Here is a 72,089-nt window from a genome sequence, read left to right on the forward strand (position 1 = left end):
TTTGATATCAAAGACTGTCTTCTTGAAACAGATTTCACAACAAAGAAAACAGGATGCATACAGTATCAAAGGTTCTGGATTACTACAAAGACAAAAAAGGGATACATACAATCATTCTAAATCGAATGAGACAGGTATTTTCTTGCTAATTCTTTCCTTATGGTAAGCCCAATTATCAAAATATTCATGGCCCTTTTTTCCAATGCTATAAAGAAATGTTTTATTTATTAAATTCATTAAATACATGTACCGATAAAAGTATAATCTTTTTTTGGTTCAGTCAGCTTAACAAATGCGATAAATTATTAATTTGCCTTTTTAATAAGCATTCGTTGTAGTTTCATATAGATTTACATTGGTTTAAAATATACACACTATATTAATCTTCCGTAGTTGTTCGATAAGATTCGTGAGATGTATGCAATACGATTTGTTTAAATTTTGTTGTGCCTATGAAATAATAACAAGAATACCGGTAAGCTACGGGTTTGTACTTCATACGTTCATGTCCTATGTGCTTTAAGATCAAGGACGCGTTATCAATGTATTTTCGTATGTATATTTTCAATATTATTGAAGCTATGATTGTTTTTATGATGTGGTTTTAATATTTTTTGCACTTATTTTGATAAGGTATTTACTCTTTTTAAATAACATCGTTTAAGGATTAATGTCTAAAATTCAATGGGATTAAAATAATAAGAATGTAATTTTAATTCGGTAAATAACAAAACAAAACAAAACAGTGTTTCTAAGTTGCTTCACAACCGTGGCAATGCGTTCTGATGAAATAACAATTTCTGTAATGTTGTACGTATATTTAGAATTTAAAAGCTAAACTTATTTAAGCATTGTATAAAGCAACATCAGTATTCGCAAATACAATTACTTTATTGCAATCAATTATGTTGATTTATAACACCATGAACACGTCTAGAGTATTTAATTAATGTAATATAGTTTTGCAAACCCATTCCTCGTGCAAAAAAGAGATGGATAAGGCACGAAGACTTTGATAGGAGACAAATAAACATTGACTCGTTCGTTCATTAAATTATAGAAATTTGTAAATCCCTAGGGTACGATGACTGGTCAAGTTTCTCAAGATATAACATTCACTAAACCTATATAATTTCCTGAAGGAATTAAACAGTGGCCTTTGGTGACAGTATTTGCATAGATGTCAAGCTTTATAGGAAAGTCAATTTCTTCCTTACCGTTTCTAGTTATAGCAGGAAATTGCCTATATGTGACATAAAATCGGGATCATGATTTTCTTGCATTGTCTCTAGCTCAAGGAAAGGAAGAATAGGGAATTAGCAATGCTAAGTCGTTAGAAATAAAGATTAATGAAGTAAAAGATATTAATCCTTTCATTCAGAAAAAAAAATATTTTACAATGTTTAAGTAATGTTACAAAGATTTCGCAAAATAGATACATATCATAAATTTTGAGTTACGCATATTAATGAAATGTAAAAAGTAGGTCGTGAGATTACCATACTTAATGGCTGACGAATATAGCATGTACAACAGTGATATAAGGTAAATTAAGTATGGAATATTGAACAAGTAATACCGACGTTATATGACCTAAACTGTTGTTCTTTCAGATGACAAAGCTTCCGATAACGCACACGTTTGCATTGGTCAAAATATTTGATATTCTAAATATTATATAATAATAATAATAGCCACTCCATACCGAATAGACGAAACGAGATTCACGTTCTAGTACTAGGCGACCATATATATATAGGTAACATAAATTCAGAGCAAAGGTTATTTGAACACATATGTCTACATATGTAACGTGAATCTCGTGTCACTAGCCCAATTATGCTAGGGTGTGGGGTATCACACTTTTTACATTTAAACGTGTGCGTGATCATTTTAAGTTTTTATGAAACGACGCTTACATAACTTGAATTCTTAACATTATAACAAACAAAAATAGACAATGATAATAATATATTAGTTAATTTTATTGCAAATTAAATTTATTGATTACGCAAATACACAAAATCATTTGGTATTATAATGACCTGATAATTTCGTAGAAAATCCTGGATAAGGCGATTCATTTCCTGTTATTACATATTGTTTTATTACAAATCTTTTTGCAAAGACCGTTTCCATAGAAATTACATAATAAATAATACTAATTAATCTGTATATCCAACGTGAATGTTGAAATAACAAATAACGAAACGAATAACAATAAACGACAATGAAATTACGAAATATTACTTCTAAATAAGTTTCTGCTTCTTTTTTCTAATTTCTCTTTGTTCTTTCTTATTTAAACAAGTAAGATTAGATATTAAATTGCTAATGAGCTACTATTAAAGTTTTATGAAAAACTTAATGCATGTTACAATATTTTTGTTCTTGGCTAAATTAATTCTGCTTGTGCATCTCAGTAAAGTGAAACTTCTCGTTCACCTTAATAAGCACCTTAATAAAATGTTCTTTCACATACAACTTAGTGAACTAAAATTCAAAATACATCTTAATGAAAAATAAGTCAAGTGCATATTGAAAAAATATAAAAACGTTAATCACAATGAAATGATGAGCCTCATACATTTCAATGAAATGACATTTCTACAACACCACACTGAAATTAATATTTCATGTACATTTCAGTGAAATAGTATTTAACATAGATCTTAATAAAATGATACGTATCGAGGACTTCAATGAAAAGACATTTCTACTACACCTCAAATGAAATAATTATTTCATGTACATATCAGTGACATAATATTTAACGTATATCATAATAAATGTGACGTTATGCCCATTCAAGTGTAAATGGTTAGTGAACCGGTAACGTATATCTTAATAAGTTGAAGTGTCTCTAACATGTAACTGAAATGATTTTTTTTACATGGAAGTTCAACGATGTTTTAGACCATATGACAGTACAGTACCGTCCATGAATAGGCTAAATCAAACCGAGCCTGCAACATTTTCAATTTTGCCGTGTTTGGCTTTCTTTAGGGATTCTTATTTTCTCTATTTTGTTGTATTATTCAATGCATTGAAGTTTCTCATACATCTAGAAATGCGATTTTTCCTAGAAGGTTATGTTATACATAAGATATCGTCTAAGACATTTTAAAAGTTAAAAAAATTAGTCATTTAAATCATAAGTTTTTTTTATAATTTTACTATTGTCACTGTAAACTCCAACGCTAGAATCTTTGATTCAACCCATTTCCATTTGTCGATACCATACACAAAGAAGAAAAACGACCAATGAAGAAAGGTTTGATCTTCTGGTAATCTGAAGGATACTAATAGATTCAAAGAAAAAAACCAGAGTTCCGGGAACCAAAGAGCTTAAAGCAGCGTTGACGATCGTTTTCCTCCCTTCCTTTTCCTGGAAAAGTAAGGATTGGTTTCAAATAAAACATCACGAACATTTTCTGTTTGATCACGAAATAGAAATGTCTCTTATAGTAGTTATGTCAATCTCCTTTGTGATTAAACTTTTATTGAAATTATTCTATAATGAAAGTGATTAAGAAATTGATATTTATGAAGAGATAGCATGTGATAGATGATTATTGAGATTAAAGTAATCTTTCTGTTATATTCTGTCGACAAATGGACCTGTATCATGCAATTGTTGAATGGTCTCATTTGATTCAGCAATTTGAAGTAATTCACGAAGTGTATCTTTGTTGAACGTGAATCTTATTCTTTTACAATAATTTGTAGTCTTTATGTATGTTTTGGAATTGAATTGAAAAACAGAATGAATACGATTTTATTTTCAAATATTTCTTTAAAATAATCGGAAATCTGTATGTACTTTCTTCTCCGTTGAAATCACCAAAAGACCAACCTAGTATGTACTAATCTTGGTGGTTTTCAATGATTATTCTAATATATTTGATCAGCAGATCTATTTCCTAAAGAATACATGATAAATCGGCCAAAAATAGAGGTGTTTGTCCTTAAAGAATAACGGAATGTATATTTGTGCCACAAAGTGTTAAAAAGTATATTTTTTTCCTTTGTGACTCAACACAAAAATACCGAGACCCTACATAATTTTCCATGACCTCATCTTACAGAATGATATAGTTCACTGTTTATAAATGTGTCACTTTTCACGGGAATACAACTTTATATCGAATGCTTTGCACAATAAAAAAAACAAACGATATATTTGCCATAAGAGCTATCCATTCTTGTTTTCAATTTTCTCAGGAAAGGAAGTTACATATTGTATTCTGCGCTGTTGTAACATTGTCTAAATATTGACATAAGACCGATACATCATGTCTAAATATTGACATAAGACCGATACATCAATATGTTTTTAAAAGACAATGCAAAGCATGTTCTGGTATTGCAGTTTACTGATGAAAGCTCGACTACCAATTTCTCATTACCAATCGATTGAGATGTGCAACTCCTTATTTTAAAGTGTGTTGCCCTCCTAATATATGTACATTGAGAAGATTGAAAATTAACTGGATGTGATTCTCAAAATGAGAATATAGTCTGGATATTGTAACAATATAAAAAACCATTATTGTTGGGAATTTGCTGCAAATAATACAGGATAGATACACTGTAATATGTCTCTTTATTAGCTATTAAAAAAGTCACGATTGCAAATTATGAAGAATAAATAGAGATAATATATCTCTTTATATGTTATTGAAATATCACGAAAACGCATTTAATATGACATTATATCTTGTATTTACATAGCTAAATATAATCAAGTATTTACTTGGGAGCATCCGTGGCCGAGTGGTTAAGGTCGATGACTTCATACCACTCGCCTCTAACTGCTGAATCCATCGTCGGAATCTACGTGTAAGAAAGCTATCCAGTTGGCTTACGAAACGTCGGTGGTATTCTCAGGTGCCACGTTGTGCCTGAAATAATGTACAGAGGAGCACCTGAGGTCTTCCTTCACCAGTAACGCTGGAAAATTGCCACATGATCTATATATAACGTGTTGATGCGACGTAAACCCTAATCAAACTTAACTTCCTCGAAACAAATGTCGATCGCATTTAATGTTTTCCGACTTCTCTAAAAAGCATTATATGTTAAAGGGCAACAAACTTTACAGTAAGTCATTGCACTTAAATCAGCAATGACATAGAGGTTTTTAAGCTTCGCCAGTTCTGTCTTATTCAGTTATTTTCAAAGATATATAATAAGTGAACATAATCTTTTAAAGATTTTTAATTGAATCAACTAAAACTTTTACGAACAATTTCAGCAAGCAAGGTGTTTGTATTTTTTGTACCAAGAATTTTGCTTGAAATATTTAGGCTTTTGTAAAAAAGTAACTTGGAATGAAAATCAGACATTATATCTTACGTTTCATAAGTTTCGTCAAACCATATAGATAACTAAATAAAAAGGTATTAATTGGCAAACGGAACGTTATTGTAGTTTTGGGAGATTTCAAGAAGTCAACTTTATTTATAACCTATTTTATCCTTGCAGGAATAAAACGCAGCATACTTTAACCAGTACTTTAAGTGCACTTTAAACATCCTTATTTTTCAGCAAAGGTAGGTAAAATATTTACAATATCATATTGACACCATATTCTGCAGCGCGCGATTTAATTTCGAGCCAGATAACATAGTAGTAAAGACAACGTGAATCAAACCTTTTAATACTTGACCTTTTTGCCAGCATGGGTCATATTCAGTTCAATCACTTCTTGCCTTATTGTAACAATCATACGATACTTGAAATGCGATAAGGAATGACAATTGTCAGAACAGCTCGTCTCGACTATTATTAGCACTTGATAGCAAAACACTATTCTTGCCGTTACTGATGTTTTAAAGTATGTATTTTTTTGTGATAATCAATGCTAGAGCGTTTTTCAATCCCCCATATAATCAATAGAGAAGTTTCAAATGAAAAACATTGCACCTGCAATTCTATCCAGTTATTTTGCGACACAAAATAAGCATGATTTTGTTTAGTCGCTATTCGGAAAGTGGCCTGCACTTTTGATCTGCGCAAAGTAAGCTTCTAATGAATATCTTCATTGGATGTAGAACATTTGCATGCAAACCATTAAGTGCAGCCTTTCTTACAAACTATTTTACGACAAATTTCTATCTTAAGTGAAATCTTACAGTAAATATCTTCTTCACAAAATATCTTAAGAAATCCTATGGGCAAAATCTGTTGTAACTTTACGATACTATTCCCAATTCATAAGTGGTTCTTTCTATCATAAGAGTAAAATATCACGTATCTTTTTATGTAAACAAAACAAAAAGAAAAACAAAAATGGATGGACAAACATATATGCAAACATTATAGTGAAAACATAAAACATAAATATTGTGTCGTCTGATTTAATGCCCTTTGTTCTAGATGGCCTAGGAAACACTGAAATATATTGTTTAAATCAGTCTATAATTAACATAAGAAACACCGATTTCTTTATACTGCCATGTACTTATTTTTTTTTAACAAAATTATAGGTTTTTAGAAAGTTGTTTAAGACTGCTTTAAATTAATGAACAAGTAATGTGCGTTGAAGTTGTAAAATTGTAAATGCCAAGAAAGGTGTTTTTAATTTATGTTTAAAACTAAATATGTTTTGTCAACTGATAATATTTCTCATTTGAATGAATGTCATTTCCTCTACAAACATGTAGACTTTAGCTTGTATCGGTCATTAGATGGATAAGAATATTGCAATGAAGATACTTAAAACGAAAAGCTGTCACAGTGATTGGAGTATTGGAAAAGTTTCTATAACAAAGGTATAGCTTTGGCAAGAATATGTCTTTGAATCAATGGGACACGTTCATTGAAGACCATCAACAGATATAAGCTCTCTCGATGAAGGATTAGATAAATTCAAGAATATTTGATATCACTCATTGCATTGACACAATGATTGTATTGTCACAATAGTTCAAAACCTAACAGCAATGGCTAAGAATACATTCTCCATAAGGAATAAAACGAAATTCGAAGTTCGTAGATATATTTTTGTGACATTATTTCTAGTTTATGTAGGAGTGACTTTTGTGTCTTTGATATTAAAAGCAGAATATCTAAAAGGAAAGTTTAGTCATACAATTGAGAATTTTGACAGTATTAAGCGACCTGGATTACTTCACAGACAGAAAAGAGATCATTCAAATTATACTAAATCCTTTGAGACAGGTAATATTTTTAAGTTATTTTTGCATTTCATAGCAAACCTAAAGACCAAAAAAGTAAGATTAGTTCTTTATTTTTTGTTGTATGAATTTTGCAGAAGCATTTTTCGTCTTTAGCTCTTTGGTGGCTTAAAATTTGAACACTCAATCAGTACTTTGCATTTTTAACGAAAGGACCTTTAAAATAAATGCTTAAGCGATGGAATTAGAAATCGCCACTGACGAAATGTTTTTAGTATATAGTATTTTATCAAATATACGTGTATATACCGCTATATCGTCTTTAAATAGCGCCAAGGTTATATTTGACGACAAGTTTAAATATATTAAATCACCCTCTTGAATTAACCAGTAGTGTTGCCATTTTGTGAAATATAACCGTAGGCAAAATAAGGTCCGAGCCTTCGATCCCTGGTTTGGGAGGCAGATATCTTACTCACGTGACCGCTCTCATTTATATTGGGATAAGACATTATTCAAACATTGTCTCGTTTATTAAATTATAAAGAAATGTTCCTCTCGAGAGTACGGTTACTGTTCGACTTTATCTAGACATCTCGAACTACACAATTTCTTACTGGAATTTAATAAAAACAATTCGGCTACACAATATTTGCATGGTCGTCAGGCTTGTTTACGTTCTTTACTTAGACTATAACTTGCACTATGTAGCATGCATTTACCGAAATATCAATCTTTATTGTTCTTTTCTTAAAAACATTTCTTGCGTTATCAATTGGATGTAATCATACAAGAAACGCCAAATCGTTAGAACTATATCTTTATAAGTACACGACTTCGCCATTCTTTAAACAAACTGATAAAGATTAACTTGTAAAATCTTCTTGAGACAGAATGACTGTGTAGGCGATATGAAATTAAATACAATGAACAGTTTTGTACATGTATAAATGATACAATCAAATTAATTAAGAGAGGTAAGCATGTGCCGTTTCTATAGAGATTTAATTAGAATTACTACTAATTCATCCAAATACCTGAGCCGTCAACAAATTAACGGGAATCCTTAATGTTCAAACAACAGATAATATTGTCAAGGCAACGAGCTGTGTGATAGAAAATTGTTTAAAGATTCTTATAAATATTAAAAAGTTATGTTTTGTTAAGTCTGCAGAATCCAGTACTGGTATTGGACCGTCTATAGTAATGCAAAATGTTTAATTAGCAGTGGCATTGTTGTGAAGCATGTATCTGCTTTGAATGATGATATCTTTTTCTGAAAGACTTGAATCTGTCTTGCCAACTTGGTCTATGCATAAATTAAACAATTTATAAACGTGGAGATGCCAGAAAGCAATAATAAATGACTACAACAATTATAATGTCAACGCTTTGAAATGACAACAATTTGAATAATTGGAATTTCAAATAGGATGAAAAAAAAATAGTTCCCTGTAACAAATGTCGTTTTTACTGCTGCTAACAATAATATTTTCGTCTTCTTGGAGTAAAACAAGAAAAAAAGTTTTGAAAATGAAACGTAATAAACCAGCTCTGTTTGATCACAGGGAATGGCAATGTCACAATTTTTAAGTCAATCCTATCTGTGATTAAGCTTTGTTGAAGGATTTCTGTCGTGAACTTAATTTAGAAATTAATGTAAATTTGAAATGGCATGAAACTAAGATATTTTTAGATTCAAGATGATATGATTTCTATGCATTTTGAAATTAAATGAGATTGTCAAATATAGTAGCGCAGCTTGTTTTAGATTTTTGAGGTTTTGATTTGCATTTGGTAATCTTTTTTATTTATCGTTTAGCTGGGACGAAACAACCCCAAACAACATGCAACCATTTTAGAAATTTGAATATAATATAAAGATTTGACTCTATGTAATGTAATCGCAAACATCTGGGTGTTTTGGGTCATTTATCAGACAATATTTCAATTGTACTGAAAATGTACCCACAAGCTAAATTTATTCTAAGGTTTGGTAAAGGTTATTTGTTTTATTTGACTGTTTGCAAATATCAATTGTAGCATGAATGTAGGCAACATGGAAATAGGCAAATTAATTCAATTAACGATGATATTCATTACCATTTCTATTCCTTCTATTGATTTGTCCATCAATGTCATTACAATAATAATTCCGTGTACAAATATTCATAATCGCATCTTTGTTTCTGCAAATTCGTACTTAACAAATGTTTTCTTTATTTAATAGTATCGGTAATGACTTACAGAGTGTTCTAATAGGAACATTATCTATTGATATATGTTAGAAAACAAACATTAAGTTTCGATTTCTGGAAAACGAAATAAAATATGTTGCATTTTATTAGCTCTCCAAATTTGAGTTTTATCACATACAGCTTGTTGTACATGTATTTCCTTAAAACGTTTTTGAAGATTTCAACTTAATATCTTGTTCATCGCCTCAACTCATTGTGCTCTATGTGTCCCCTTTAGCGCAAAAATAACAAAATACATTATTAAATAGCATCGTCATTCAAGTCTTTCTATAATAATTGTATCCAAGGTTGTATCCAAGGTAACTGACAATGAAGCAATTTCATTACATCAGATGAGGTGCATATTTGTCATTCCGAAATCTATAATGAGCAGTCTTCAGACCTTTAATTTGGCAGTTCCTAAAATGTTTGTGTACTCATTAACGAATAAACAATTGTGCGAGAACTAAAAACTTTTTTAACCCAAGCTGTTACGTCATTTATATGAAATCCCGGTAATTAGATGTTCATTTTTAATTGTAAAAATATGTCATTAGTTAAAATATCTAGACTGTTATAATTGTTATCACTCAATCAAACCATTTGAATTTACTCTTTTTCCCCATAAATGCCCAATTCATGCAACATAAATTTATATTTTGCTTTCGTGCTTCTGCAACAAATAATCGAGACTTACAAATGAGACAAAGTAGCTTTAGACGGCACACCATATAGATATGTCATGGACAACTTTAACTTAACTTTAAGATTGACAATTCAGAAAATTTCAACAGATTGATAAACTTGCATTGCATGCTTATACTTCATATATTCTATATGTTTCCATTTTACATCACATTTCACTGTCGTAATTATTTATAGATATACAAAATATTGCAGTACAAAAATACGGTCAATATAACGATTAATGTTCAATATTTTGTCGATAAAAATATATTTAAATTATTGCAAAATGTATTGTACGTCTTAATAAACAAACACTATTTTCATTTATTTTTATCTGTTATCTTTAATAGTTTTATTAGTTTCAATAATCATAAGAGGCTACCTAAACGTTTTATAATCTTAAATAAAATGATTAAAATATGATAAACAAGATAAGCAAGAAGGCGGCGTTCAATGAACGCAACACCCCTACAACCCAGCAAGTCTATAAAAATCTCGGTTAATATTTAACATATTCAAAATGAGGAATGTTGCGATTGACCAAGGTAATGTTACATTATTACGTTTGGCCAATCCCGTTGATATGTACACTTATATTATGCAAATCAAAATGTGATGTAAATGTGCTCTTATTTGTACGACACAATACTATTAAGTCAATGATCAAAATTAACGTTGTCCTTAGTGATACACCACAATTACATTACGTCAATTGATATCATCAAATAATTTTGTCATGTATGACCGATATATTTATATGTACAGATGAATGTTACTCGAGGTTGAAGTTTATCTCAATCATCATTTTATTTAAATGACACCAGAGAGGTCAGTTTAATAATAGTATTAGATATTTGTCAAATTAGAACAATGGTCAATTGTCTTTTTACATTACATTGTAGATTGTTGATCGGTTTTGATATCTACAGCGACGAAAAATACAAAACGTTTCAAACACATGTTTAGATATACCTTCCTTTAACATAAGAGTAACACTCGACTAGAATTTGTTTTAATGATGTGCTGTGCAAAGAATCATTTATTGAACTGAAGAATAAAATGTTTAACCCTTTTTTTTTTGGACAAATTCCATATATTCAATCTTTCTTTTTCGATTACACACGTGACAATTTTTTAATAAGACTTAGAAGTGACACAATTTGATTTTTTTATTGAATATGTTAATCTTTTAGAAATTAGAAGATCAATAAATCAAAATTAAAACTGTTCATGACAAATCTAATTGATGTGCTGTCAGAAGTTACTTTGTCTCATTTGATAGTCTCGTTTATTTGCTGCAGAAGTACGGACGCAAAAGATTAATATTTGTAACTTGGCTGGAAAGAGTGAATTCGAATAGTTTGATTGAGTTATAACAATTTTAAATAGTCTTGGCATTTTTTCATATTTTATCTACAATATTGAATGTCTCCAAATTGCACCTCCGAGGTTTTTGCTTGATCACGGAAGTGTTTTGTCAATTACAAAATTTATTTTGATCCCTTCAGTATTTCATGTAGGCTGCAGAAGTGCCTCGGTGGATTTATGGAAGGATTAATATTGACTTAAAGATGACATGCTGTGATAAAGCATGATTCCTGGTGGTTCTTTATGAACGAACAATACTTTGAATTGTTTCACGCTTTTCTTCGATTGGTCAGATCAATTGGCCAGATTGAATCTGACGTAATAACATTGCGTATTTTAAAGGAAATAAAATGATGCATAACAGTTGACACCAACGTAGCTTTCATCTTTAAATAGTTACTTCCTACTCATTTGTTATGTTGATAGTAGACTGTAAAAAGTTATTGTTGATTTTCGTTTTAGTCTTAAAGATTCTTTTGCATGAGAAACAATTGAAGTTGTCATTACTTTTTAGTCCTAAGACATTGATAGTTACAAAAATAATTGTTTTACAGAGAGGGGTAAGTGGTTTGAAACCAGTGACCTTATTCAAGCACCCACAAGGAGATTTCCATAACAGAAATGTTATTACTGTAACAGTTCATCAGTCATTTGACAGCAGCTTTGTTATAAATTTTATATTCTATGGCCTTTTATGTATTCAAAAATGTGTAACACTTTAGTTCTTTTATTTCAGATATGACGTAGTTAATATATTTATCATTTACGTAATGAAATGTCACCATTAAACCCCAAACTCCAAATAATGTTTTTATTACTTCGCACAGAAATCGATGGTCTTCAATTTTACTACTAAAGTATCAAAGTATATCAGACATTGCACTAGAACATGACAAAAGAAATTAATTTAAAAAATATATATAAAAAAATTGGGATAATCGTAAATGACTTCAGTTATTGCGATTTTGATTTCCTTAAATATTTAAATTAGGAATTTGACCTATTACTACAGTGATAATATGAACTGACATTGATGATTTTACAGGTCTTGTAAAGTTACACAAGTATTTTAGACTTCATACAAAACTTGCAATTTAGAAGGTATGTTTACGATAGTTTGAATGCAAATATAAGGTACTATATACATATTCCTTTTTTGTTTATAAACTACAGAATACATTAAAGGTTTAAATTTGACAAAAACAAATATATCTAACGTCTATTTTAGATTTTCAAATCTCATTAAATTTAACTATCTTCTATTTAAATCCCAATATCAGGTTTAATTGCATCGTAAAATAGATCGTTAATAGTTAATTTATTTAATGTGATTTTAGTAATTTTAGATGTTCCATTAGAAAATGTAAGACGGACTTGAATTCAATGGCTTCATTTTCTGATTCATACAGTGGACGTTTAATTGTACGGAACTCGTTTTTTTTCATTCCTGGAAATCTTGTCCTTTATAAATTCTTTAGACTTTTTCATTTAGTTTTGATTAAGCCCAACGATAATGTGTATCCTTTTGCAACATGTTCTTCACTTTAAAGAAATATATATAAATTGAGTCCGTTTAAACTGTTGTTTTATTTTGTTATCTCTGTTTCGGAGTGTTCTACTTATTAATGAGGGTTACCTCAATTTTGCTTTCATCTTTGCTCTGTATAGCAATAAAAATCACAGTATCTAGTTGATTAGATACATTTGTGTTATGGGGCATCTTCTGTTTAATACTGTCCGTATTGATCTATTAGCGCAACTTCTTATGAATCTCGTACGTCAGTGGACTTCTGACATTTCGGTGATTGGTTCATTTATAGTTCATTTAAACGTGACTCGTTTAATTAACACCTCTTTTACGGCTTCATTCTAATCAGAACAATCCGAACTTGTCGAAACTAAACAACTTTTTAGGGAAAGGTTTGTTTATGAAAGAGGACTGAGATTGTGAAGACCTTTTTCATTCAAGAGGATTGTGACTAGGCATTTTTGCTAGATGTAACATCAAAAGAGTACACAATTCCTTGATGTAACGTCTTAAGAGACAACAATTGCATAGTCGCCAACCTTTTAAGGAAGTTAAGTATCTTTCTGACTATGCTACTGGTATTATGGTTGGAATTTCGTATTGTAACATGGCCAGCGATTGGCTGAAAGAATGTGCATGGAAACCGTTAGGTTCAATGGGACATCAGGTGATTGGATGAAAGTTTGATGTTTGTGAGAATGAAAACTAACACTACACTGTTTTCTTGAGAAAATAAAGTAGTTCATAAGTATCTAGGATAATATGTCACTTGGATATTTGCATTAAAAAGTATGTCAATCCTGTGACAGGAGAAAATTTCAATAACAATGATTGTAATCCTTTTTGATGTCATATTGCAAAAAAACTATTTGGTTGACTACCCTTATAAAACAATATGAATTTTATGGGTAGGGCATTTCTCATAGAAAAATCACCTCTTTAGCACGAAAACTAAATTTTTAGGTTGATTTAGGGACCATTTTTCATAATGTAAGTCTAAGGGAAAATCAGTTTGAAAGTCCGACCTTGTGCATTAAATATTTCTAAGATGTGTGTTGAATAAAACCTAATCGGGAGTATGAAGTAGTCATTATTGTAGGTGTAATATACATACATGTGTATACCTGAAAAATCTGGATATGAAATAATTAGCTTATTATCAAATCACATATTCGTTTTCCCATATAAACCAAAAGATGAGATAACTGTAAGAATTCAGACGTGGTCTTTTTTGTCAATATCTTGCAAAATAGCTTTTTATTGTAATTAGATCAATTAAACAAACAATGCATAGACTGTTGTCATAGCATTTCCATGGCACACGTTGCTGATTAATCTTTATAATCAACTTAGCGATTACATGCAGTCTCGGTGATAATGCAATATATAATATTGTATAAGATATGGCCATAGATATTTAAATAATTAAATGCTATTCAAGATTAGAATTATCAATAATTATGATTATAAAAGACTTGCTGATTCAGTTGCACAGAAGTTCATCCATTATTGTTGCATGTTTTTTCATGGTCACATGCCTGAACTCCCAAATAAAGACGCAATGCAAATACCGTTTAAATATGGCTTTAATTGGAATTATTAAAATTGGGAAATTTGCAAGCACTTGGTAACAAGGAGTGTGTTCTGCTAATAGCAATAATTTTCTACAGAATTCTCCTTTCAAAATGCATGTTTAAAATATAAAAACAACTAACCACGAACAATCTCTGTTTGATCACCACGAAATTGCAATGTCATTTGAAACAATTATGTCAATCTTCTGTGCGTTTATGTTTCCTTAAAGTAATTCTATCGTGAATATATTTGGAAATGAATGTGTTTGTTAGATGGTAGCATGAGATAACGTATTATTAGCATTGAAGATGCAATAAATAAATTGGCGTGTTCGCATTTTGTCAACCAATGTATCTTGTCAAAAGTAGTAATCAGCTGTCAGAAAAGTGAACTGAAAAGTTATGTGAAATGAGTAATCAACTGTCAGACAAGTAAAATGAAAAGTTATGTGAAATTAAAATTATTGCCGTCCGTAAGATAAAATACGATTGAAGTATAAAACAAGTAATGTTAATCTGTAATGCAATGTAAATTGTAATGTAACGTGGCAAAACTGACAGAGAAATTTTGATTCATACCATCTAGTGTAAGAAAGTAACAAAAGTTAAAGTGTGTTAAATTTCAGACAAATGTCTTTTTAGGGATGCTTCCGATTTTCATTATATGTAATATACTAGTGCACTTTGAAAAACTTTAAAATACTGTGCAATTTTTTCACTGAAAAATTTAGAATTTAAATTTGTAACTGACAGGTTCATTAGGAGATATTTCATTTACTGATCCCTAGTCTATAGTGTGCATTCATTTTTCCATTTACCCTGCACTTTTACATATATTATTTACGATTTAAGTTTTGTTATAAAGCATTTTGTCATTTCTTGTCAACCCTAACCCCCTAAACTAGTGTTTCCAATATTAAATAGCAACGACACACAGTCATTCGATCTAAGGTGACTGATGTTCATGCAATAAACTCACTATCGCCTGTTTTTGCGCATCTTTGTCATTCTGACACCTTTAATGAGAAAACTGAACTTTTCGAGTGGCAGCTTCAAAGCAATTTTGTGTAGTCATTACTCATTAGAAGAAGGAAAATATATTATGGATATTTTAGGATGAATTCAGCGTGGAACTGAACGCCCATGACTGGATTGTTCACAATAATTGTAATATTAAACCGACAGAACAAGCTGTGTTATCTGTCTGACAACTGTAATATATAAAGGTCATTAAATGTTTATATTGTATTGTCTCACAATTTACAGCATTTTATTGTGCAATAAAACGTTGATGAAGTTGAATTTAAAAAGAAGCTTTATGGTTTAAAAAAAATCTTTATATTCAAGCAAATATGTGTTTTAATATGATACAAAACATTTAAAGACATTTTATCAAAATACGTTCAAATAAAATAAATAAGTAGGAATCAATATTCTCTTATGTCCATACGTCAAATCAGAAATATATCTGTTATCAGATACATATGTATTGAGATTGTAAGAATAATAAAATGATTCAAGATAAAAGTAATAATTCCAATGTAAATTCAGCTTTAATGACCGATTTTGTAGTATTGTTACGATATTTCTACTGCGTAAGAAAATCCTATTTCCGCATATTTTGACCTCATTTTGTTAATTTACTTAAGTTGTATGTGTAAATAATTTTCTTTGTTACTTCATAATACATTTTGTATTTTACTTTAAATACATTTTCGAAAATGTCTTGAAATTAGCAGGAGATGGAGGTTGCTGCTTTAAGTTTCCTAGTTTTATCATACGTTTCGCCAGTCTTTTTTATAGAAGCTTAATGCACCATTTCCGGCTTGCATAGATGTTAATGCACGAACAAAATTACATTAGGGCTATTCCTTCATAAAAGTAACCGTCTAAATAAGTAATTCTGCTATTCGTTATCTATATTTTATATATAGAAACTATTATTGTGACATTCTTTCTACGGTTATTTTTTTAAAATTAAATTAACGGACCGTCATTGCATTGCTGTTTTTACATTGCGCCCTGAGTAACGCACATTACAAAACATGCAAAATAACGGCGCGTGGTCAAGAAAATCTGTCCTTTTTTGCACGTTTTCTTCTCCTTTAATGTATACCTGCGTGCGCAGATTTTATTAAGTAATATTATTTAAAGTATAAATAACTTGGTATTTTTAGTTTCAACGTTTCGGCATTTTCTAGTTGGGTGGTTTCAATATTCCTACTCACCCTTAGGATATGTTGCCTGCTTTTTAAATTTGTCTGTTGACGTCTTATCTGTGATACGCAGGCTTCATAACCTCTGATCCCCTTTCAAAATTCCATTTTATTTAGTTCCGCCCATTGTTTTCTCGTTTAGGGCACACGCTTTTTATTACTTGGGGACCATACGCCGCTTTTCATGGAATGGCACGGAAGTGTCACATTGAAGGTTCCATGATAACCGCCATATGAACACATCTGCGGATGTTTCTAAATTCAAAAATTTACTATTTCATGTTTAAATGTTGAATTCTGCTTAAGCCGGTGCTAGGGGGCGTGGACGGTAACTTGCACTTTCCAGTACCGTCCATGAACAGGCTCAATCAAACCGAGCCTGCAACATTTTCAATTTTGCCGTGTTGGGCTTTCTTTAGGGATTCTGTATTTATCTATTGTAAGCTTATATTGCCCGAGCTGCTTGACAAGGATAACATTGCAAACAATCGGTAATACATGTATGTATAGCTGAGCTTATCGGGATTGGAATAATGCTGATATTATTCCTATATTGTCTAAATGATGAGATTTAAGTTGCTCAACGTTATTTGTCATAAATATAGAGAACAAAAAGAATCCTTAAAGAAAGCCCAACATTACAAAATTGAAAATGTTGCAGGCTCGGTTTGATTGAGCGTATCCATGGACGGTACTGGAAAGTGCAAGTTACCGTCCACGCCCCTAGCATCAGTTTAAGCATAATTCAACATTTTAACTCGAAAATGGTGAAATTATAAATTAAGAAACATCCGCAGATGTGTTCTTACAACGGTTATAAATGCATATAGTGTGATTTAACACATAAACGTATACATGAACATTTTTTTAAAAACAAAGGAAGATGATTTTAAAGATAAAACTCACAGATCATCTAGACCACGACCCTGCAGTCTAGCAAGAGCTGAAATATCAATTTATCTTTGCCCTTTATACTAGCAATAGCTTAAATATCAATCAAACTCGGGAAATAAATTTAAATTGTAATAAATACTTTAACTGGTAGATATGGACTATTTCTTCAATACCGTTTTTTGAGTATTTGAGTAAGTAGGGAGAGGGTTGGCATGATTGCAGTTAATTGTAAATGGTCGGTTAGGCATAAAATTTAAAAAAAAGAGACCAAATAAAACGATAAAATGTGCTATGTTTAAACATAAATGTTGATATCAAAGTCATTAGAATAAAAGAACAAAATATCACCAGCATGCATGCTTTTACCTCATCGGAATAATGGAATTCGGTTATAGAATTTAAAGCATTTATGATAAAAAATATTTTTTATCAATGTCATTTTTTACTTCAAGTATTGGGAAAATGTGTAATGTTGGTGATAAAGGCCAGACAAAAATCAATGTCAGCGTCCAATTGTTCACTTTTGTCAACTAACGTTATCTTAATTATAGTTATCTTAACGAGATTTAGTCAACTTCAGCATTCGATTCGGTACATTTGCCGACATGATACGATAGTGGGTAGAAAGAATTTATTTCGTTAAAAGGTATGGCTGGGAATAAATTTACTTCAAAATGTAGGAAGAAATTTGAAATTCGTAGATACATATTCGTGGCATTATTTCTGGTTTACGTAGGAGTGACCTGTGCGTCCTTAATCTTAAAATCGGACTACTTGCGGAGGATTTCTGAACATGGAAAAGAGGATTTTAAAAGTAATAAGCTAACTGGGTCTTTACATCGGCTGAAAAGGGATACATTGAATCAAAACCTTACATTTAAGGAAGGTAAGGTTTATATTTCTAACATTTTATCAAAATTTAATATTCAAGGAAAAGCAAATAACTGAATGAATTTTCAACAATTATTTTGCATACAACAAAAGTAATTGCTCCCGCGCTCTAAATATATTTGCATTCTGTCATGATATTTCTATATTATTTCAGTGGCATTAGAAAAGACCTTATAATAAGTTTTGAAATTCATGTGTAGGAAAGTCGATGGTTTCAGCCCTGGCTTCTTTCAAATCTGTCTAAGATATCAAACATATTCTTCACCTGAGCATGGGACTGTTATGCTTATTACCACAACAATAAGAACTAATATGGCATGTATTGACAAATACTTTCAGTAGAATTGTGGTCCCCGTATAATATAAACACGGATATGAACTTACTTTTTCAACAAATTAAAATAAACAAGATAGCGACTTCATGTCCTATATTTCATCACTTGAATGATAGTTGCTTACACAAACTTTTAAAGTATTTAAGTGTGAAGTTGAATGTCGAAATATAAATCAATTAACATGTACATTGTCCTTACAATAGCAGTAGTCTATCCTAAAAATATCTCTTCCAACTGAATAAATAGACTATGTTTACATTTAGTTCATAACCGAGATTATCAAAACTCATTTATTCTGCTGATAAAGCTAGTTGTAAATGTCATATCAGGGTTATTTTACGTCAATGTTGTTAAATAACCTATCACATGTGTTTGATGTACATGTTTCACCAAACAGTACTCGAGATATCGTGTTAATAAACAATAGAGTACATCTAATTTTTAATAATCTTATAGAAAGGTAACACTAAACAGGTAAAGCTCACACCGCTATTGTCTATCGAATCTTTCGATGGCTCGACTTAACTTTTATGTTTATCTACGTTTCTTTTTGCTGACGTAAACTTTGATGTTAAATAGATAGATATACAGTAAAAACCCTCAGTTAAGACCACCATCGCGACTGGACCAATGTAGTCATAATTTCAGGGTGGTCCTAATTGTGGCTATTCTTATCATTGTTACACACTCTATGACTATGGTCTATTTAAGTCATTTTGTATGAACAAACACTGTGTACGATGTACCTTTAGATCCTCTAATAAGAAGTTTTCAATTGTAAAGTGCATTTTGTGCTCTTTAATTGACCATAAAATAATCTATATGTCTGTTGCATTAAATTTTCTAAGAATCATGTATTCTAGATTAGATTGTCAATATGCTTTGCACATCAGTGACGGGAAATAAATTCGTTTTTTTTTCTTCATATTGTTTGCTTTAAAAATAAATCTTATGCCTCGTAAACGTTATCACACACACACTTTATAACATATATGGAAATCCAAATAGTTTTCAACTTGAGTTGAGTTTTAACTGTCCATCTTTGATATCAACTCGCTATATAGATAACATATACATGTATATCACTTTATACATGTATAATATTAATATACAATACAGTACTGTATATAGTATAGTATATAGAAAGATATGAGTTTGTATAATGATACTTTGAAAGGATTTGTATTCCATATATGTCAGTTTTTGTATAAAGAAAAAGAAATGAACAAAAATAACACTTTTTAACAGTATTTTAATTAATTTCGATCATTTTAAATAACAATGACATTTTGAAATTTTAGACAAATTGATTTTTAATTTAAAATGACATGCTGCGATTAAGGATTGGTGTCGTTTGCCTTCAATAGCTAAATACAGAATCCCTAAAGAAAGCATTCAAACATCAAACATTCAAACCAATGTAAAATAGTCTTGATTATTCGTGCTTTCCTTATTTGTAACCAGATTAGGTGCTATGCAATTTAAATGACAATAAACAAATGGGAAACGATATATAGTATACTATAGTAGACACTTGTTAATATCTTATTGTGTAAGAATATTCAAGTACATAAGAGGTACTTTTTATGTCACATTTGAGGAGATATTTTGAAAGAAAAGTTTAAATTGTAATTTAAGCACATTGTTAGTGTGTTGTGATAATCCTTTTCGCTTACATATACGTAAAAGTACTATTATGAGAAGCTTTCAAAATTAAACCACTATTTAATTACCTCGTTAAAACACAAGTTAATGTCATGTTTTAAGTGTTCTGAAAATTAAGGCAACTATTTCTTAACATTAAAATTTGTATAGACATTTTCGAAACTGTCAATGTAAGTATAAGTGGAGGCGTTAAAGTAAACAAATTCATATCGTTCTTTGAAATATTGTCATGCTGCATTAATGTCAATAAGTATTTTCAGATCAGACATTTTATGTTGATACCTTTATGACAAAATGATTTAATTTGTAAAGTCTCCGATTTCATATATGCGTTTCTGAAGTTCTGTTTCACAATAAATTGCGTTGCTCATTTTTGACTTCAAATTTACATATTTTCTCAATAGTCTTCTTCTTACAAATTTGGTTTTAACGTAGTCTCGGATTGACTTAATCAGTAAATTTTATGTCTAATCACATTGTTCGTCTTGCAATTGTTCATTACGCTCCCTATACTATAAACTATTGATAAAAAGCAATAAAGCAATAGCTGATTCGGTAGTCAATTGATAGGCTACATTCATTCCATATGACTGATTCTAATTATACGGTGCGTATTGTTTGATCAGCATCAACTTCATGAGAAGCCTCAGAATATAATTTGCCTTCGGTGTTTTTAGTCATTTTTATTCAATGTGCTTAACAATGCGTCTTGTTTCATTGGTGACTGTTTTATAAATTCATACTAGTGATAAAAGTGTTGAAATTGACGACAAACACATAATTGAAATTGACGACAAACACACATTAATGATAAACCTGTTAAGGTTGACAACAAATACACGAATGAGAAACATGTTGAGGTTGACAACACACACACACACTTATTATTGATGCATTGCAGTAAACGATCATACACAATCTTGTGGTTGACAAAAACACACACAAATGATAAACATATTGAAGTTGACGATGATAAACATGTTAAAGTTGACGACAAACATTTTGAATGATAAACGTATTGCAGTTGACTACGATAAAAAAATGTTGAAGTTGACAACAAAAATAACGTTATATTTAACGTGTTAGATTTGACAACAAAAACAAAAATATTGAGTTAGAGAAAAACTGAATTCCTTTTTAAAAATGACGACAAACTTAATCACATGCATAAGTAAGACATGTCATTGATTTTGTTATTTTTGTCTGTATATTAGAATGTATCAAATCAACAATAGCACAGCCAAGTGCTACTAACTGTTGAAGGTTGCCCATTATGAATCAATACGGTGTTTGTTGCTGAATTTTGCAGTTCTATCTCCGAATTGTTGATGTCGACCAAATATTACCAAATACTTAGCACTACATAGACGGTGTAAGATAAGTTTTCAAAATGTTGAAACATACATAAGCTCAATCGTAATGTACCTGTTGTTTCCACTGCTATTGATATTTTGGATTTTGTCTGCACATGTCTAATTTTGCTCTATTGTATTACTTTTTATCTAAGCTATTACCATGGTAATTGGCTGCATGAATAATAATAACTTTATGCAGACATTTTATATCTGCACTTGTATCCAAGATCACGGACAAGAAGATAAATTCCTTACATCAACTTGGTTACATGTAAGAATGTGTTTCTTTGAAATCGTAATTGAAAATAAAAAAAGCTTTGAACGTTGAATTAGCTATTCCTTAAAGAGTTTTCGTACTCATTAGCATAAGGTTAAATTGGTTTAAAATTACTACTGCGCTTGAGATTGATTGCGTGTAAGCAGAATTACCTTTAATATCTTCCTAAAATAACTTGAATCTTAGTTTGAGTAGTCACCGCTTGAACATTTGAAGGAACAGTAAGGATTATTTTCATTATTCAGAAAGGGTAGAAATGTGTTAAATAATGTGTAACAATTGATTTAGAACATGCAAAATGCTCAAAGGCACTCCTACATGCCAACAAATAAATATATGCAAAAGGGTATAAAAATGTTTTTTCGACAAAGTGACATGAAAAAGTCCAAAAGTCAAGGATATTGTTTGTTTCCAAAAGAACGTGTTTTTCATGTTTGTATGTTTTATGTCCCTTTATTATTTTGTGTAATTCATAGCAGTTGATAATTATTTACAAAACGGAACAAAAGAAATGACACTATCAGATTATCAAAAAAAGGAGAAATTTTGACAACATACATAACTAGCAAAGAGCCTGAGAATCAGTAAAGACCTTTTTAAATCTTGGGACTGCAATATTTCACTAGTGTTGAGATTGTTAAGATAACGGTATAAGCTGTAGACTTCATATGAATCACTTTGCTAATTAATAAATAATATAAATGTTACATTATTTGATAACACACAGACTTTACTGTATTTGCCAATAATATTGTTGTTTTTTTTGCATATTTAGTATTATATTAAAAAAGGAAAATCAACTTTTATGTTCCATCCCTTTAAGTGTGCTGCTTGTTGCAGGGGTACAGTGTTTTAAACACTGGTCAAAATTATTAATGACCTTTCCTCAGTTTCTTTTTTGTGGTCGATAAAATTATAAATCCATGACGTTATCTTTGTTTTCCTCATTTACTTACATATTAGGAACATTATTTGATAACACATAGACTTTACCGTATTGTTGTTGGTTTGTTGGCATATTTTGTAAAGTCAAAAATAAAATCAACTTTTTATGTTCCATCACTTAAGTGTGCTGCTTGTTACAAAGTTACAATGTTTTAAACAATGGTCTTATATTATTAATGACCTTTTCCTCAGTTTACTTTTTTGTGTGTTTCCTGAAATAAATCAGATAAAATTATAAGGATCCCATTGTTACCGTTATCTTTTGTATGATTTCTTAAGTTTTTCAACAAAGACATATTAGGAAAGTCGGTAAAAATAATGCAGTAGTTTTAAAATATGATTTGGAATTAACTTTAATTTACAGGAAGGTCGTGGACACATATTTGTGACATTATTCCTGGCTTACGTAGGAGTGACTTGTATGTCTCTAATATGAAAATCGGACTACTTAAAGAGGATTCCGAACATGAAAAAGAGGATTCAGAACAAGAAAAAGAGAATTAAAAATGTAATAAGCTAACCGGGTAGTTAAACCGATTGTATACGGACAGATTAAGTATAAACCTCACGATTGAGGAAGGTATGGAATGACTTTAGGTTACCAAATCAATTTTGATTTGCTTGTTGTATAAGAGCCACATAGAAGAGAAGTTTATAAAATTCAATATTATATTTTCGTTTTGAAGTATCAGCATATGACTTAATATCAAATGATAAATGTTTAATGCTGAAAAATCTGCTTTATCTTATTTCAAATATTTAGTTCGGTATAGCGAGTAATTTACAGTTTACGATTTGATTTACACTGGTGTAAAAACATTTCATGACACTTAACACAAACAGTTTGTTTACATTTAGGTCATAATCGAAGTAATCTGAATTTCATTCTACAGATTCTTTATGATGACTGGTTTAGCTTTGTGATACTTTAGATACATTAACTTAAAGTTATTTATAACTGTGAAATAAACTTGTCGGATGTGTCTGACCGAACAATGTGCAATGTTGAAAAAAATAAAAAAAGGCGACCTTTACATCAAGCTGACATCAAAAATATTATGTCTGCCTCCAAAACTGTCATATTAATGAATGTTATTTCAGATTTTAGTAGGATACATCACTCAGGCATTAGGCACTACTTTATATCAAAGGCTAAATCACCTTATATTAGTAATAAAGAAGTGTTTTACGAAAACACAAGACAAATGATAACACTTGGCAGAAGTTTACTTAATGTGCGAAAGTAGTTTTATCTTTTTGGATCGATAATTTAGACAGATTCAAGTCATAAAATAAATCGAAATATTATTATCATTATTAATTATTTTTGTCTATTTTTCTACAATTTTAGAAACTCTTAGAAATTGAGTCCTCTTTGGGCTCCACTGTTTGCCTTAGATAGTATACTGACACGAGATCTAGCACGTAACAAATGTACGTATACATGCCACCATTTTCATAAGTATTATAAAGTTTAAAAAAATATCTTGAGCCTCATTTGCAAACTTGAGTCTTCTATGTTAAATATACAACTTTAGTTAATTCATAAAAATGAAAGAAAAAAAAAAGAAACATGATTATTTTCTGAAAATGAAAGAAAACGTTTTATTTTTTTATTTTATATACTAAAGAAATTATCAGCATTTAATCATTTTAATTTGACCTAGAAATATAGTGGACGACCATTGTCTATTGCAATATTTATGGAAATCCCTTAGTGCATAACTTTTGTTCAGTTTGTACCACAGGGAAATTAGAAACAGATAAATGTGTATTACAAGATTGCATGTTTTGATTAAGGAAAGCACCGGCGGCGGCTCTTAATGAATAGATAATACTATAAATCGTTCGTGCCTTCCTTACACGTGGTCAGATTTAGTGCGACGCAATTACTTTGTGTACTTTAATCGGCCATAAACTGATGTATCGCAATTTTCCACTAGACACGCAATGTGTTTATATCATTTGACGGTTGCTTATTTCAAATTCTGAGGCTGATTTAATGATATTCCAATGCAAAGATTTGATGTCACGTATAGGAGATACTTTACGAGAGTGATTTGAGAGCTGAACTTCAAAGCACGTTAATTTAGATTGTTGTTACGAATTTTTGAGACATAACCTTGGGACGTCTGTTTCATTTATGTACTTTAGGGGCTTTCGATATTCTTGAAATATTGAATTATTATTTTATCAAATACAGGACTTAATATTTCTACAAGCCTCCTGAATCAATTTCTAGCGTTTTTAGTACTTAGAACTTCGTTCGCATAATTATAACCGAATGCTTTGCTATGCTTGAATCATATACATGTATAAGAAAAGAAGATTTGATTTATTTTATTTAGTTTTCAACGTCTTAGATATTCATTGTTGTAATATTAGATGATGCATATTAGATAATAGGTATTGAGTTTCATGTTTCATATTGACGTTGATGGATAGTTTACCGTGTGCATTATAATGTTATTAGAGAAAAACGGAATCCCTATAGAACGCCCAAAACGGCAAAACTGAATCTTTTGCAGGCTCGGTTTGAATTAACCTGTTCATGGACGGCACAGGAAGTGAATCTTCCGTCCATGCCCCATAGCACCGGCTAAAATATGGAAATGGTGAACTTTTGAAACATCCTCAGATGTGTTCATACAACGCTTATCATGGTGCCTTCAACTGGACACGTTAGAGCCATTTCATGAAAAGTGCAGCGTATGGTCACCAAGTAAAAGATGTGTGTGCCCTAAAAGAGAAAACAATTGGTGGAACTAAATTAAGTAAAATTTTGAAAAGAGATCAGAGGTTATGAAGCCTGCATATCACAGGACAAATTCTAAAATCAGACAACATAGTATGAAACACATACTTTCCCTTTTAAAGAAGAGAAAGATGTACTCATTTTAGCGTCAATGTGCCTGTAAGCCTGTTATAAAAAAGACATTTTAAACGATTTGTCTGCGGCTTTTAACTGCTTTCATAAACCTTACAATAATGTCGCATCGTTTTTGTTTCCTTTTTGAAAAAATAGGCTTCGAATGTTTCAAAATGAACTTAAAGAGAGAACACAATATTACAAGCGTCTATTCTAAACTTCAAAATTAGTATAATTTGAGAAAGTTCTCTTCTATCTAAGCAAAAGCACTATAAAAAGAGACATTTAAGGTCCATCGATCAAAAGTATTGATATATATTGGCTAATAAAGTTTTCAGGCTAGACGATATTTGAAACTAATAAGCTTGATATAGATATGATAATTGTACTATACTTAATTTTATTTCCATTTCTAGGAAATTTTGTCATGAAAATTAAGTATCTTTTATTCATTTTATATTTTTTATTTATGCATTTAGACGTTGTGCCCTTTATAAATACAGAAGACCCATTAAAGACAGTGTCATTTATTTGTTTATTTATTTATTTTTATTGATTTATTTATAAAAATTTATTTATTGAAATTTATTTACATTAAAAATGTATAATACTACAAATATAATTGTTTGAATTCCAAAAAGGTACTTCAAAAAGCATGTTAGAAATTAATGATGATAGTAAATTGCCTTTAAATACACGAAATAATTGTTAAACGTATAAAATCTTACATTAAGTAGCAGAATAATATTTTGTTATGGAACATCTAATTCTGTATACGTACAATATTAATGATTGTGTGTTTTATATCAGAGACAATGTATGTTACATATCTCTCGAGAATCGAATCGACCATAAGATTTATAGAACCAATGAAATTTTACTGTTGATAAAGTTTATAAAATATTTTATAACATATTGCTCTGTATCACTAAACGAACGAGTCTGAAGCTCATTTTTCTAAATAGTTCAAGAAATTCTGTTACCCATGATATAGCGGTTTGATGGTTCCAATTAACCAGTTTTCTTTGTAACTTTTGTAAACTTGGGTTATATACAGACTGCATTATCTCAAAATGTGATATATTCAACAATTTCATGCTTTAATCTCAGTGCTGCTTTTGCTATTTGGGTGTTACATTTGATTACCACGAAAGCTGTAATAAGGAAATAAATTGGTCTCATTGACCATTTGATTGGATACTTTTCAATTATGGAGCTGTTTCTTAATTAAAGCTGCCCGTATTGATTGTATACATACGCCACCTTGAATGTATTTCATGAACGCAAGTGGCCTTATGTCGTGTTGGTAATTGATTTTTTTCTTTCTTTTGGCTGACCCTCTCTAAATTTCCACTACTTTAAATGACCTTTGTCACTACTTTTTCTTTATTAAGAAAATTGAAGAAGAAAGAATTATACTGCTTATTTCTCAATACAGACACACATTATGCTAATTCTGTAGAAAAAAAGAGAGTCAGAAAATATTGAAGATACTTTGAAAAGTAAAAAAGTTTTAAATAAAAGCCATGTATAACGCCCCAAGCGCCGACTTAAGAAGAATTCAACATTTGAAGATAGTAATGGTGAAATTTTAAATTGAAAAAGTCCTCGGAAACATTGAAAATGACAATTTTATATAAAATTGTAGACTCGGTCAGATTGAGTCTGTTCATGAGAAAAGCTGTACAAGTGCAACATCCCTCGAGCCCTTTTGCAAGCCATTTATACTCAAGTATACCGAGCGTAGCATACAATAGGTAATCTTAATTTGTACAAACAACATGCAGCAATAATCACTACTTAAGCAGGATAAAAATGAAGAAGAATCAACGCCTTTATACCTCGATTAGCATATACAGTATAAATGAGATATGGGACAATTCTCTTTCCAAACATAAACACGTTAAAGCTTTCATGGCCTACAAATAAAGCTCGCACAATCATTCGTTTTGCAAAGTTAAATTTGTAAATCTGTAAATTTGTAAAAGTTTTATCAGAATATCAAGTGTGTCTATTGCTGTCGTCTTTTGTCCTCGAATGTTTAATTGATTCCTTTTTTGTTCCACAAATCTGGATTGTTCCAGGAAGTATCGACAATAATGCAAACACAAAACTGTGTCTAATCAGATTTTTCCTTCTTAATTCTTAGCTACGAATTGAAACAGTAAAATGGATAAAGCAGCTCTAATTCATGCACGTTTTACTTTGTACGAAACATTAAGAATTGTTCTTATATAAAGTGACACAAGCCGAATGCGCTTAATATTCACATTTATTACATATAATTAGGGTATACAAGAATATCACTTACACCATTATAAGAGGAGTAATTGGATTCAAGTTTTAAATTTACAATCGTCCTCTCGGATCATGAAAAAAATTATGGTGAATCAATGATTTGTTTTAAGATGACATGCTCAATCAATGTGTTGACAAGCTAGTAAAATTGATTGAAACGTCTGGTTGTATTGAATAATGGTTACATTGATAATGAGATAGTGATGGCATTAATTGACTTGTCCTTTTATAAATACTTCAGCAAAGACTGATAAAGCAATTTAATTACAAAAACATTGAACAAATAAAACCCAATCTTTTGCAATTAATACATGTATACTTATCATTTACATTTACATAACTAGATATTAAAGTATTAAATTTACATCACCAATAAATAAGAATAAGAATAAATATGTCAGATGTTATGTTTTGTTTGAGAAAAGCTAAGAAAAGAAACAACTGTTAAATGTTAGATATGAACGTTCGTCCAATAACTCACACTTTTTAACGTATAGGAGAATTGTACAATATATCAAATCCAACAAAATATTTTCATTATTGTGTTTTAAGTTGATCAAAAACGCTAATTTTAAGTTATTTCAAATGCTGTAATACTGTAAGTATTGTTTGCAACGCCAGTAATTACAAAACGGTGATTTCATAACTTTCGTATTTCTCAAGTATTAAGGTTAATACGAGTATAATTATAATAAAATGTAAACAGAATATGGTGTACCTTTGAGACGGTTACCGAAACTATTTGTCTGTCATTATTCATGCTTGACTGTCTGTATGTCTCTGCATGAATACGTTCTTGTCTCAGACTAATAAAATGCCTACATTTGTGTATTAAGGGATATAAAACTATATTGGACTGTCTGCAATTGACAGAATAATTGTTCGTATCTTGAAAAGAATCATACCAAAGTACTTAAAATGAATGAATGATGTTTATCAATTCTCATGAAAGCGAGTGTCAAATGTGCGGAATTCTGGCTTAACCTTTCTTATTATTACAAATTGAGTGTGATATTAAGTCAAGATACTTTCTTTCTTTTTTCAATATCCAGTTGTGCAAAATAACAGAGATACACTGAAAACTGTTGTTTATTGATATTTATAAGGCACATTGTAAATAAAGTGTTACAATCTGTATATGTCTAGTAAGTTATTATTATTATAAATAATTGATCTCTTGAGATACAATAACAGCATAAATTGGTTGTTTTAGCATTTAGATACAATTGACTTCGTGTATTATCCCAAATTTTACCTTAACATCATCTAAAAATTGTCTGAATGATTCTACAATGTTATTTTCTTATTAAATGAAATCTGATAAATTACTAGGTTTTAAATTCGATATTGATTTTTTTTTCGAAAAATTGACATTTATGAATATATAAGAACAAATCAGATTTCTTTTTAATATAAGCGTTTAAAATGTTCTAGAAATGAGATAGCGGATAAAGTTTGCTAAGACTGGTAAAACAGAACTTTCTTTTTATACAATTTCTTTTCGATATGAGCGTTTTAAATGTTCTAGAAACGAGACAGCGGATTAGGTAAGCTTGTAAAACTGGACTTCCTCTTTATATATATTAAGATGTTTCTTCTTTACCGCCTGTAAAGTACTTGTTGACATGGCTTGATAATGCTGAAACGATGTTCTCTTGTTTTTAAAGTATCTTTAAACGTGTTTTTCATCCAGCTTTTAGTCTCTTACTATCCTGATTGAGCTAACTGTAACTTGATATTCCACTGACGTCATAGTCACCTTTGAGAGTGGTTGCGAACTAAAATAGAAAAAAATATCTGTATTAAGACTCGCTAACGAGTGTCAAACACAATTTGTAATAAGACGGATATTTCCGACACTCTGTGGTTACATATAGATCGTTGATGCTTACTGTGTTTACAATATTTAAAAGCTAATGAACAATGATCTGCAAATGGCTGACAGTCTTTTACGTTAACATAAAAATAATTTTTTGTTTTTGATTTTGTTTTGTTTTGCTCTTTTTTTTTGTTGGGGTCGGGGGAAGGGGCTAATTGTGTTTTTTTGTTGTTTTTTAGTTGTGTTTATAATTTTTTTGGGGTGGATGGGTGGGTTGGCTGAGGAAGGTTCTGTTGTTTTTTGTTTATTTTTTGTCTTTTTTGATTGCTTTATTTGTTATGATGTTGTTGCTTGGTGTTGTTTAATGCATCTGTGATAAGACCTATAGGGAGACCGCATAAGTACAGTGATATTCAGTATAAAAATTTTTATAAATGGTAATGAAAACAAAGGAATCATTACTGTTGCTGTAACAATTCGTTGCCATTTACTCATTTCGTATACTGTTACGGTTTCTATTACAATTAGATAACTCTTGCAGGTTGTTGACAATAAAGCTTTTAGTTCTGGCAATTGAATAATGCTCAAATTTCTAATAGATATTATAAATATATCGCATTGACAAACATATCTGATGAAGTAGTTTCATGAAATGAAAACAGTATTTGTGTTTTAGAAACATTTACTAGTAAACCGAATTTATTTTTTCTTTTGGGTTTTATGCTTGACTTCCGTTCTGATTGTTAAATATTCACAAATGCCTGTGAAAAGTTCTTGAATTATGAAATATAAATACTAATACAATACTGATCAATAAAGGCATTACTAGAAAATAAAATTCAAATATAAATGAAATCTTATTATTCAATAGTTCGTACGTTGACAATGATTCATAACAAACGACAAAAATTAAAAAAATAAGGAAATCGATTACAAACATTTAAGCTGTTTTAAGATGTTGAATGTAAATGATAAATATGAAATGACTATTCATGGTGGAATAAATAAATATGACTTAAGCTTGACAATTCGTTTTGTATTAAGATAATTGTTGACCTAAAGTGACACCATTGATAATGTATCACCCTTGTTACATCTCCTATTGTCTTTTCTAAGACTTTCAGTAGTTGCGTATTTTATTACCCTTCAGGCGACCACAATTAAGTCTGTAAGGCCTAATAAATTGACTTGAAACTTGATATAAAATTGACGTCAACTAACATTTTAGAGTGCCTGCGAGCCAAGAAAAAAAGCATATCCATATAAAAGCTTACTAATGAATGCCAAAAAAAGGTTTTTTATGTTGAAAGTTAATCCGTCACTTTCATGATAAAAATAGAATTTTGACAGTGCTTCATCAAAGATAGTTCAATGTGCTTATCAGTGGTCGTAAAAATGACATGGAATCTGAGTCAATCAATATAACGTTGCTTGGATTTAATTTGTAAAATGCTCTAAATGTAAATGAAGACAATGGATAAGATATTACGGGCATTAATATCAGAATAAGTTGGTTTTTATTGCAGTTTTGTTAAATAATTAGACTCATGGGAGTCGTTCATTATAAAGCTTTTAAACCTGACTGTGAGATGATGCAGAAGCTTTTTGTAAATAATATGGATGAACGACCATTGGAAAACATTACCAAAGACTCAATGAATTGTTATTTTTTATCAGAAATTATACTTACCTGTTACAGGTGAATGTACCAAGAACAGCAGCACAAACCTTACCGTATAACAAACATGCTATAACGAAGTGAAAAAGAAAGGCATGTTTCATGATTGCAATTAATAAAGGAATCATCAGGGTATATTTTTATTGTTGCAGGAAATATCGACAATATTGTCAATACAAAACTGTGTCTTATTAGATTTATTACTTCGCAATTCAAAGCTTAAACTAGAAATGTGTCGTCACGCCACGGATGCCCCCGCATGCAGCCAAAATTTCAGATGTTATAATATTTAGTTCCAAATTTGTTTGCACAATTTTTTTTTCATTTTAAGTTCAATGTCCTTAAAACTATTCAATGTTTACTCAAACCATTTTTATACAAAGTTCAAGCCATTGAAACTAATCAGTGTTAACCTTTTGTAAATTGCCTATTGCACATTTGTAGCCAAAATAATGGCTACATACATTTCCACAAAAGTATGAGTGCTGAAACTGAAAATTTCTTTGACGTATTCATATGTCAAATTTGAGTTGAATGTGTAAAACCTAGAGGAGATTATGAACGGAAACTGAAAATTTCATATTATTTTCAAAGTGAAAGGGGCATAACTCTGCAAAATATCATCGAACCATGACCAAATTCGAACTTGACCTGTGTTTTCTTATTACATATCCATATGTCAAATTTGAGTTGAATGTGTGCAACCGTTACTGAAATAATGAACTGAAACTCATGATGACGAAATGAGAGAATGACGGAACAGGGTAACACTACATGCCCCAGCCATTATATGGCGGGGGCATAAAAATGTGTTAAAACATTAAATTGGATAGAGCAGCTCTAATTGAAGCGCGTTTTAATTTGTATGAAACTTTAGGAAATGTTCTTATATAAAGTAATAGGAGCCGAAAGCGCTTGATATTCACATTCATTACATAGAAAGTATTATTATATGCAAGAATAACACTTACATCTTTAGAAGAGGAGTAATGGGATTCAAGTTTTAAATTTATAATCGTCTCTTGGATCATGAAAATGTTTTATGTTTAAAACTTAATAAATGATTTGTTTCAAGATGACATGCTCATTCAATATGTTGACAAACTATTAAAATTGATTGAAATGTCTGGTTGTATTGGATAATGGTAACATTGATAATGAGATAGTGGTGGCATTAATTGACTTGTCCTTTTAAAATATACTTCAGAAAAGACTGATAAAGCGATTTAATTACAAAAACATTTTTCAAATAAAACCTAAGCTTTTGCATTTAATACATGTATACTTATCATTTACATTTACATAACTAGATATTTAAGTGTTATATTTACGATACCAATAAATAAGAATAAAAATATATGTCAAATGTTATGTTTTATTTGAGAAAACCTAAGTGTTAGATTTGAAAGTACGCTCAATAACTCACATTTTTTAATGTATAGGAGAATTCTACAATAAATCGAATCTAACATTATAAAAATATGTTCATCACTATCATTTTTCTCGTTACAAGTGTATTTTGTTATTTTTTTAATTTTTTGTTTGTTTTTGTTTGGTTTTTTGTTTGTTTGTTGTTTTTTCAAGCGTTATTATAATGTATATATCGTATGAAATGCCAGTGAGTTCATAAAGGTGATTTCATAACCTTCGTATTTTTTCAAGTATGAAGGTTAATATGATAATACTATAATGTAAACTGCATATGTGTGTAACCTTTGAGACGCTTTACCGGAACTATATTTGTCTGTCAGCAATCATGCATGACTGTCTGTATTTCTCTGCATGGATATGTTCTTGTCTAATAAAATGCCTACATTTGTGTATTAAGGGATATAAAACTATATTGGACTGTCTGCAATTGACAGAATATTTTTTTTGTATCTGAAAAAGAATCATACCAAAATACTTAAAATGAATGAATGAGGTTTATCAATTCTAATGAAATTGAGTGTCAAATGTGCGGAACCGTGGCTTTAACCTTTCGTATTATTGCAAATTGAATGTTATATTTTGTAAAGATTGTTAAGATTTTATTTTTCAATATCCAGTTGTGCTTAATTACAGAGATGCATTGTAAAATAATGTATCCCTTGAGATGTAAAACAGCATGAATTGGTTATAAACATTTAAATACAATCGACTTCGTATATTTTCCCAAATTTTACCTTTACATCATCTGAAAATGATCTGTATGATTTTACAATGTTATTTTCTGATAAATGGATTTTGATTATAAACTATTTTTCAAATTCCATATTCATTCATTAAAAGATGACATTTATAAATTAATATTGAATTAAACAAAGCAGATTTCTTTTTAATTCATTTAAACTTTTTAAAGCGTTTAGAATGTTCTAGAAATGAGACAGCGGATAAAGTTTGCTTGTTAAACTGAAACTTCTTGTTAAACAACTTGAGCGTTTTAAATGTTCTAGAAACGAGACAGCGGATAAAGTTAGCTTGTAAAAGTGAGCTTTCTCTTTATACATTTGTTTCTTCTTTGCCGCGTGTAAAGTACTTGTTGACATAGCTTGATAATGCAGAAACGATGCTCTCTCGTTTTTTAAAGTATCTTTAAATGTGTTTATCCTCCAACTTTTAGTCTCTTACTATCCTGATTAAGCTTACTGTAACTTGATATTTCATTGACGTCATTGTCACCTTTTAGAGTGGTTGCGAACAAATACAGAAAAATATCTGTATTAAGACTACCTAACGAGTGCCTAAAACAATTTGTATTAAGACGGATATTTCCGACACTCTGTGGTTAAATATAGATCGTTGATACCTACTGAACAGTGTTTTCAATGTTAAAATAGCTAATGAACTATGATCTGAAGATGCTAATAGTCTTTGTCGTAAACATAAAAATAAAAATGTTTTTGTTTGTCTTTTTTTGTTGTTTTTTTTTGTGTGTGTTTTTATTGTTTTTTTTTTCGGGGGATATATTTTTTTCTATTGATCTTCATTTATTTACTTTTTTGTTTTTTTAAATGTGGTGCTTTTATTGTTTTCTTTTTTGCTTTTAATGCATATGGTGCTGATGAAAACAAAGAAAATCTTACTGTTACTATTCTCCGCCATTTACTCATCTAGTATACCTTTGCGGTTTCTGTTACAATTATTTGACCGTTGCGGGCTGTTGACAATAATGCTTTTAGTCCTGATAATTGCATAATACTCAATTTTTTTTATAAATGTTATGAATATTTCGTCATTGAGAACGTATCTGATGAAGTAGTGTCATAAAATGAAAACAATTTTTGTGTTTTAGAGACATTTACTAGTATACCGATTTTTTTCTTCTTCTGGGTTTCATGCTGGACTTCCGTTTATATTGTTTTAACAATCACAACCATCTGTGAAACGAGTTCTTGAATTATGAAATATAAAAACTAATGCAATACTAATTAATAAACAAATGACTAGTATATAAATATCACATAATAAAATTTAAATATTAATGCAATCTTTTCATTCAATATTACATACGTTCACAATAATTCATAACAAGAGATAATTAAAAAATTTAAAAAGGAAACTGGCAACAATCATTTGGGCTGTTTTATGATGTTAAATGTAAAAATGATAAATATGGTATGACTATTCATGATGGAAAAAATAAGTATGAATTTAGTATGACTATTCGGTTTGTATTGAGATTTTGTTTACCTAAAGTGACCACATGGATAATCACCCTTGTTACATCTCTTCTTGTCGTTTTAAGTCTTTCAGTAGTTGAGTAGGTTTTATCAACCTTTCAGGCGACCACAATTAAGTCTGTAAGGATGAAACTTGATATAAAATTGACGTCAACTTATATTTTAGGAATGACTGTGAGCTAAGAAAAAAAAGCAGATCCGTATTTAAGCTTACTAATGAATGACAAAATAGGTTTTTTATGTTGAAAGTAAATCCGTTATTCTCAGAATAAAAAAAGAATGTTGACAGTGCTTCCTCAAAGATAGTTCAATAGGGTTATCAGAGTGCTTTTTTTTAAATAGATGATATGTACAAGGTCTTAAAAAGTGACATGGAAACAGAGTCAATCAATATAACGTAGCTTGGATTTAATTTGTAAAATGTTCTTAATGTAAATGAAGACAATGGATATGATATTACGGGCATTAATGTTTGTTTTATTGCAGTTTTGTTAAATAATTAGACTCATGGGAGTCGTTCATTATAAAGCTTTTAAACCTGACTGTTCGATGATACAGAAGCTTTTTGTAAGGAATATGGATAAACGACCATTGGAAAGCATTATCGAAGGCTCAATTAACTTTATTTTTAATCAGAAATTATACTTACTTGTTACAGGTCAATAGTGACGGCGTTGCCGAGTAGTTAACGGGTTCAAACCCTGTCAGTGGCAAGCCGTTGTTTCCTTGACCCAGAAATTTTACATTCATTAATTGCTTAATACTGGTGGGTTCCAGAAACGGATTCAATAGTATTTCAATAAGCTTAAAGCTTCCAACACAGTCTAACTAAAATAAATTTGTATAAACAAAACGAACTCCAGCAACCTTACGGTATAACATGCTAAAACGAAATGAACAACACGAGCATGTTTCATGATTGCAATTAATAATGTCATCATCACGTTTTAGTTTGATCAGATTAAATATTGAGTTTCCTTGTCAATAAACAAACAAATTTGAATCTATTTATAGATAATGATGCGGAAGAGGATGAACCTAATTGTACGAAACGTGCTATTGAAGAGTTTCCGGATAATTTCTTCACATTAAAGCAAACAAAGGATGGCGGGATTGCAGCTCATATAGCAATTTCGTTGTACATGTTTGGAGCTCTGGCCATCGTTTGTGATGATTATTTTGTATCGTCTCTTGAAGTCATCTGCGAACGTACGTATGTAGGCAAAACTGATCAATGATAAATTGCGATAATTAATTATTTTATAATTGAGAGAAATAAATATACATTTGATGGACAATTACATCATTTTCAAAGCATTAAACGTATGATATTCATAATCTAGACTAGATTTGCAATACACAAAGAAATATTGTACAAACGCTTTACATTAAATTTTTGTCGTGTTTCCCATCTTTGAAATGATAAAGTACATTTTTTTCTTTTATAAAATTCACATCAAATAGATAGTGATACCTATTACGAATTGGGTTTGAGTTACGACTGCTTGCTTTAAATTGAATGTTTCCTCCATGTGATAAGTTTCTTCAGATGGTATCTTCTTTTTGCACCATTTTGAGCTGTTCCTGGATTTTCCTATTTCCAAAGAAAGCAAATACAGATTCTTTCATTAGGAAGGTTACTAATAAAATGCTACAGATGATGTGTATGTTCGGCCTTATGTATTCACTATGTCAACCCTGAATTTCATATATATGATAAATATATCAATATTATATGTGTTTTTTCATCAGGGTTACAGCTGCAAGAAGATGTTGCTGGGGCCACGTTTATGGCAGCTGGGAGTTCTGCACCGGAGTTCTTTACTTCTGTGATAGGTACGTAATTAATGCTCTGGTGCTTTTCTCCCCTTTTTCTGTTAAAGGTAAACAATCATACTTAAGTTTCCCAAATAAGAACGTAAATTTTAGCAAAACAGAAAAAAGGTTTATTTAGTCGAATGCATAGTACAAAATATAGACATATACAAACAAAATATACAACCAATTCATGGCAACAGTAACCTTATACGAAATATACATGTTATAATGTTTTCGAGAATGTTGTATTTTTTATTCATGGTTTTAATAACTCTTGGTTTTTGTTGACTTTAACAAATGTAATGCGGTATTATAAAGTAAACGTTTCTTCTCTGTTTTCATAAGTTCAGCAAACTTCACCATACTAGGTCTCTTCCAGGAATATATTTTATACTTAGATCATTGAAAATCATAAAATGAAATTCATCTTCAATTGTTAGCTTATCACACAGTTCACATAGTTTATCAAATTGTTGATAAATTGCTTCCACAATCATCACTGAAATTTTGGAAGACTGGATAACCACCTTTTGTTTTCATTATTATTCACTATGTGATTCTTTAAGTGTAAATATGTGTTGTTTATAAATAATCTTGCAAAACACTATTGCACCTGTAATTTTTTAAGTGTGTAATATTATGTGAAATACACGAACGTTATAAACTGGTCATATTTGCAAACATTTGAAATGGAAGTAATACAAATTGAGTAGTTAGAAAGTTGTACATGCTCATATTTTCATTGAGATTTGAAGTATGTTTTATTCTGTGTTTGTAGGTGTATTTATTGCCAAAAATGATGTAGGCGTTGGCACCATTGTCGGGTCTGCAGTTTTCAACATTCTCTTCATAATTGGAACCTGTTCCATTTTTGCCGGAATGGTGCGTAATTTTACTGTTCATGCCGGCGGCTTTTTATGTTTATGCTGTGCATTATTTTGTCATTTTCTTTGTAGGAATATCGCGTTAATTTGAATAGTTGTAGTTTATTTTATTGATTTTCCAACTATTATTTCTCTTAAACTTTTAATGATGTGAACTACTTAATGTACCAAAGGCATGCGTATTTTGTGCAACTGGAAAAATCGCAAGTTTATTCAAGCAAAACATCGAAAAGTGCAGGTTATCTAAATGACTGACACGCATTCTTGCCTCTATATGAATTGAATTTGACTGTAAAAATATTTATTGATAGAAACAAATTGACACTGACATGTTTATATTTTAAAAATGAATAATTTGCCGCTGAAAAATTGTGAGAAAAGTGGAAACACTTTTAGGAAATTAACTCATTCTTGTTAACATAATTTTTAAATTGTGTAGTTACCAATTCAAATATTGCATCATTTTGAATACCTATGTTTGTTTTATATGCTGATTCAAAGCCATCAAAGTTATGCGTATCGTTAAAATCATTGTTGAAACTAATGTTTTTGTTCATACGAATGCATTTGTTTTTGTTGTTTTATACTATTTATTTATTAATTTTAATTTCAATGATAACTTGGCTGATATAATGGTATTGTATAAAATCTTCAACATCATCTATATCATTATCATCAGTAAACAAAAATAAATCTTGTTGTTGTTGTTGTTGTTGTTACTGCGTTATGTAAAATTATAACACCATTTTCTTAAAAACTATTTTATAAGAATTAATTTCTAATTAAATTTCTATTATTTTTATCAATATTTGAAATACTTATGAACAATGCCACTATTGTTGGCCAATCCACTAGAATGTTAACACAATATGTTGACATGAATGTTTCTGTTGTTTCAGGTAGTCAAGCTGACGTGGTATCCAATGACGAGAGACTGTTTATTCTACCTTCTTTCTATAGCTGCTCTAGTTATAGTTATTGACGATGAGAAAGTTTATTGGTAAGTGCTAAAATTTCACTGTAACAACAACAACAACAACAATGATAATAAGAACTAACTATTACAACAACAACAACAACAACAGCAATTGACTCCTCCCCGTACCCCCAAAAAACCGGACATAAATATAATAATAACATAATAATAATAATAATTGATAATAATAATAATAATAATAATAATAATAATATTAATAATAAATGTGATAATAATAATAATAATAGTATTGGGGTAAAAATAATAAAAATGATAGTAATTATATATACTTGCTGTAGATTATGTGTTTAAAATAGACTTAGTTTCTTTTTTCCTGAAAAAAGTGTTTCCTTTGCGCCAACAACTTATAATTATAATATAATATAACTTCAAGAATATATTTTTTCCAGGTATGAAGCGACAATATTTCTAGTCTTGTACATTATATACATTACCATCATGTACTTTAACCGTATCCTTGAAGAAAAAAGCATAGGATGTATGAAAAGAATACTTCATAAATTTCGAGGCGGCGATGCCATGTCTCGCCATCCGGAAGTGGAGTCAGATGAAAAGCAGCCTTTATCCGGTAATACTTAACATGTATCTTCGTACCAAAGAAAACCAAAATCTTTTTTTAGATAGTGCTTATTTGATCTTATCATATAAAAATTCCTCTATTGCATATCTATACAGCTTAAAAAAATGTGTATTACCAGATATTATAAATGCGTTACCGCGCATGCGCAGTAATTAAGTAATAGACCTTTTATATTTGTATTTGTGTTTTTGTTAGTCGCATAACGTTAATATTTGTCTTGACATAAGCTTTGTCTCTCAAGATAATTGAAATATATCATGTTGACAATTAAGTGCATGTAGGCATCATTTAATTGACAATAAAATAACTGATATCGTACCATTTTCACACACATAATGACTACACAAGTAAATGGATTTTTATGGCATTGCTCTAATAGAAAAACGCTTTGCTAAATTGTTAGAAGGCCTGCAACTAGTGTGTACATCCCAACCATGTATTTACATGTCATGTGAAAGTTGTATATAGACAGACAAAAAAACATGCTGATATCCTGCTTTCAAATAAGCCATAACTTTTGCGCATATATGGCACGGCATAAACTATGTATCTGTTAGAAAGGCGAATGTTTATATTTGCATGAAGATTTGCATGGTTAAGTTTTAAAACCATTAGAACACTTTCATTCATTAATACGTATAAAATATAACATAAATTGCTTACTGTTCATCATTTGCGCAGACATATTTTTTTTTATAAAGATTTAGTTTATAAAACTGAAACTTATATCATAATTGCCATAAAAATAGTTTATCGCTTAGTGTTATATTTGCGTCAAGAAATTTGAATAGAACTATAAGTTGCTTGCTAATTGTAAATGTTTATACAAAACTGCTAGAATTATAAACGATATATAGCAATTATGTTCTTTCTAATGTAATGCCAGAAGGAAATGTACCCGAAGTACAAACTTCCATCAGAATCAACCCTGGTGGTAAGTATGCACCACCCTAGTCGGCATACCACTGTACTCAACGGTTGCTTGCAACAAAGTGTCTTTTTATTCTCTTATTTTAATCTCAATACATTTCACATATTATTGTCTATTCAAAATTCTTTGAATGTTTATGTCATATAAAATTTATTGATTGTACTGCTGTGTACTAAGTGTTTTTGATGACATTTTCAATGATATTTGTAAGTTTTTATCATTTCTTGTGTAAAATATACTCAATTTCATTAAAATAATCCACATTGTATTACAAATAAGTTAATTTTTTGTCGTAAGAAAGGTTTCTATCGATTGTCAAGAAGACAAATTGCTGTAAAGTATCACTGCACAAATTGCCACATCAATGTTTTGTTTGAATTGCTTGAAGTTTACAGCTCTTCTTCTTGAAACAGTACGTTCTTTTGTACAAATAACTTACTTCTAACTCCTGTTTAAATTATACCAAATATGAAATTGATTGTGAAAATTTCATTCATAGAAATATTTAGTTTGACAAAATAATGCTTGAAAACGTTACTTTGACATATTCAAATTGAACATTCTGCGAACATTTTCAATATTAAAATTAATGCCGTTCCATAACGGAATATTGAATTTTACTGAAGTCGGTGCTAGGGGGCGTGCGTGGTAGTTTGACATTGTCACCGCTTTCCATTTATAGACAAAAACAATTAACTTTGAATTATTTAAATTTTGTCTTGTTGGGCAACCTTTAGGTTTGTATTTTGACTTTTCTAATGACAAAATGTTATAATTCCAACTCTTTAAATATAAGTTATCCAAAAATATTATAATAAACATTTCTGCCAAACAAATGTCTACAATTGTACTTTGAATCAATATTTACATAAGTCACTTTCCTGCCTGCAAATATACATGATATATGACACTTTTCTTTCCTGCAAATAAACAATCATGGCTCCTTGCATACTAGTATATATTTAGTTATAAAGAATATTGCCAGGGTATATGTCCTAGTATCAAAGGCTTTTAGCTTACCCAGGTCGCCAGACGAGGGTTGTTACAAAGCACACAATGGTAAAATAACCTGCCAAAAGTATTTTTTACCAAATTGTATAATACTTTACAAAACTTTTCTGTGATTAAAATAAAAAAAATTCAATTTTTCTTGCACCAGCTATGCATTAAAATATGTTAACGTCAAGATAATCCGATGAAAATCATGTTACAAACGTACAGCATCATTTAAAAAAGCACGTGTTTCTAAGCACGTGTTTTAAACAAATTAAACTACATAAAAATTGTGAAATTGAATTAATGAACCAGTAAATATGAACAGGAACATTCTAATTAAACTTTCAACGCAAATATATGTCTGTACACTCTGGTCACATCACTTTGCAGCAATCTATTGCAATAAAAAAAGCTAATGCACGCATTATTCATTCTGGCATTACTTTGAATGGTTATGTAGCAACATTGTTGTCAATGTAAACTGTGTGTAAAATGTGTTGAATTCCCACTTCCTGTTTAATTCTTTATGACAATTTTCATCGAAACTGCTTGCTCTCTTAAGCGATCTTTCTTTTATTACAACAGCAGGCGTTTAATAAATAAATGCAGCTGTCTTGTTTGTCATATCAGTGTTGTAAAATATTTCTAGTCCTCCATGACTATTGATTCCAATACATTAAATGTAAAGGTTCAATACCGCCGAGACGGTGCTAGGGGATGGGGATGGTTGCATCTTACAATATCTCTTATGAACAGATGCAGTCAGACCGATTCATCTTTATTGCTATTCAGAGATTTTCATTTTCCGCAATTTTCATATTCAGTTACAATTGATAGACAATACAAGACAATTTATTTCAATCAAATGAGACTTACTTATAAGCCCATGATGACATAATAACAGCATATTTGCATTATCCCTACTCTGACTTTTAATTTGAATAACTATAGATTTACCACCAACATTGACATGTGCTCTTTTGTTTACAAATATATTTAGGTGCAATTCTTCTTGTATCCACCTATCTGATAATTAGAATAAGGCAGGTCCGGGATATATGCACAGTGTAATACATGTATTTTCTACCAATAGTTTGATCTTAATTAAATGAAATGTAATTCTGAAAATTGCTTTGTGTAAGGTTTCGAAAGTAATATGTATATCAGTCAGTAAATAGGCGGTGTGATAAACAATGCTTTGACGTCATTGATAATGATAATTGAATTATCTTTTTGGAATGTCACCTTTAAAACTATCTTTTTCTATTTTAAGATTTTATTATTGATATAATATATCATGTATCTATATTGTTGATATGTATACTATTGTTATCTTGATAAGTGAGTGTTTTTTTAACTAAATTTCTCTACCAAGTACATGTATGTACTCTGAGTTAAATTAAATCTTATTATCTATTTTATCAGTACAATACGTAATAATAAGTTACCTTAAAATCGTTAACTTTTTTCATATTTTTTAAATATGTAAAGTTCCATATTAATATTAATATTAAAGTTATGTGCTTAAGTTGACATCTGCGGATGTTTCAAATACAAAATTTCACTTTATCATGTTTAAATGAAAATCTTTGCTTAAGCCGGTGCTAGGGGGCATAGACGGTAGCTTGCATTTTCCAGTTATGTTCATGTACCGGCTTAAACACATTAGGTGTTGCCGTTTTGAGGGATTTTGATTTTTGCTATTTCCTTGGCACAGATTTTTTTTCAATAAAAAAGTTTCAAGTATTTTTTTCCTTTGTAACTGCATATATTTCATGTAAATATATTTTGAATTACCACACTTATACAAAAAATATAAAGATTGTGGCATGGACGGTAGCTTGCACTTTCCAGTTTCTTCTTTGAACAGGCTGAATCAAACCGAGCATGACACATTTTCAATTTAGCCGTTTTGGACGTTACTTTAGGGATTTTGTACGAATATCTCGAACTTCACTATTTTACACAAATTTTGTGTTCAGTATAAAAGTTTCAAATGAAATTTTATTTTATTTTGTTACCATATCTAACACAAAATACTGTACTATTGTAAGGCGTGATTTGTCTTGCCATCAAAAGAATGATCAGCAACATGAACTTTCTCATCATTAACATCATCGTCGCCGTCGTCATCGTCATCATCATCATTATCATCATCATCAACATCATCATCATCATCATCAACATCATTATATAGCCCGATATGAACAGCTCTAGTGTAGCTGTTTTGGTATTATTCAGTAAAATTTAATTTTTAGCAAGTTCATGAAACAATTACAAATACTGTAATATATCAAGAGTATAATTGAACATTCTGGTAGACATTTTAATATTTAAAAAAGGCAACATGTACATTGTCATTTATTATTTTTCAAATTATGATTTGAGCTATGTATATGTTTTTATTCCAATGAAAGAAAATTCTCAAAGTGGAAATTACACAGAAGAGAAAACGAACATTGCTGCTGATACGGTATCAGATGACAAAGAAACAACCTTCACGACGGAGGAGTCCGAGGGCAATCCGCATGTACATGTTGATGGTAGGCGATGTGTCAAAAATTATCAAAATAAATACACACAATATTCCAGTCGTTTTATATATGCATACACATTTAGCTATTATTAAAAATGTGGTAATGTTGGAAGTTTTCACTCCGGATCACGGCAGTTAGTTATATTGAATTATTATTTAAATCGCAATAAAAAAGAATAATTAAACTGAAGTATAAAGACTTAAAACAAAGTTTTATTATAAAAATATAGCAAGTTTTATATGATAACACTAACGTTTTTACACAAAAGTCTGGGAGCTTTTTAAGCTTTTTGTTGTTGTTGTTGTTGTTGTTGTTTTGTTATCCTTTGTTTTTCTTTTCTTATTTACAGATAAAACCATTGACTCTCCGTGGGATATTCCAGATCACCCGGTCGGTAAAATATATTGGGCAGTAATGTTACCAATGAAATGTCTCATGTTTGTAACTATTCCCGACTGCCGGCGCCACGGCATTTGGCGTCGGTTGTACATGCTGACATTTGCCCTTTCCATTGCCTGGATAGCGGCATGCTCCTACTTAATGGTATGGATGGTGACAATCATAGGTAAGGCGGGTATTTTAGGTAGTCTTACTGTAATGCTTTCCGCCAAAAAAGTATTACATCGGCCAATATCGTAACAAATCTGTTATTTCCGGAACGTATTTTTTCAAAACATTAGGTATTAGATTATATGCTTTCACTCACCATTTATTGATATGAAATAAAATCCGGTTATAACAGGTTAAATTTATTGAAAACCGAACATTGTTAAAAACAACATTCCGGAAATAACCGATTTTTCACGATATTGGACGATCTTACAATTATATTGGCGGGAAAGCATTACAGTAAGACTACCTTTGTCATAAAGGTAACAAAATGTAATCAAAGTAGTATTTTGACTTCCATACAAAATACTACAAATGTATATCACTAGAATTGTACTAATAGCAAAAAAAATAGTATCTTTTTTGAAATTTTAACAAGACACCAAAGAAAGCTTCAATTTGAGAATGAAAATAAAAGCATTTCTTGGCCACAATCGACCTTTAACCGTTGCTACCAGTGTGAAGCCAGATCTCCTGGCACATCGATGCAGTCTGACCAGGCTCTTTACTGTTGCAAGGTCATTTATTACTTAAACCTTGAATGATCTATTCCAATTTTAAATTGAACACATTCATTAAACAATTCTAAATTCAGCACGTAAAGGGTCAGGCGAACAATCTCATTAACCCAATTGGTACTGAGACATAACAGTAACGCTTGTTATTAAGACAGAGAACAGTTCTTCTCCCCTAATTTAATTTTAAAACTGTAGAACGTCTTTACACCATCTTACACATTTTCTTAAGACTTATTAGTTTAAAACCGCATATTAGGCAAGACTTTAATTTTAAAGTCACTACCATCATGTGTGTAGTTTCGCGTTTAGAAGTTAATTTCTTACGAAATGGTTTTCTAAACAGTCATTTAGATTATTAGACATGGGCTTTCCTAGATGAATTGGTATAGCAACGTTCGTAATTGGATTTTAATTTTTCTTAACTTTAAAGTGTTTTTTAAACTAATTTGCAAAATTCATTGAACTTGTTGACATTGCAGGAGATGTTCTTGAAATACCAGATACCGTAATGGGACTGACTATTCTAGCGGCAGGAACATCGGTACCAGACTGCCTTAGTAGCGTCTTTGTAGCGAGAGATGGTAGGTCCAAAATTGGCGTAATAGATACTGTATCCACACAAAACTATTTTACGCTGATTTGTATTTAAAAAAAGTCTACTGAGTACCCTTTAATATAAATTGACAGCAGTATATTTTTATGTTCTAAGATGCCAATGTTAAGCCAAACAGTACCATAAATGAACAAGCTCAATCAAACCGAGCCTGCAACATTTTCAATCTTGCAGTTTTGTACTTTCTCTAGGGATTCTTATTTTCTCTATTTTATCAATGTAAAGTCAATTCTGTGGTTTATCTGTGTATATGAAAAGATAGAAAGCTGATAGGTGATATGAAAGGAAATGTGTTGGCGACCAGCAGCGTAGTCAGTTGAGCTCCGGAACAGTATTTAGAAAGTCATAGCCATGTTCCGAATAATTATTTTTTTGTGATCAAAGACTTTTAATAACATATTTTACACTGGCGACTTCATTTACATTTCTAAATTCAAAGATTATATAGTTTCATACTCATTTACTATTTGTGTTGCAATGCCCATGTCACTTAGTTAACAAATCTTATTACGGTTCGTCTTCTTTAAGATGGTTAAAATGAATTGGGCTATTTGGAAGGTCTGTAATACAAAATATAATTACCTTGATAGTACGTAGTATCAGACAAAACAACGGACCATGAAAGAATTGTAATATATATCATTGATGTTGTTGGCAAGTGAGAGATACATAATCCGATGACAAATACATATACACGTATAATACATATATTTATATAGCAGATAATACAGTAATCTAGAACAAAATATTTTTACCATGTAAATGTTCATACTGAATCAGTTAGAATTTATCAATATCTTATTTCAAGGAATATTATATAAGACTATCAAAAAATACATTTCTATTTATCAATATTTGAAATACTTATGGAAAAAATGCCCATTGTACACCAATTAACTTTAACGATTTACTAAGTCTTCCAAAGAAAGAAAACCGCAAGCAAATTACATTTCCTTTTCGCAGAGCATATGAAAATAACTTACTGCTTAAAAATAAGATATATTTGTTTATAAAGATGAATATCATTTTTGTTATAGGTTATGGGGATATGGCAGTTTCGAATTCAATAGGAAGCAATGTTTTCGACATATTAATTTGTCTCGGGTTACCATGGCTATTAAACACGGCTATCGTGGAAAATGGCGCTCCTCTGAAAATAAGCAGTGGAGGCATTGCCTATTCAGCACTTATTCTTTTATCAACAGTTGTGTTTATGCTCGTAGCTATCAACTTGGCTAAATGGAAATTGAACAAACCCTTTGGTTGTCTATGCATGTTTGCATACGTTATCGTCATAGCATTATCCTGTCTATTTGAACTGAATGTTTTTGGAGACTTTGTTGACCCAACCTGCCCAAGATCCGAGTGATGATGGCTGCAAAGAATGACCTAATATCACCTGGTTTTCTGGTGCCATAGGTTGCATACTGAACTTGCAAGAAATGCATTCTCGTTTCTGATTCTTCAAAGTTATATGTACAGTATATAGATTTATACAAAAAGACTGCACGTGTTCGTGACGCTAAAGCACGTGAAAAATAAGATATCAAAGTATTTATATTTGTTAGTTTATATCTTGTTATGTACAGATGAAAGTTTTATATATGTATAGTATTTATTGCACGAGTTAATGTGTCATTGATAAGGTTTATTCGCGCATTCTTTAATGATGATGTTTGACATAGATTGTGATGAAGATTATGATTTACATAGTGATATTATTCCCATCCAGGTATAGTAAGCGAAAAAGTGAAAGTCAAAATAGGTTTACATTTTGCCGTAATTCATTTCAATTTTATAATTTACTTTTCAACATTGATATATAACTAGCGTGATCCAAGGACATTTCTGTAAATATCAATCCGAATTTATCTGTTACGTTCAATTTAAGAAAAGAGTGTGGCAGTCTTTTTATATATTTTAGGCAAATATATCTTTTATAACATCTACTGTTTGTCAATCAATATTTTTACTACCAATCTATTGAAACATATAGCAAATATAGAGCATTCAGCTCAATAGGACAATAATAACAAATGAGTATAATGTCACTTTAACATAGAATCTTACTTATCTATAGCACAAAGATCAGTATTTTTTATGTTACATACATTATAACACTAGAATTACTATAAAAAGATTTTGTCTGTATATTCGTACAAACTATGCATAGAGAAAGTAATATGAATTATTTCCGAACATTTTGGGATATTATTGTAACAATGTACCAATAGGAAACAACACCTGCTTGATCGGAAGCAACGGCTTGCCCCAAACCCTGTAAAGGACAAGCCATTGTTTCCTTGAGAGTCATTGTGTAGTACTAGTTGGTTCCAATAAAGGATCCGAAAGAGTGTCTTAAAGCTTATAGTCCCCTACGCAATGAAATTAAAATAAATTCGGTATAAACTAACATATTGCATATAGTTACATATGTCAAAACGTTTATTATTTGTTTTCTTTCGTCTTAACAAAATCTAAGTGCTACCCTGCTCTTGTTTAAAGACGCATCACCATTTTAAAGTAGAAAATAATGAAAGAGAGATTGCCATTTTGTAAAATCTTCAATTTTACAAAGGAATATTTTAAGATAAACTGTATATGCCTTTCCTAATTCATATTCCAAGCTAGATATTGACGTCGTACATTGCAAAGAAGAAATGAATGTCCTTTCATTTCCTTTGTACTAAAAGCAATAGTCTGATATTGAACATTTATTCTGACATATGATAAGTAAAACATTCAAGGATAAATATTGCATACGGAATAACAATATCTCATTCTTGGTATGCAAATATTTTACCACAATTCATTCAGACATGCCTGGTTTATGCAATGCGTAAATAAAACATATGTATGGAAGAAATTTGATGCGAGTTGTTGTTAAAATGCTGATTTCGACTGGTATGCATAATTTACGTGTAAATAAAATGATGTTGTTATTGTTAAAAGTACCAAACAATGTGTTATTAAAACTGAAATGATAATATGTGTTGTTATTTTATCCATTTTAATTTGCCGATAATAATTTTGTACCATTACAGAATGTTTAGAAACCTCTTATTTTGCCGGGTACCTAATCTCTTGTTAACAATAACCAGACTATTTCCTATTTCAATGATGTCGTTAAGATGATACCCGTTTATAATATCTATCATATTATAATACTCATACTATTACGTCAAAAAATCTGGAAAAAGTGTGATCCCTGTGAAGAATTAATCACAACAAAATTACATGAAAATTGCAGACTCGCTTTGATTGAGTCTGTACATGAGGGAAAATGAAAAAGTCCCTAGCACCGGCCTGAACGGTACTCAATTTTAAACACTAAAATGTGTTGGAATCAATGATCCCGAAGGCCAATGATTACAACTTTAAATACTATATGACAATATATAACATATGATACATGCGTACAAAGACAAAAATAAAAAAGGGACAAGTTGACCAAACTGGTAACGAGTTGACATCGGAACAAGTTGACCTGACATCCATTCCTTTGTACTTTGTTCTGAGGTTAAATATCTCATCACATTTTGTATGACAAAAGTAATGATTCATCATACACCGTTATAAAAAGTTAATTCTTAAGTACGTCATTAACTCTTGTCTTATTGACACCAGGATAATAAATATTATAAATATATCAATGCACATATTATATGATTCACATATTTGTTCGAAAATGTCATAAGTACGACATCCAGTTAGGGCCATCGTGATACATACATCACTCGAAACAGCGAAAAAACGAAAATACGATGGTGAAAAGTTCAAGGTAAAATGATAAAAAATATGTGTTTAAAGTGAAGTTTGGTCCCAGAGCACGTTAAATTAATAGCCAGCGAGCATAACGTGAATATACCAGAAACAATTATGTTTCCTCTTGTGGTTTTCCTTGATGTATTGACAAGAATGCTTAGACACTAAAGTAGGAATTGCAAAGATGAAATAGATGATGATGTAGAAAATCACGCTTGTAAATGGTTTAAAAAGTATATTGTTTACAGACATAATTACATGGCTAATAAATAAAGTCATATATCACGATTATTATGTCATTACTCTTATCGTATAATTCATCAGGGACCTCAAAACAAAGTGTTTTTGCTATTGTAGCAAAATATATATATGAGGTTAAGTTACTTTTCTGTCACATTGACATTTACTGTAAAACAATTTAACAACTGTACAACTGACGTAGTTGGTAGTTTACCATCCGAATGACGACAGGGGACCACATTGAATACACCAGAGCACAGTTCAGCCATCGCGTCGTTCCTGGGTAAGCGTAATTAATTTTCCTTTGGCTAAATATGGAAACTGAATGGGTCGTTTCACATCACATCACAATAATGTTATAACCGATCCGGAATTAAATGAGATAATATTGTATATTTCATACCCAATTTCATCCTTTGCTTCACTTAAAGATGGAAAATGCATACTGACAAAACTGTCTCCAGCATTCATGTTCAAATCTTCTAAATTGTTATTGATATCTGTATTAAAATGTATGACTGTCTTAACAGATTCTAATTTTAAAGACATTGTTATGTTTTCAAACAAAATACAGTATAATCTCTTCCGTGGCGAAAATTTTGGTTATTTCCGAAAGGTGTTTCTCTAGAAAGGTTCAATTCAGTATTATACCCTACTTTGAGAAACTTTGATTCTGTTAATAACCAAAGGTTGACCATTTTGTAGAGGTTAAGCTGTAGATAGATTTGAGAAAGTGAAAAAGACGAAAACGAAATCAATAATTTAAAAAACTAGTAAAAGATGAATGTATACATCATAAAGGAGCGCATTATAATGGAGCAAAATTCTGCTGTCCTCTCTTTAAACATTTGAAAGCAAATGAACTGAACTTCTGATTACACATATTCAAATTAATTTTCCGTTAATATACCAGTACGTTACAGTTTAAAATGAATTAAATGTCCTGCAAAATCCCCGTTATGAGTATCAAAGGCAATCATTTTATGAAAATGAGGTTTCTTTGTCGGTAAAATTATACACAACCGTAAAACTAGACAGAATCAATTCTTATAATTTATAGTTTAAAGGGTATAAAGCTGTATCTTATGATACATTTTATATACTTTTAATCTACGATATATATTTTAATATATTGTTCTACAATCTTTAACTCGTTTCTAGAAAGAGATGTAACATAGAATATCTCTGTTATTCAACACACATGAATGTTGTGCGTAAACAGAATAAAATGTTCCGTAACAAAATATTATCCTGCTATTTTAAGTAGGTTTTTTTATTCGTTCAGACTAATGATTTCCTACATGCGCTATACTAAACTAATTTCAAATTTATGGCTACTTTTTCAGGTTACATGCATCTATATATATTGTAATATGATATGCTCAAAAACCATTATAATAATGTTATAAAAACTCATGTTTGCCTTTACTAAAGAAGTAGAATTTTATTCGTTTCTGAAGCATAATGCGTCTTTAAAAGCAACTCTTAGAGCAAGTCTTAGATAGAAAACAGGCACGGAAACATCTTTCTTTGTATCAACTGTTATCAAGCAAACATTGTAATTTATCAATGATAGTTTGGGTTGGATTCCCTTAGGATTAGAAGATGCGGCAAAAACATTGAACGACGTGTCTATTTAGCATAAAATGAAGTAGGGACAATATCCACGGAGGATTGTTTTATCACCTTCAACGGTGAATATTAGAGAAAAATATTGATGGTAATTCATACTTGCCGTGTTGTATTTTGACATATTTGAGGTAGCTTTTGATCATCAAAAATATGTGAATGAGGACAGTGATCCTTGTTAATGCCACCAGATTATTAATGATACTGTCAAATGATGCTGTAACACCTAATAGATATGTTACATTTAATGGAATACCGAAGCTATGTTTTCTAACTATGTTAATATCACTCGCTTTTATAAATGATGCTGTTATATCATGTACATACAACACTTTACATATAATATGCAATAAATGACACAAGTAAGCTATTGTTTTCTTTTTGAATAACTTTTCCTACCTATATGCTATAATATTTGTTGGCAAGAATTCCTTCTTTTCCCCCAACCTTTTGATTTGAGACCATCTAACAGCAAGAACGGGGCATTTTAGATCGTCATCAGACAGCAAGGAAGAATAAAAGAATAAAACACATATTGTGTTTCTGGTTTGGCCATGGAATCTAAGTTATAGCCATGATTTATGATAAAGAAAGCGTGTATTTAACATGACACTTCTATTCTTTAAGGAAATTTAAAATTAAGTCGGTGCATTTCTAATTAAAAGACAACTTCCAAGTCTGAATTGCAGTAAGTCTTTTATTCGAAGCGTTGACAAATAAATTACATTGTATATTTTTGTCTTGAGCTGTGAACATTGTCAAACAATGTTAACTATATGCAGTTTTGTTTAGATATAGAATATAATATATGATAAACAAGATCATCAAGGAAAGGCGGGGTTCAATGAAGGCAGCCCCCGCCCGACCCAGTAACAAGAGCCAGAGGCAAGGAGCCCAGGAGGACCCCAAACAAAAACAGGGAAGGGCATAAGTCAGAGTACGGGCAGGCAAAACACTACCTAAGAATAAATAATTAGAAACAATTTCTGCTTTTATTTACTTTTATGTATCTAGATACCCGTAATACTGAATATCTTTTATACTAACATTAAAAATAGTGCTTGGATTATTATCATACTCAAAGAAATCAAAATCATGTTTATAGATATGTTTAAGTTGTTCTAATAACTCCGGTTTAACACTACTATATATTTCAATTAGAGCCTCGGTCCTCTGTTTCTTTCTCTCACTATATGGCGTTTTCTCTTTCGTTGTCAGTACAAGGTTAATGAACTCTTGTACACTTATATTTTCAGCTAGTTCTGCTGTTAAAGGTAACTCTTCCTTTCCTATAACGCCTCGAACTTGTAATTTTCTCCATATTCTTTTGAGAGCTTCAAGCCAAGGTATACAACTCTTAATTGTATCTTTCCATTCAAAAGGGGAAGTAACTGTGTCTTGTAGTGCATCTTCATCAGCTAACTGTTTCCCTTGCTTGGTAATTGTTTCTATTGCTCTACTTAAGTTTAGTTTTTCGTATAAGAAATACGAATCAGTGGCAAACTGCTCCAATTTACCAACAAAGTTCATCTTAAGTTCACATGGATGGCAAGTTTTCACGTAACTAGCTTCATGACAGTCGGTAGTTCCAAAGTTTGCATGCAATTTATTATTAAAAATGATAGACTGAATATATTCGTCGAATGTAAAATGGGACCTGCATTTTGTCTTTGTATGTCTTGAATCTATTTTTAGCTTACGAAGAAGTTTACTCCAAATTTCCCAATATATTGGATTTGGAGCAAATATTTTATCGACGTAAGCTGACAAAATTCTTGCATATGGATCGCGTACAAACATGAATTTAAAGTAATTGTCATATGGCGTCCCTGACGTACCTACAGTAATTTGTAATCTTTCTCCAGTTGGTTTAGCAATACTTATAGGGATATCGTACGGTGAGAGAATACTCGTATCATTATACATGTCTAACATCTTAAAAAACCTGGTCCAATATGTGGATGCTAGTTTACACATAGGACAGTAGAAAAGATTGTAGTGGGCGTTTGTTGTTATTGGAATGTTCTGAGTCCTCTTTCGTAAAGTTGGCAGGTAATCTTGGCATTTAACACTCATCCTTCCAGCCAGAAGCACTGGCGGTGACTTTTCTATTGGAATTTTTACCTGAAATAGAGGAAAAACCTAAACAACCAAACAAAAACAAACAAGTTTACTTAAAGAGTGTTGAAAAAATCGAAAAGATTTATATCACAAAACAGTTGTCAATATACAAATCACGACAATCAGCGTGGCTTTTCTGAAGCATTACCATCTGTCTTTAAAGCGACATAGCGTCCCAAGACAGTGTGGCATGCATGTTTTGTCTATACATTTAACAATTGTTGAAAACTGTGGCTTTTTAATGACTTATTGTCAACTTTTCTAAACTCATTTAAAGTTTATAAAGCATGTCATTTCTAGAGATTTTTTTAAAATTTTAACAGTGTTCTTAAATGGTAATAAAATATACCTGGGACATTTCAGGATTCTTGTCGCTATTCCGTAAGATGAATTTTGAAACACCTTTTCTCATGTCTGTACAATAAAGTAAAATTGACTTGGAACATTATAGTTATTCAAGTCTTAAATACTCCAAATATGATAAAAAATGTTAATTCCACTATCGTGAATTTTACAAGATAGTTAAAATTTATTTACCCATTAACTAACATGAATAAAAAACATTGCTATTATTTGTCATTTGAAATGTGCTTGCCACTGGTTTACCTTTAATTGATGTTGAATCATCGTCTAGTTGCGGTTCATTTTCAAAAAGTACCCATAAAATTGAAGAAAGTATCACTAGAATTAATATTACACACCTTTTTAAGTTTACTCGCATAGTTCCAGTTATACTTTATCTCTCTGTTAAAAAATCCCAAATTCTTAACTGGCACAAAGTACGGAAGAATACTATACAAACTGCACAATATTTTCTTATCATTTGTAATCATACATTAACATATGGCCAATGTTATCTAATAAGTAAGAACAATCTCAGAGATCCTTCAAATGCTAATCAGTACAAACCAAATAAAGAAAAGTTCACCACTGCTTTTTATCATGCAACTGCTATGGTAACTGCCCGATAACACTTGCCTGAAAATTATTTTTGATATCAGGTCCTTGATGGAGGAAATAAACAAGTACGGAGGGAATGATAAATCAAAGACGGTGGAGATAATAAATCAAGGACAGAGGAGAATATAAATAAAAGACTGAACAAATAATAAATCAAGGACGGGGGAATAATAAATATAGTACTGACACAGATAATTAGGCTTGAATCAGGTGATTAATCAAGGATAATGTTCTATGCCCTCATCTGTATTGTCATCTAAGATGTATCTCTTTGTTGTTTCATACTGTTTTAGTGACACTTTTGTTTTTATCCCTTGTTTTATCGTCTACGGTAGGTATCTTCTCTTTTGCCCCTAGTTTTATTATTTTAACTGTGCCCTCCCTTCCCCGAATTTCGTATGCCCTTCCCCTGTGCCCTTTTCTTTATATGCCTATTGATCAATCAACTATTTGTTTTCTTTAAATTCCTTGTCGGTTCTATTATTTCTTTTTAAGTGTCCTTTAAATGATTAGCCTGCCCGTGCTCTGCCTTGCGTCCTGCCTTGTTTTTGTTTGGGTCCTTCTTCTTGTTGCTGGTTCGTGTGGGTGTTAAGTTCATTGAACGCCGCCTTTCCTTGTTGATCTTGTTTATCATATTTTAATCCCTTCAACCTCCTTGGCTATTTTCAAATAGGGTATTTACAAAAAAAGCTGTAACCGGTTGTTTCACCAAACCTTTAACAGATGCGAGCTATAAAGAAATACCGTCCATTCAGAGGCCTTTTTCTTATTAGAGAATATAATATATCAATAATGTTTTAACTTTATACTAAAAATAATTAGTTATATGTTGCAAGTCTTAGATTCGTTCATTTGCAAGTTTTAGCAACAGAAGAAATGACAATGCATGTAGTTTCAGAACAACAACTGTAATTCATTGTTTAAATATTAACTGCCACATGTGAGACCATCCTTTTGCAAATTAAATTTCTCTTTATTTCTTTTTTTTCATATAGCTCTTCGTTGCTAAATAATCAGATTCTACTTAATAGACTAGTAAAACATACACTCCCTCAATACATCTGCCTTGCCATTAACATGACAGTTTGTAACAGAGTTGAGTTGTTCCATGACTGGTCTCATCAGACAAAATAATCGTTGTTTAAAAGGATATGCAGCTAAATATAGACACCAATGAAAATTTATGTCCCCATTGCGAGTTCTATGATAAACATATAAATCAACAACGTATGTAAGATGTAAGAATTGCACAGGGGGAAAAGTTGGTAAGTATAAATAATGTGTAGGTCTTTAGTTGACAACCCCTATGAAATAAAGGATCATATTATATCATAAATCACTATAATGTCATAAAAGTCAAATAACAATATGTTCTGACAGTCACCTGGGACTTTGTCTATATAAATTATTTTGTAGATATAGTAACAAATAAGATTAGCTTAAAATAGTCGTCTATCAACATGAGCGAAGTTTCAAAATATATATTGCCTGTTTGATTGGTGATGACAGAACTCATTGAAGAATGAACCGAGAAAAATATTTGAACAAAAGTTATTTAAAATAGCACTTAACTTTATTCTGGGTTTTTATCTGTATATATCTTTAATAGTTGTTGCCATGACAAAGTACTAAATGTGCTAGTCTAAAAACAAGTCCGTATGTCATTTTATTCTAATACCATTGTTATACAAGTCGAATGTAAACATGCTTTGTTACCTAGCCCAATCAGATTTCAAAGTTTTAAAAGATCTTCACAAAAATTGTTGAAGATTTAAACGTGAAAATCTTTCTCAGAAATTTAGATGACTTGGAAATAGTAACATTTGTTATAATATTGTAACGTTGAATATTTCACATGGCTACGATTTAATCTGATAAAACTTTACACTGTAGAATGCTTCTTTACAAAAACAGGATCTGTCGGAATTAAAAAACAGGGGAAGAACGTGAGAGAAAGCAGAAAGGTTATGCAAATTTAGCCAGCGTTATACAGTTTCATCTTCCCTGTTTATTCGATTATCTCACAATATGTCACAGAAGGAATACGGTGTTATCATATAAAACTGAAATGATGTCATTTAAATATTTCTTACTTGATCCTTGATCTGTTGTTTTTTTTAATAATAAGATTACCGTTATCTCAATGAAACATTTAAAGATATCTTTTTCTGTAACGTAATCAAAACCTATGTACAGAAATGAGAATTGCCAGTTTCGAACGTTAATTGTTAACGTGAAAAAATCAGGTTAAAATTTCGAAACTGTTTCTAAAAATCATAACTGTTCATACCACGCTGTATGAATGTCTTGCTGATATATTGTATTTGATTGTGTTTACTCAAAGTCCAATAACAGATGAAATGCTACTAATAACGACTTTTCAAAGATAACTGACTTTTTTATTTTTAGGCAAAGAAATCGGACATTTCACTTGCATTTGCAAACTATAAACGGAAAGGGGGCTTTGTAGGATGAATTAAATCAGCTCAAATAAATTTGGAATATATAAAGCCAGATTAACATCTTGCTTTTTTAATATGTATCGTGTATCACTACCTTTATAGCTATAAACAATTTTACAATTTAAACAACTTTTGTTGGTTAGAATTAGTTATCCCAAAGGAATAAAGAAATCACGACAACATCAGCATTCTGAAGGCCGTAGAATAATTATATCAGATTGGAACAATATCGTGAAAATGAAAATGCATCATTACACGCGGTGAAGTGTCCCTTATGTTTGATACTGACATATTTAAGGCAGCATTTGACAACGGGTGCCCAGTTCATGACGCCACGAAACATGAATTATTCCAATTTCTTTCATCTCTAGTATTTTCATAATAACAACTTACAGTCATTATCTCAATGATTTGTTTTATGACGCAATTTCTACCAAGTGCATGATTGTCATTTAATGTGTCCTTTGCATATCCGGGCAATGCATAATATAAGATTATTTTACATTTTTGAGGGCCCTATTGAATTCTTTTGGACAAGTCCGCAGTTTTCAAACCTATATTTGTCGACGTGCTAGCTGAGTGTAATATATACATTTTGCAGCTGTGTACGAGTCCAATAGAATAAGTATTGTACGAAATATTGTTACTTTCGAAACTTTTAATTGTTGACATGTTTAATTTGCATACAATTAGGATTTTACTGGAATTTTTGTGAACTCTCAGAATGAGACATAAAGCAGCACAATAGTGCTTTGATATCGGACTTTTGCAAAACTGAAAATGAGGCTTAATGCAGTGCAATATTGATTTAAAATGGAATAATTAGACTTGCAAAATGAACACAAGTCCAAATGATTACATTCGACCTAAAAGTGATTTATATTTGGGAGACCTCATGGTACAAACGCTGGAAATTCATTGGTTACATTTTATAAGATGTGATATTTATTATATTTTGTAATATCAATCCAATGATTTGAATCAGGCACAAACTGAACACACAATAGCAAAAGCTCTAAGTTTCTTGTTTTCACACATTGTTCGCCGTAAAGTACCTTGTCAATCGTAATGCTTCCGAGGGATCATTTTTTCCAGATATTTAAGTAGGGACATAATAATTATGGAAAAGAAATGATAACAATTTATTAAGCAAAAGTATGTCTTGCAAGCATAAATCTCGTAGTTTATGACAACAGTATGTATTAATGAGATGTCAAAATCTTCTTTAAACAATAAAAGAGTTTAAAAATCACGGGTTACTGCCCGATGCTATCGTTCTCCCGTGACCATGGCTTACTTTATAATATGTCAGTAACAAGCACAAGGCGTAAACAAATCATGTAGCTTTCTACACCATTCACAGTGTCTGACCATGTATATATTCATCATGTCAGGAAATTGTCCTCAATTAATTTCATTCTGAAGGAAAACATATTTTATTATTATTGCTTACAACAATTTGTTTTATTATTCTCAGAGAGAATTACCCTGCATTACTTTTACCAATAGGACTCGTTAACAAACTTATGAGAAAAAGCGGGACTCCACTGGGATTTTTTCACGTGACGGGACTGGAAATAATTATTCTAACTGTAAAATATGACCCAAAATTGAAAAGCGTTGCAACGCTTCTCACTCAAATCGGGTTAAGAATGACACAAAAATACGATTTAAAAAATTATTTTGACTTTTTGACGTGACAGACTGGAAATAATTTTACAAGATTAATGTTACATTTGATGTAGGTCTAGACAAATAACTTGTGTGTAAAATTACAAATCACTCACTCACTCTGTTGTTCCAAAATCTATTTTTTCTAATTGTGAAAAATGACCCAAAATTGAAAAGTCTCAAATCGGGGTAAGAATAGCATAAAATACTATTTTAATTCATATCTGAGTGTTTTTCACAATAACCTTTGGCATATATTTCTGTTAAAAATATCCAAAATGATCGAAATTCAAATTTTATGTATTTGGGCTTTTTGGGCTCAGTGGAGTTCCTTTTATAGATCAATATTAGAAGTGCCATTAAAACATACATCTATCTCTTTAAATAACTAAAGCTGGTGTCATATGCATTACATTTTAGAGGCTCGTTTAACTTTTCAAAAATGTTAACTGCAACTTACTATACTATAATTATGATTTTGCCTTTAAAAATAAAGCTCATGGTTTTATTCTTACTGAAACAAATTTTGTTTATTCAAAATATTTTAAATATTTTTAGATAGATCATCAAAACATAATATCGACTTTATCTCGTATTTGAATTTATAAATGGACCAACATGTCGTTATCGGATTACGCTACAATTACGTCATTTTACGTCACGTGACTACATCATGTTCCATAATAATTTGATTTTCATCCGAACTAGATTCGTCATTTGCCGCGTTATCTATGCAAAATTTGCGCTAAAATAGAAGCAAATTGTCACTAAAGAGTATCTATTTAATATAATTTTGGTCCAAAGGAAACAGAAAATGTATTAAATCGTTTCTGTCATAACTAACATTTCAGACACTCGATAATTTTGTTTGAATATTAATTTTTGAAGAAACATGAAAACGTTGTTCCAATAACAAAGTGCTCGGCAGTAATGAACCCTTGTCATTAAGTTTTATAAATTGATAATGTGATAAAAACATGTCTTCAGATAAACATAGTTTGCCACCGATACAAGCAAAAGCTGTGATTTTATATAAATATTACTATTGTCTCAAATCAATTATATTAACATATAATAATATATTATGCAATTTTCTATTTTTTTCAATCTAGTTACTATGAAATGACCAGTCCGGCTATACACAGCTTTAATTTCAATTATATTTGTGAAGTATATGAATAATTAATGTAATACTATAATAGTTCAGGAATGCTGAACTAATTCATTTTTATCCTAACCTTATGTGATTATTTTATTTTGATCTTTTTTATATGATTGTTTATCTAATAGCAAATTGAGTAAATGATATATTGGAAAAATGGAAAAAGGTGGTTCAAATGTTTTGTAAAAAAACCCGTGAAATACTTTGAGAAAGAAAAAAAATTAAGTATCTTTTACTGATTTAACCGCGTAACGTCGCGCATTTTCCTTTGTGACGTCATCACATCATGACGTCACATCATCAATTTAGAAATAAAGTTCTGTTAAATTTCTCTTATTTTGTTACAATTTTAACATGATGTATGATGACATCGACTTTCTTTTCCTAAAGAAGCAAAATGTACATATGACGGCATTTATTTTTGCCTTTTATTCCATTTAGTTATGATTTTCTTTTCATCCGCATTCAGATATAGTCCAGCTACAGTAAAAATTATATTTTATTAATTTCACTAGTGGTTTATCAGAATATTATCATCTGATATATTTAAATAAAACACTGGAAAGCATGGAATAAATATACTTAGTGTGTACACAGTTTTATGATTTTTCTTAATTCAGATAAGAGCAATGCGGCATTTTGTTTTTTCAACACAATCAATATTATTGCTCATGCGACCACCTGTATTTAACAAATCTTATTTCAGTGACCGGTTTGAATCTCTCTATTTACCCTCCTACCCCGTATCATTTTCCCACTTATTTAAGCAAAAAACAAAATCATATATTTCAGCTGTTATTATATTAGTATTCATACATGCTTCCATATTGTACATCGATTTATATGGGTATGTATATTTTTAAGCATGCATTTGTGTTTGTAATCCTACCTATTCAGTCTTTTATGATTTGATTAATTTTGCATCATCTTATTTGTCAATTAATTAATGCTTGTGGTTGTAATGAAATGGGGTCATTTAATTGCGCAATACCTATGAGGATTTCCAGATAAAATTATAAAAAATCTTTTCTGTGAAAATATCTTAATTAAGCGTAAATCATCGAGGTAATGAATTCAGTATATAGTATATTAATGGCATCGAAAATTCGTCTAAGAAGAATGAAGGAAATATAAAACAAAGCTTACTTATCGATGAAATCGTTCCCTTGTATATATGGATTACTTATATTTGTCAATTACAAATGTAAACCATCAACAGGTCACCTAGTTTTCTTCACAAATCCCAATCGTATGAATTATGTCACGGAAGTTTTCTAAGTTAATCATATAATATTTATCTGCCCGATTTGCTCAGCAGTCAATTCCATTTTTAACTATTTCAATATCAAAATATTAAACTGTATTGCCGCACCGCACCGGATAAATATATGTGCAAGCTGTTTTAAAGTCCCTAGTAGTATTTAAACTATTGACCGCATTTAAGAGTTTTCACCCCTTTCACTTTTCCTTATTTTTCGAAACCCCCTTTCCACTACAAATCACTACACTTTAGCCCCCTTATTGGCGCCAATTTTGTCCCTTTCGGTCTGCCTTGGTCTCTTTTGATACTAATCTGTATAATGTAAAATAAAAGCCTTAAAAATCCTTCAAAGAGTTAGTTTTGAAAAGGTCATTAAATAAAGGTTTACAGTTTTTATGCTTCTGTCATTTTTTTACAAATTTTTTCGGTCAATTATACGCAAATTTTTTCGTGCGGTCAATTATACGCACGCAGGTACCACCCCACGCCTATGCCATTTTGTCTTATCGCTGTCAAAAGAATTTGTTCCGCTTTAAAGCTGCGACGTTTCGTCAGGAATGAGCCGTCTCACTGAATTACTCCCGACAGAGCTCACCAGCAGGAGCAATGACAGATTAAAAAAAAAAAAACCCCTTAAAGATGTTTTTTTGAAACTAACTGAATATTCAATGTTGGGTTACCTAAATTCTTTTGTTTAAAAACTGTTTTTTTATTAGTCTCAAATAAAAAAAAAAAAAAAAAAAAAAAAAAAAATCAAAAAAAAAAAAAAAAAAAAAAAAAAAAAAAGTCCAAAAAAAAAAAAAAATTTAAATTTTTCCCCTTTTTTTTTCCGCTATACTTAAAATTAAAGGTATATAAAAAAAAAAACGTCCCTTTGGGAAAATAAAACCCAGGGAAACATGCCCGGGACAGGGATCACTGACGGGGGTCAGGATCCCCTACAAATGGAATAGGGGCCCTTTAAATTTGAATGACCGGGGACGACCCGGGGTTGAATTTATTTTTTTTGGGGCCCGGGCCGAAACTAGGGGTAATTCCCAACAAACCCCCGGGAAATGCGTCCCCCAGCCCAAAGGTGAAGCTACTTTTTAAAATACCTTTGTTTCCCCCAATCTTTCCCTAGATACGCCGGCAAAGTTTCCGGGTTAAACCCCACCAGAGCCCCGGTCTTCCGGGTTTTAGAGCCAGGACACCCCGACAGACCCCCGGTAGAACCCTGGTGGATTAGAACAACTTATCTTAAAAGATAATAAAATAGGTTCGCATTGAAATAGGGCCACTTTTGAAGTACATGTTTATCTTATCTTGTATGCTCCTGATTACTTGGAGTCTTTGACTTCAGTGAAAATATAAGAATAAAGTCTTACACAAAAATGGGAATAATTTATATTTCGTTAAACTTTTGTGTGTGTTCAGCTTTGATTTCTATGTCATGCTGTTCTGAAAGTCTTGACACGCACAAAATTTTACAAACTTTAGAGACGCAACAGTATGCAATATCGCAGCTGACAAAAAAGGTTCATCAGCTCGAGGGAAAGCTGCAATCAAAAATGGACGAAACTTCTGAACAGCTTCGAGAGTGTTCTCGCAACAAACGGCGTGAGTTTTGCTTAGTTATTTACACTTAATCAAAATACATCTTAGACAATCAAACATGACGATAACTAATTTAAGTTACAAAAGCAGGATACTCATGATTAGATTATGACAGTATGAAAATTAAGTGCTTAGCTGTAGAATCAGCTTGCATATGTACGCTGGTATTTATTTCCCCTATATTTAATGACAAAAAAGTAAACCAATGTTTTTGGTGTTTTAATCTCAAATCTAAATCAATTTTAACATTGAAGTGAAATGTTAATGATGGTATGTATTCAGACAAAATTTAATAATCAGTTTATATAACAATGCAACAATGATAGAGAATCGATTTGCTTCAGACAAAATAAAATAATCATTTAAATATATATAACAATTATAGAGAATCGATTTGTGTTTACAACTTTTCAGTGTTACTCGAAAACCCGTATGAAGGGGCTCTCAAAGTTGGCTTCACTGCTAAACTGTCAAATCATATGCTGAATCTTGGCAATAACCAAGCAATCCTCTTCGACTACATCGTGACAAACATTGGACATCATTACTCTCCTAATACAGGCGTATTCACTGCACCAATTAATGCCACGTACTACTTTTCCGCTAGTATCATGAGCCACTACAATGAGGTGCTCGAGACAGAAATAGTTAAAAATGGCGTGAGAGAAGTCTTGATGTATTCTCATGACAACGCTCACGAACAAGGCTCTAATAGTGTTGTCCTTCAACTCAACATTGGAGACGAAGTTTGGGTCCGTCACACGAGTACTGTCGGGACAAAAGTCTACGGCAACGGATGGTCAACATTTTCAGGTTTCAAGATATCTGACGATTAGGTCGAATCTTTTTTTTCGTAGATAACTGACGATATTCGTGTAGATGTATTGCAAGTCATGGCTGAAATAAATTCCATTCAACCAACATTTTCCGATTTAATCTTTAAAATGCGGCGGAAATAAGTCGAATATATATCTTACATACTTATTGTCCAAAAAATGTTCCCGTATTTTAAAGCCTCAACTTCATGCATTAATAGTAATTACCGGAAAGTATTAAAGATTTATTTAATTCGCCCAAATATCTATGTTTTATCGTATGGCGCTTTACCCGCGTCTTCCACTTTATCATTTTGCTGGTCGAATTTTTATAGTTTCAAATAGGGCAGATCAGATACAAAGTTTGCATTTACCTGTACATGCTATCAAATGAAAGATATCAAATAATATCAAACGATAAATATCAAATGATATCAAACGATAGATCATCTTATAAAGGAATTAACACGGCAACATATGAAAATGAAAGTAAGTTATATCTGACATGTCACTCACTGTTGAGTTCGTAGACATAACGTTATTCTTTATATTTTCCTGTAATGTAAAAGCGCATTGAATAGATGGGCTTTCGTATCTATCTTCCTATTTCCGAATCCTGCGAACCCCTCTCGCGAGTGTTAAAGGCAGAAAATGAGTGCACGTTGGATTTATAGTAAAAGGTGAAAGGAAAGTAAAATAGTTCAGGCATTATAAACATGCCAAAAAGGTAAGACCGGAAAGGTATTCTAGCCATGGTTAAAGGATAAAGTAGTTAAGATAGTTATTCTTTTGATAAATAACGTAATTATTTATCAAAAGTGTTTATTCGTTTAACGTACCGCATTGATAACCTTTTTCATCTTGAGAAAATATTACAAATCAAAGTTTAACTGATTATGCTTCAGTTACAAAGGCAAACAACAGACTGAAAACTGTATACTGGTTTAATAGTATTTGTTTAATGAGCCTGCAACATTTTCAATTTTGCCGTGTTGGGCTTTCTTTAGGGATTCTGTATTTATCTATTTTAGATCAAAATCACATCTGATTTTGTATGACAAATTAGTGATTCATCATGTATCGTTATAAAGAAGTGAATTTTTGAGTACGTCATTAACCCTTGTCTTATTGACACTAGGATAATAAATAATATAAATATATCTATTCACCTACCATATAAGCATTATTTTATGTCATTGTTTGAAAAATGTCACTCTTTTCTCAAGGTAAATTGTGATCTCAGAACACGTTAAAGTATAAGCCAAAACAACAATCAGCAAGGCAAAATGTGAATATACCAGAAAATAGAGAAAATAATGAAAGCCCAACACGGCAGAAACAATAATATTTTCTCTAGTGGTTTTCCTTGATGAATTGACAAGAATGGTTAGACACTAAAATAGGAATTGCACAGATGAAATAGATGATGATGTAAAAATGCGCTTGTAATTGGTTTAAAAAAATATATTGTTTACAGACATTATAATTACATTGGTAATAAATAAAGTCATATATCACTATTATTATGTCATTACACTTATCGTAGAATTAAACAAGGACCTCAAAACAAAGTGTGTTTGCTATTGTAGCACAATACATGTATAAAAGCTTAAACTACTCTTCTGTCACATTGACATTTACTGTAAAACAGTTTTACAACTGTAAAATATACTGTCGTGATGGTGGTCTTGGTAGTATACCATCCGGATCACGCCAGGGAGCCACATTGAATTTACCAGAGCACAATTCAGTCACCGCATCGTTCCTGGGCAGGCTGTCAAGCAGTTTACTAGTACTAGTTGCCTTCACTTTCGCAATGAACTGGGAACCTTTGTACATGCCAGAGCAGAAGTACAGTGCGAATGACCGTATAAAGGATTTCATGATCAATCGAACCGGTCCAATGTACAACGCTTTACCTATTGAGCTAACCGGGCGGCTGACGTGAAGGAAGATAAAATGACTAAAAGTATCAACACAAACAAGCACGTTGAAGTCACGTGATAAATTTTCTTTGAACCAAATCTGAAAACTGAATAGGTAGTCACTAAATGCAGTTTTAAATCACATCAAAGTAATGTTAAAACCGATCCGGAATTAAATGAGATAATATTTAAGATTTCATATCCAATTTCATCCTTTGCTTCTTTTAAAAAATAGAAAATCCATACTGACAAAAATGTCTCCTTCATTTATGTATAAATCTTCTTCTTTTACTTGGGGACCATACGCCGTTTTTCATGGAATGGCACTACTGTGTCACATTAAAGGTTCCATGATAACCGCCGTATGAACACATCTGCGGATATTTCTAAAGATTTCACCATTTTTGTGTTTAAATGTTGAATTCCGCATAAGCCGGTGCTAGGGGGCGTGGACAGTAACTTGCACTTTCCAGTACCGTCCATGAACAGGCTCAATCAAACCAAGCCTGCAACATTTCAATTTTGTCGTGTTGGGCTTTCTTAGGGATTCAGTATTTCACTATTCTAAATTTTTATTGATAACTGTATTAAAATGTACGACTGTCTTAACAGAATCTAATTTTGAAAACATTGTTTTGTTGTCAAACAAAATACAGTATAATCTCTGCAAAGCAACACTCCTTCCGTGGCAAAAATTTTGGTTATTTCCGAAAAGTGTTTCTCTAGAAAAGTTCAATTCAGTTTTATAACTTAATTTGAGAAACATTGATTCTGTTGATAACCAAAGGTTGGCCAATTTTGAAGCAGTTAAGCTGTAGATAGATTAGTGTTTAAATGTTGAATTCCGCTTAAGCCGGTGCTAGGGGGCGTGGACAGTAACTTGCACTTTCCAGTACCGTCCATGAACAAACTCAATCAAACCGAGCCTGCAACATTTTAAATTTTGCCGTGTTGGGCTTTCTTTAGGGATTCTGTATTTATCTATCTATATTTTGAGAAAGTGAAAAAGACGAAAACAATTAATTATAAAACTAGTAAAAGATGAAAGTATACGTCATAAAGGAGCGCATCATAATGGAGTAACATTCTGCTGTCCTCACTTTAAAACATTTGAAAGCACATGAACTGAACTTCTGCATACACAAATATTCAAATTAATGTTTAGCTAATATACCAGTACGTTACAGCTAAAAATGAATCAAATGTCCTGCAAAGTCTCTGTTATGAGTATCAAAAGCAATCATTTTATGAAAATGAGGTTTCTTTGTCGGTAAAATTATACAGAACCGTAAAACTAGACAGAATCAGTTCTTATAATTTATAGTTTAAAGGATATAAAGCTGTATCTATGGTATATTTTATATACTATAAATCTACGATATATATTTTAGTATATTGTTCTTCAATCTTTAACTCGTTTTTTTAGAAAGAGATGTAACATAGAATATCTCTGTTATTCAACACACATGAATATTGTAAGTAAACAGAATAAAATGTTCCGGAACAAAATATTACCCTGCTATTTTAAGTAGATTTTTATTCATTCAGTAATGATTTCGTACATGCGCTAAACTTTTATGACAAATAATATCACATTTATGGCATCTACATATATTGTTATATTCTCTAAAACCATTATAGTAACGTTATAAAAGTTGTGTTTGACTTTACTAACGTAGTTGAAATGTATTCGTTTCTGAGGCATAATGTGTCTTTAAAAGCAACTCTTAAATAGAAAACAGGCACAACGAAGAACAGACATTACATAGATGCAAAGAAAATTATTTGTTCTATTTTCTTTTCCGTTGATTTGATTATTTTAGAGGATAAACTAGTTTAGTTACATTGCAAAGAAACTTCCATACTCTAAATGCTTCTGACTGCAAATTTTCTTCAACATTTAGGAAAATTAAAACAATACATCATTTTCCCCCATATTCATACTTTTTGACATTAAAAAACATAAAGATTTGACTTCTCCATTGTACTTTCGACTTTTCAAAATCGTTCATTTGACATTTCACCGTCGAGACTTTTCACCATCGTAATTTCGTGTTTTCGTTGTTTCGAGATATGTCTGTTTTGCGATGGCAAAACGGGACACCTAAAAACTTCAAGATTTAAAATGTTTACTCCTCACTGAATACCATGGGTCGTTGAATTGCAATTATTATAGAATGAAAAGGAATACAAAGCATTTATCAAATGTATGCATGTGAAATAGTTCATTTAAAGACAATTTTACAACATCTTTCTTTTTCTTTTGTATCAACTATCATCTAGCAAATTTTTTTTTTCATAACTGTGTGGGTTGGATTCAACTAACCCTTAGGATTAGAAAGTGCGGCAAAAATATTGAACGACGTTCCATTTAGCATAACATGAATCGAGGACTATATCCACGGAGGATTGTTTTATCATATTTAACTATGAACATTGGAGAAAAATATTGATGGAAATTCATATTTGTCCTGTTGTGTTTTGACATATTTGAGGTAGCTTTTGATCAGCAAAGAAAAAATCGGTGAATAAGGACCGTAATGATGATGTTACATCTAATATATATGATGCATTTTATGGAATACAGAAGCGATGTTTTCTATCTTTGTTAATATCACTTGCTTTTATAAAAGATGCTGTTATACAACACCTTACATATAATATGCAATTAATGACCGAGGAAGCTATGTTTTCTTTTTTGGATATGCTACCTTTCTGCTATTTTTTGTTGGAAAGTATTCTACTATTTTCCCAACCCTTTGATGAAATACCATCTGACAGTATGCAAAGGGGCATTTTTGATCGTCATACGACAGGAAGAAAGAAAATGAAAAAACACATTGTGTTGTTGGTTTGGCCATGAAATCTAACTTGAAACATCGTTTAGGTTTGGTCATGTCTTTTTTTGCTTGCATTGCCATAGTTAAAGCTGCAAATTGTAGAATTAAGCAATGATTATTTATTGAAAAAAAATGTATTTCGGAATAAAGAGTAGATATACAATATAAGTGTTTTTATTAGTTTTAGCTATTAACCATCATACGTTTGTTTATATAATTATTAATTTCACTATCATGAATTTTACAACCTAATTATAATCTATTTCCTCATTTACTATCATGAAATAAAAAAAAACATTGCTATTTTTGTCATTTGAAATGTTGTTGCCACTGGTTTACCTTTAAATGATGTTGAAGCATCGTCTTGTTGCGGTTCATTTTCAAACAGTACACATAAAGAAAAGATCACTAGAATCAATATCCACACCTTTTAAAGCTTACTTACATAGTTCAAGATATACTTTACCTCTATGTTGAAAACATCAAAATCCTTAACTGACATAAAAGTACGGAAGAATGCTATTTAGCCTGCACAATATTTTCTTATCATTTGTTAACATACATTAAGATATAACCAATGTTTTTTAAAAAGAAAAACAATCTCATAGATCCTTCAAATGTTAATCGGTACAAACAAAATAAGAAAAAGTTCACCACCACTGCTTTATATGTATTTCGTAAATTAATAACTTAACATTATAACTGTACAGCATTAAAGTAACTTATCTGTATAGTTCATTTCAACATAAGTTTGCTTGGTTGTGACCACGTTTTATACCCAGCTCTAGATACGCAACATACTTACAATGTGATACAATCCTACTTGATATGTTTCAAAATACTTTGCACCCGACAACGAACAAAGTTTCTAATTTGGGAACCTTTTCGATATGGTAAAAATAGAAAAGTTTCGGAAATCTGTCTTGATAATAATATTATTAAAAAGCAGATAATTAATCTAGGATAAATGCAGATAATTAATGAAGGGCGGTTGAAATAAAAACTCTAAGACTGATGCAGATAATAATTGAAGGCCTGATTCAGGTAATCAAGGATACTTTGATTATCTAATTCCTCGAACCTCCGTGGCTTTTTAAATAGGGTCCTTATAAAATAAATTTTAAACGGCTGTTTCCGCAAAAAACCTTTAATTGATGAAGGAATTCCGTCCATTCAGTGGCCGTTTTTTCACAATGGAGGGTATAACGTGTTGATTATGTATTAACTTAATACCACAATAATTCTAGTAATATGTTGTAGGTTTTAGATTGTTCCATTTTTCAAGTTTAAGCAACAAAGGAAATGGCAATGCGTATAGTTTCAGAACAATATCTGCCATCTGTGGGACCATCCTTTTGCAAATTAAGTTTCTCTTTATTTCTTTTTTTTTTCATATAGCTCTTCGTTGCTAAATAATCGGATTCTACTTTATAGACTAGTAAAACATATACACCCCCTCAATACATCTGTCTTGCCATTAACATGACAGTTTGTAACAGAGTTGTGTTGTTCCACGACTGGTCTCATCAGATAAAATAATCATTGTTTAAAAGGATATGCAGCTCAATATAGACATCAATCAAAATAAATTTATGTCCCTATTGTGAGTTCTATAATATACACATCAATCTAGAATATATGTAAGATGTAAGAATTGCACAGGGGGATCAGTTGGTAAGAATAAATAATGGGTAGGTTTTTAAACTGTCTTTGCTTGACAGACCCTGTGAAATAAAGGATCATAGATTAATTCATAAATCACCATAGTGTCATAAAAGTCAAATAACAATATGTTCTAACAGTCATCAGGGAGTTTGTCTACATTACAAATTGTGTAGTTCTAGTCACAAATAAGATTAGCTTGAAATATTCGACATAAGCTAAGTTTTAAATTGTTTATTGCCTGTTAGATTGGTGATGACATAACTGCTTGAAGACTGAACCGTGAAAAATCAAATGAAAAAAAGTTATTTTACCCATTACTCGATATACACACCTTTTAACGCCATTTTCACCCCCCTTTTTTTTGTCTCTAATGGTGAAAACATGCCTTATTTAGGCCCCCAACACTTGTTTTTGTTTGAGAAATGTTGTTAAAAAAGTGACCACTTTTTCGGCGCAGCCCCCCAACTAAAAGATACATCAGGGGATTGCCAGAAGGGGGATGTGCCCCCTTCTGTTTGGGGGGTTTGAAGGGGGGCGGAGTCCCCTTCATCGCCAAGATAATTTTGGACTTGTGAGAGGCTATAAATGACCCCAGATTGATCATAAGGTAACGTGTAACCAACGCTGAAAAGCATTTGACTCTATCTCAATCCATTGAGAAGTTGCAGTACTTTGAAATCAATTTTGATGGAAAAAACCAACGCAAAATAGTGATTTTGGGCAATTTTGAGATGTCCCCTCGTTGCCATGGTAACAGAAAATTTAAGCCTGAGCATGTTGTTTCAAGGGCAATGGTCCAGTCAACATTTGTGCCAAGTTTGATTAGTGTTGAAGCAGTTTTTATAGTATTATAGAAATTTGAAATTGTAACGGGAGACTTTTCAATGAAAACAGCCATTTTTCACAAAATGCTCATGAAGTAATGGGTTAAAGCAGTGCTTACCTAACACTTAAATCTGACAGTTTTTTTCTTCTAAATATACATTTATCATTTGTGCTATGATTAGAAAACTCAGATGTGCTAGTCTTAAAAGAAAACTTATGTCATTTTATTCTTACGTCATTAGTATACGACTCGAATGTAAAAATGTTTTGTTACCTAGCCCAATCAGCTTTCAAAGTTTTAAAACATCTTTACAAAATTATTGAAGATTTAAACGTAAAAAATGTTTCTTAGAAAATTAGATGACTTAGAAATAGAAACATTTGTCATAATATTGTTGCGTTGAATATTTCACATGGCTGTACGATTTAATCTGATAAAACTTTACACTGTAGAATGCTTCTTTACAAAAACAGAATCTGTCAGAATTAAACAAACAGGGGAAGAACGTGAGAGAAAGCAGATGGGTTATGCAAATTAAGTCAGCTTTATACATTATTATCTTCCCTGTTTATTCGATTATCTAACAATATCTCACAGAAAAAATGCGACGTTATCATATAACACTGAAATTATGTCATTTAAATATTTCTAACTAACTTGATCAGTTTTCTTTAATGATAAGATTACCGTCATCTCAAGGAAATATATAAGGATATTTTTTCATCTGTTTCTGTTACTGTAACTTAATCAAAACGTATGTACAGAAATGAGAAATGCCAGTTTCGAACGTTAATTGGTAACGTGAAAAGATCAGGTTGATATTTCGAAATTGTTTCTAAAAATTATAACTTTTCATACGACGTGGTATGGTTCTCATGCTGTTATATTGTATTTGATTGTTTTACTCAAAGTCCTACAACATATGAAATGCTACCATAACGACTTTTCAAGGATGTAACTGACTGACTTCTTTATTTTTAGGTAAAGAAATCGTAATTTAAAATTGCAATTACACAAAAATACACGGAAAGGATGCTTTGTAGGATAAATTAAATTAACTCAAATCAATTGGGAATATATAAAGCCAAATTAACATCTGCCTTTTTAATATGTATTATGTATCACTACCTTTATAGCTATAAACAATTTTACAATTTAAACAACTTTTGTTCGTTAGAATTAGCTATCCCAAAGGAATAAAGACATCACGACAACATCAGTATTCTGA

At 30.9% G+C, this 72,089-nt stretch overlaps 3 protein-coding genes across 5 annotated transcripts; 2 read left to right on the forward strand and 1 right to left on the reverse strand.

Moving 5' to 3' along the window:
• Positions 1-18,208: 18,208 nt before the first annotated feature.
• LOC132750047 (sodium/potassium/calcium exchanger 3-like) lies at positions 18,209-48,789 on the forward strand. Of its 3 annotated transcripts, none has more exons than XM_060739987.1 (11): positions 18,209-18,532; positions 36,455-36,649; positions 37,193-37,276; positions 38,037-38,140; positions 39,042-39,142; positions 39,529-39,707; positions 40,609-40,653; positions 44,064-44,189; positions 44,533-44,748; positions 45,790-45,891; positions 46,961-48,789. In XM_060739987.1, exons 1-11 carry the CDS (start codon positions 18,295-18,297, stop codon positions 47,290-47,292), a joined length of 1,722 nt encoding a protein of 573 aa, XP_060595970.1. In that variant the 5' UTR covers positions 18,209-18,294; the 3' UTR covers positions 47,293-48,789. The 3 variants fall into 3 exon arrangements, with proteins under 3 accessions (XP_060595970.1, XP_060595969.1, XP_060595971.1); XM_060739986.1 differs by having other exon boundaries at positions 18,210-18,532; positions 40,606-40,653; XM_060739988.1 differs by lacking the exon at positions 40,609-40,653 and having other exon boundaries at positions 18,211-18,532.
• A 3,751-nt stretch (positions 48,790-52,540) lies between these two features.
• Positions 52,541-54,487, reverse strand: LOC132750044 (uncharacterized). The gene is made up of 3 exons (XM_060739982.1): positions 54,285-54,487; positions 54,028-54,092; positions 52,541-53,681 (listed from the first exon to the last, which is right to left on the reverse strand). The coding sequence occupies exons 1-3, from the start codon at positions 54,397-54,399 to the stop codon at positions 52,560-52,562; spliced, it is 1,302 nt and encodes a 433-aa protein (XP_060595965.1). The 5' UTR covers positions 54,400-54,487; the 3' UTR covers positions 52,541-52,559.
• Positions 54,488-62,484: 7,997 nt separating this feature from the next.
• LOC132750045 (complement C1q tumor necrosis factor-related protein 3-like) lies at positions 62,485-63,765 on the forward strand. Its single transcript, XM_060739983.1, has 2 exons — positions 62,485-62,793; positions 63,205-63,765. Exons 1-2 carry the CDS (start codon positions 62,568-62,570, stop codon positions 63,624-63,626), a joined length of 648 nt encoding a protein of 215 aa, XP_060595966.1. The 5' UTR covers positions 62,485-62,567; the 3' UTR covers positions 63,627-63,765.
• The last annotated feature ends 8,324 nt before the right edge of the window (positions 63,766-72,089 follow it).

The sequence above is a fragment of the Ruditapes philippinarum genome, unplaced genomic scaffold (genome assembly GCF_026571515.1).
Source record: "Ruditapes philippinarum isolate M1 unplaced genomic scaffold, ASM2657151v2 ctg2190_1_1_1_1, whole genome shotgun sequence".
NCBI classification, from domain to species: Eukaryota; Metazoa; Mollusca; class Bivalvia; order Venerida; family Veneridae; genus Ruditapes; species Ruditapes philippinarum.

What these genes read in the sequence shown, in the direction of transcription:
- LOC132750047 (XM_060739986.1), top strand. Translation starts at nt 18,295, where the DNA reads ATGGCTGGGAATAAATTTACTTCAAAATGTAGGAAGAAATTTGAAATT. An exon ending in GTTCTTTACTTCTGTGATAG is followed by an intron (nt 37,277 to 38,036) that starts GTACGTAATTAA and finishes CTGTGTTTGTAG; the next exon opens with GTGTATTTATTGCCAAAAAT. An exon ending in GACGATGAGAAAGTTTATTG is followed by an intron (nt 39,143 to 39,528) that starts GTAAGTGCTAAA and finishes TATTTTTTCCAG; the next exon opens with GTATGAAGCGACAATATTTC.
- LOC132750044 (XM_060739982.1), bottom strand. Translation starts at nt 54,399, where the DNA reads ATGCGAGTAAACTTAAAAAGGTGTGTAATATTAATTCTAGTGATACTT. An exon ending in TGATTCAACATCAATTAAAG is followed by an intron (nt 54,093 to 54,284) that starts GTAAACCAGTGG and finishes TTTATTGTACAG; the next exon opens with ACATGAGAAAAGGTGTTTCA. An exon ending in AGAATCCTGAAATGTCCCAG is followed by an intron (nt 53,682 to 54,027) that starts GTATATTTTATT and finishes CCTCTATTTCAG; the next exon opens with GTAAAAATTCCAATAGAAAA.
- LOC132750045 (XM_060739983.1), top strand. Translation starts at nt 62,568, where the DNA reads ATGGGAATAATTTATATTTCGTTAAACTTTTGTGTGTGTTCAGCTTTG. An exon ending in GTGTTCTCGCAACAAACGGC is followed by an intron (nt 62,794 to 63,204) that starts GTGAGTTTTGCT and finishes ACAACTTTTCAG; the next exon opens with TGTTACTCGAAAACCCGTAT.